Consider the following 72,089-nt stretch of genomic DNA (forward strand, 5'->3'; position numbering starts at 1 on the left):
ATTTTTTTATTAAATGAAAATATTTAACTAATAATAGCTTCCTTTTATGAGCTACAAAGGCCTGGATACGATCCAAGACCGATAGAGCTTTTTGTTGAAAATCACACATGAAATGAGGACCGTTGAAAAAGGGTGCAACGACTCGTGGATAGCTGATGTCAGAAATTCATGGTAAGTTGGATTTCAACAATTTTTCTCTTAAGTTATTATTATTTAAAAAAAAATTCAAGAAAAATATGACACTTGATTGCACGAAAGGTATTTTCTCTCTTGCCCGATCTTTGCTAATGCAGGTTTTAGGTGTAGTTTTTGCTACTGCATTGTTGCATCCTTAGTCATCTCTCCTTCCTCGTGATATTTTCTTCCGCTGCAGTATTCCAGCCTATTTCCTCTGTTGCAGTATTCCAACGTTATTTCTCTTCCAGCCTATTTCCTCCGCTGCAGTATTCCAATGTTATTTCTCCTGCAAACTCTACCATTGCAAGTCATTTCTCCAGTAGTAATTTACCGATTATGGATCTTTCTGTTGCTGCCACAACCATGAACAATGACAACTCTTTCTCTACTACTTCTTCCTTGAATGAACTTGTCTTTGCCAACAATGTAGCCATAACTGCTGCAACAGTTTTTGCCACAAAAACAGTCATCATCCCACTTTCTAACACACAACAGGTAATCAACCTTAAGTTTACCAACACCAATTATCTATTTTAGCGCATGCAGATGAAGTCATATCTGATTAGTCAAGGTGTTTTTTCCTTTGTCGATGGCTTGACGGTATGTCCTTTTCCGCACAATGATGTTTTTGCCACTGAAATAACCAAAAAAATTGGTTTTTCCCAAGCCTTTTTGGCATGGAAACATCAATATCAACTCATCCTCATTGTTCTCCTCTCCTCTATATCCATAGACGTGCTCCATCTTGTGGTACATTGCCTAACATCTGCAAATGTATGTAACACGCTAGAACATGCATTTGCATCTCCATCAAACCCCTGAATCATGCAATTACATGGTTGTCTTCAGGATCTTTGCCAAGGTGATGATTCTGTCACCACCTATTTGCAAAAAGCTAAGGGGTTCTTTGATGAACTTGTTGTCGCAGGTCGCCCCATCTCTCTCACAGACTTCAATTTATACTTTTTTTGGGGTCTTTGTAGTGACTTTCATGATCTTGTTACAAGTTTATCAAAAAATCTGACCCTTTATCATATTCTAAACTCTATAGCCACCTATCCACTCATGAATTTTTACATTGAAGCTCTCTTCCATTCAGTCCCACGACTGCATCGTTGCTGCCAATGCCTACACAGCCCGACCCCTTCTGCCTTTGCTGCCCAGCGGGTATTTTCAGGATTTAATGGCACTAGTTCTTCCTCCAAACGGGGCAGAGGAAGATTTACCTAGCGTGTCATGCGCCCTTCCTCTGCCCAGTATAGTGGCAACGGTTTCAGAGGAGGCAACAACGGGCATAACTAGCAACATCACCATAGAAACTGGCAACAAAATCATCCAGACTGGTAGCTAAATAGATCCAATGTTAGACAGCAGGGGCACCAACTCAAGTGTCAGTTCTGCAACATATTTGGGCATTTCACAAAACAATGCTCATAGCTTGTGCACCATGGGAATCAAGCATCAGTTAATCTCTCTTTCGGTAACGCTTCAACAATAGAAAATTTTGTAACTTGGTTTCTGACACTGGTGCAAATCAGTATGTAACTCTAGATATTGCCGGTATGACACATGTAGAACCTTATCTTGGTAATAATCAATTACATTTTGGTGATGTTAAAGGACTTGTCATATCTAATACAACCCATAATATCTTACGTACTCCTAACCGAGTCTTTACTTTATCTAATATATTGTATGTGCCACAAATTAAGAAACGACTCTTATCTATTCAACAATTATACCGTGAAAGCTGTGTCTTTTTTTAATTTCACTCTTCTTTTTTCTATGTTAAGGATCTCATAACCAAGGCAGTTCTACTTTCCAGTCAGAGTAAAGATAACCTCTATGTCCTTTCAGAGTCTGCTAGCTTATCACTTCTGCTGATGTTTGATATCGTCGACTCGGTCACCCTGGCTCCCAGGTTCAATGTCTAGCATGTTCATTAGGAAAATCATCGCGTCTGTTATTAGGATCTACTGGTCATAAAACATATGCTACATTTGAACTAATTTTTAGTGATGTTTGGGGCCCTGCCTTTATTTTATCTTCTGATGGTTTCTGATATTTTTATGATCTTTATGGATGCACATACAAAATTTATTTGGTTATCCTCTTGGTGTAAAATCTGATGTGTTTAATGTGTTTCACCAATTTCAAGTCTTCATGGAGTGACAATTCTCTTGCAAAATAAAATTGGTTCAAACTAACTGGGGTGGTGAATATTGTAAATTAAATTCCTTCTTCAAAACTGTTGGTATTCATCATCATATAATATGTCCATACATGCATGAGCATAATGGTATTGTTAAGCGTCGTCACCGTCATATCGTTAAAACTGGTCTTACATAACTTAGGCACTGTAAAACACCTCTAAAATTTTAGAATTACACGTTTGAAACTGCAGTTTATCTTATTAATCGTTTGCCGACACCAATCTTATAAAACAAATCTCTGTATGAATGTATGTTCTATCAAAAACCTGATTATAGTTTCTTGCGCACTTTTAGATGTCTGTGTTTTCCTTTTCTTCACCCATATAATGCTCATAAGTTAGACTTTCATTATACTCTATGTGTGTTTCTAGGGTATAGCTCATGTCATCTAGGCTATCACTATTTTGACTTGTCTTCTGATCGTGTCTACATCTCCTGTCATGTCTGTTTTCATGAACAATCTTTTTCCTTTCTTGAAACTACACATGTTTCTGCCATCTTTGACTCTGACCCACAACCGACCCCTTCTTTCTATCTTCCTACCTTAACACACTTCCCATCCACTAAAACACCATCAGCCTTGTCTAAACATGCCCCTTACCACCAGTTGCCACTATGTCTATTGATCATTTTGCAGGTTTAGGTTGTGCAAATCCGGACAACATAACCATTGGGTTTGTTGCACCCTCTGTTGTGCCCTCTGATGCACCTTCTAGTGAGCAATCTGGCTCATTGTCTAGGCCTTCATCTTCCTTATGATGTCCTGCTCTATCTCCTCCAGCTTTAGATCTCCATGTTGATCTTTCTAACTACTCCCTCCTACAGCAGCCCACACTATACGGGTCTTCTGCACCAGTGGTTTCTCGCCAGCACCATATGGTGTTGCGTCCCCGACAGCCAGGTTTGCCAACCTGAGTTCTGTTTCTCCGCTGTAACCATACTCATGGGTAATGGTAACATCTTCCACTGATCATGAACCTTTTAATTTCAAAGATGCTAACCGATTTTTGTGCTAGCAGTCTGCTATGAAATCTGAAATTGCAGCCTTTGTCAATGACACTTGGTTTTTGGTTCTGTTTGAACCTTCCATGAATGTTATTGGCTGCCGTTGGGTTTACAAAGTTAAGGGATGGGCCGATTATGCTATTGATCGTTACAAGGTGCGCTTGGTTGCTCGTGGTTTTCACTCAACAGGAGGTTTCAATTACTCCGAAACCTTCAGTCCTGTTGTTAAACCAACTACTGTTCGGGTTGTTCTTTCCATTGTTGTATCTAACCATTAGCAGATTCATCGGCTTTATGTACATAATGCCTTCCTCAATGGTTCCCTTCAAGAGGTTGTTCATATCTAACAACCCACAGGTTTTGTTGACCCTGCTCTGCCCACTCATGTCTGTCGCCTTCACAAGTCCCTTTATAGTTTAAAACAAGCTCCGCGAGCTTGGTGCACACGATTGAGTGACTTTCTTCTGTCGATTGGCTTTTGTGCTTCCAAGGTTGATACCTCATTATTTATTCTGATTGTGAATCATGATATCTGGTATCTGCTTATCTATGTAGATGATAGTCTGCTCACTGGTAATAATTTTACTCTGCTTCGCTGCCTTATTAGTCTGCTGAGTTTAGAGGCTCATACTTAGTCAACACAAATATGGGGCTCATGCTTAGTCAACACAAATATGTTATTGATATTCTTAGTCAGGCTGGTATGTCATCTTGCAAGCATGTTGATACACCGACTTCTATTTCCAAGGTCAGTCTCCAGCCTAGTGGTTTATACTCAAATCCCACTCGTTATCGGCAAATTATCGGGGCTCTTCAGTATCTCACGTTTACTACACCAGACATCTGTTATGCTGTCAATAAAGTCTTTCAGTTTATGCATGCGCCTACTGAGAGCCATTAGGCTGCTGTCAAACATATTTTATGGTATTTAAAAGGTACGTCCCCTTTTAGCCTTCACCTTACTCGAGGCTCCTTCTTATCACTGCATGGTTTTACTGATATGGACTGGGCGAGGAGTATTGATGATCGAAAATCTACTGGTGGCTACATGATCTTTCTTGGCACCACTCTCATCTTATGGAAATCTAGTAAGCAACGCACTGTTGCTCGCTCCTCCACTGAAGCAGAATATAAAGCCTTAGCTGATGGTACTGTTGAGGTTCTTTGGCTCCGTTATCTGCTTTCAGATTTATGCTTCTCTCTTAATTTTGTTACCACCATTTGGTGCGACAATTTGGGTGCTACTTATTTGTCTGCTAATCTAGTGTTTCATGCACGTACCAAACATGTTGAGATTGATTATCACTTTGTTCATGATAGAGTTGCCAAAAAGGAGATACATATTTGCTTCATACCCTCCAAAGACCAATTAACTGATGTTCTTACTAAGCCGCTCCCTCACATTACATTTTCCTATTTACGATCCAAGCTTCAAGTGGACAACCCACCTTCAGCTTGAGGGAGTGTATTATAGAATGTGTTGTAGTTTAGGAAAGATTGTATTTTTCTTGTATAGAGTTATAATGTGCACTGTGCTACACAGTAACTATTGTATTATGCCCTACTCATAAATATAAGAGATGGCTATTGCATTATGCAAGTCTCCTAAATTAATCATAAATCTTGTTTTAACTTTATGCAATATTCTAATTGTGTGATGTTATTTTAATAAATAAAAAAATAAACATTTTTATTAACCTAGATCCGACCAAGTCCTAGATTTATGAGTCACAAAATTTACCTTTCTAAATGGTCCAATTCTTAAACTAGCTCCCCTCGTGTTGGAAAAGAAAGAGGAGGGGTAGAATTGTCCAGAGCATATAAAAATCTTGGGCACCAGCCCAAGACCCCCATTTAGAAAAAAAAAAACCTCAAAAATAAATAAGATATATTTGTCAATTATGCTTATGAAATGAAGATTGTTCTCGCTTAACAAAAGATTCCAAATACAAAATGAAATTTGATCAAGATCTCATTTGCCATACATACATAAAAATTAATAAAATATTATTTTTAAAATATTTTTAAAAAATCTATCTATAATTTTATTCATGACCCTTATTCATATTAAGCCACTGGGAAGAGGAGGAGGAGGAGAAGATATAAAATGGTAACAAAAATAGGGAGCTTACGTGTATTTGGAGAGAAAAGTCCTCCTCCGGTGTCCTATGTATTTTTTTGCATGCAAAATTTTACTGCTGATGAAGCCAAATAATTATGAGTCTTTAATTTGTTGTTTCTTTGTGGGGATTTTTTTCTCTCCCTTTATGGCCCATGTTTTTGGTTGTGGGATCAAGTTTCGATCAATGTGATTGGCTCTCTCTCTCTCTCTCTCTCTCTCTCTCTCTCTCTCGTGTTATCTTTTTAAAGAAGTTCATCAAGAAGAGTCTACAAACAATACCTGATGAAGATGAGTGTTGCAGCAAAGAAAGGAAAGGAAAAAAAGCTGATAGAAAGCTGATGTAACAAAAAAAGCTGATCGCAACCGAAAGAAAAGAAATCAAAGCAAACCAAAGTAAAAAAATATAGCTTTTTTCTTCTCCTTGCTAGCTCTCCAGCAGTACCCTTCCTATACCTTAAGCTTAGATAGCTGCCTCTCTCTCCTCTCTTATCCCTTCTCTCTCTAGCTCCCCACATATTAGAAAGAGAGAATTAAGGAAAAGCATCATCATCATCATCTACTCTTGCCTGCCACAAGAAAAGATTGTTTCTTTGCTTCTTCATAATCACAGTACACAAGATAGAATCAACAAGAATTAACCCATGTTAGCCAATAACTCTCTCTCCTCATCACTTCCTTGTAATTCTGAGCCATTTTCTTGCTTGGAAAATGGAAATAACATTAACAAGAGGAAAAGAAGGCCAGCAGGAACACCAGGTAATTAATATTCTTGAATTTTCTTAGCCTATATATTTTCTTTGTATTAAATATTAATCATCTTGTTTTGTGTAATTATCTATATATTCTTTGGTGTCCTAGATCCAGATGCAGAAGTGGTGTCTTTATCACCAAAAACACTATTGGAATCCGATCGTTACGTTTGTGAGATCTGCAACCAAGGGTTTCAGAGAGACCAAAACCTACAGATGCATAGAAGAAGGCATAAAGTCCCATGGAAGCTACTAAAGAGAGAGACCCCAGTTGTAAGAAAACGTGTATTTGTATGTCCAGAGCCTAGTTGCTTGCACCATGACCCTTGTCACGCGCTTGGTGATCTTGTCGGGATAAAGAAGCATTTTCGAAGAAAACATAGCAATCACAAACAATGGGTTTGTGAAAAATGCTCTAAAGGTTATGCCGTTCAATCTGATTACAAAGCTCATCTCAAAACCTGTGGCACCCGTGGACATTCTTGTGATTGCGGCCGTGTTTTTTCCAGGTTAACTGATAAATCTCTCTCTCTCTCTCTCACATATATATATATATATAATCATCATGGTGTTTTTTTTATCAAATTTCTAAAACCATACAAAATATTCGATATATTTTTGTTCTTAAATTGGAAATTTAATTGTTATGAAAGAAAAGAAAAGGGACAACATGTATAGTACTACTCTACTTGATGTAGTTTCTGATTGATGGAACCTTAATTAATCCAGTTCATAAGGAGTACTACTATTTATTGACAGTTGTTGAACACGGTTCCCAAAGATCAGTTGTCGAAGGTGGTTTTTTTTTTTTTTTTTTTTTGCTGTATGTTTCAAGTTCCTCTCGACCGCTCAAACCCCGAAAACAGTTTACTTTTTTGTTGTTTTACTTTTTTGGATTTTGGCTGTTCAATCGATCTCTTCTAACTATGTTGTAAATGATTAGCTTACAGATGTGATAAACATTGTTTTATTCCATTATTTAATTAATATTTCCTTCCATTATTTCCATCCAAGTCAATTGCATTTCAAAGCTGTGACCACTTCTATTCTTTATTTAATTCTTATTGTTTAATGCACTTATGACTTGATCTCTTCCTTTCATCAATAAGGACACTTAGATCAAAACCATTTTGAGTATCTTCTTGCCACAACTTACGAGCATGACATCTGGTTCACTTTCATTTTGTATTCTGTAGCATAATTATTATTGTGCATTTCTACGTGCTAAAGTTTTTTTTTTTTTTTTTGTTGTCTGTGTGCGTATAGAGTTGAGAGTTTTATTGAGCACCAAGATGCTTGCAACATGGGGAATCTCCGATCAGAATCACAGTCACTACAACCAGCTGCATGCTTGTCTAGAACTGCTTCAAGTCCAAGCCCTTCTAGTGATACCAATTTTAGTACAGCTCCTTGGCTTCCTTTGATAATACCAAGAACAACACCTGATCATGCCATGTTCTTTATCACGCCTACTACTACTAGTAGTGTTGTGGATAAATCAGATTCTTCAAAAAGTGCTGCACACTACCATAATTTGGAGCTTCAGCTTTCGACTGCTTCAGGAAATCCCCTTGAGATCTCAGTTTCTCCTAAAAGAGAGGATAATCATTCCACTCAATTGCAGCTCTCAATTGGGTCGAGTGATGTTAGTGACAGAAATGAATCGAACATCAGTTACACAGACAAAGATCATGGCAAAAGCTCTCCAAGAGAGAACAATAATGGCAGTCCGAGACCTGAATTGGGTGCTTCAAGGCTTAAAGAGCAAGTGATCAGGGAGCAGTTAATGATGGCCATGTCAGAGAAGATTCATGCTGAAGAAGCAAGACAACAAGCAAAAAGACAAATTGAATTGGCAGAACAAGAATTTGCCAATGCCAAGAGAATCAGGCAACAAGCTCAAGCTGAGTTAGACAAGGCGCAAGCTTTGAAACAGCATGCAATAAAGCAAATCAATTCCACTATTCTACAAATTACTTGCCATGCTTGCAAACAGAAGTTCCATGCAAGAACACAAGCAGATGAGAACTCTTTGGTAATGAGTTACATGTCATCAGCTACAACAGAAGATGAAGTAGAGCACATTAATGGAATTGGTATAGCAAAAACATTTAACAGATGAATTATCCACCTCTCTCTTTCTTATAATTTTCTCTTCTTTCTTCTATCTATTGATCATACACCAAGTGAGTGTTGCGATTATAATCTCAAGTGGATTAGTGAGGTGTTGTAATATCCTTCAATGTGTGAAGTAATTATTTGTTCTTTAATTTGGTAATTAATTGAAATTATGATTTCGATTTAATTTGCTGGTTCATTAGTTATGATTAATGTTCCCATATGGTAGAGTAATATTTTGTGGAGTAGTTACTTTCATCCATAAATTAAAAGTAAAAAAGAAAGGAATTGCTAGAGATGTATGAGTTGTTCATTAGGTTTTCTACTCTGAAACTATTTCATTGAATAAGCTCAGAGACAATCATACATCTCTTTCCTTCGAACTTTTAGTAGTTTTGGATTTTCTATTTGGACTATGTGGATATGTTTGCATGCCTAGGTCAGAAAATGAAGGTGACCCTTCCCCGCCATTAATATAGGGTACAGTACAGCTGACCAATATTTATAGGCTATAAAAACTTCGAAAACAAAATCAACACAAAACAAGGAGGGGGAGGGGGAGAGAGAAAGGAATCAGATAGTCCTTTCATCTCTGAGCGTATGGTCTTCTCATATAAATGTAAGAGTAAAAACGCCATGTTTTTCAGTGCCATAGTTGTGACAGACTCACTCGTCCCTCTCAAGGTCTCCAAACAAACAGACACAAACAAATTCAATTCACAGACAATATTTTCTTTCTTTCACAGTAATCTCTCTCTCTCTCTCTCTCTCTGCATAAGAATCAGCGCCTCATTGGGGGCCAGTGGGGCGCAGAAGAAGAGCAAAGCATCTTTCCTTTCATGCAGAGACATTCAAAGCTTTTCTTTGAGCTGGAAGTCTAGTTTCTTGGTGTTAGGAAACTCTTTCTGGTTTATGTTTCTTTCATGATCACTTGAGCCAAAACAGAAAGGCATAGGGAAGCCCTTTACCCGACCTTTTTCAAAAGATATATACTTTTCCTTTGAAAATAAATTTATATTGCTTTTGCTGTGGTAGCATGTGCTGCATTTTCTTTCCCTTTTTTTACACAAAAAAAAAAGCCAATACAACTTGATTAATTAATTAATATGCGATGATGCTTGAAAATTCATAATTTCAGGGAAGTTACTTTTCGCCTGTTTGAAAGATAAATTATCATGTATTTATGTTCATTTTCTATTCTTCGAACTCTATGGATTAGTGATGGAACTGAATTTCCTTCAAAATAATCCTCTTTTTTTTTGAGATTTTAGTAACATTTCAATGATTAAATAATCAGTGATTTTATTATAAAAAGTTGCTGCAAATAAGTATTAAATTTTAAAAACAAGAAAATTTGTTGTTAGTTTATGTATGATAAATGTTGAGAATAAGTTGTAAGATAGTGAAGTTGATGAATCTCTTTTCTTTGGCCATTTAGATATAATTTATAAGTTTGAATTTTTTTTCTTACAAGAGGAGTCAGTATGTCTTTTCCTTCTTCATCTCTAAATGGAAGGAAGATCTTTACAATTAATATTAATATTGATTGTAAGTATCTCCATACATAACATTAATTATTAATGAGAGTATCATGTGTTTATAGAAGACGGTCCTATATCAATCTATACACGATATTAATATCAATGAGTTTATCCCTTATAATAAACATTAATACTGATTGACATATGAATGACCCTTAGATGACTTTTTGCATAGCTATGGTGTAGGGAAATGATGACTCTAGATCCCCATCTTGGGTGCTCATATTCGAAGAATTCTTGGCTCAAAAGGGTGCTGGTCCTGGCATCTTAGGTCTAACTGAGCCCAAGGGGATTGGGTCAGACAACTTGCCAAATCCCGGAGGCTTGAGCCTAGTGTATAGCCGGGCTCAAGGGGTTTGGGTCTGGTATCTTGCCTGACCAACAAACGTTTGGTCTCTTAGATTTAACATGTAACTGAGCTTAAGAGGGTTGTGTATGACATCTTACCATAACTATAGGTACTTAGGCCTAATACGTAGCCTAACTCAAGAAAGTTAAGTCTGATATTTTATTAAACCCATAAAAGCCAAGGCTTGATGTGTAGCCGAGTAGGAAAATTGTGCCTGGAATTTTTTTTTTCCATCTCCTCGTAGATCTCTTTAATTATATTTTTTCCACTTAAAACTCGAACTCAAGACCTCCCTTGTTAATTGCATGAACTATTTCACTTAATTAACTAGGTACTGGCTGGAAGTTTATCTTATCAAGAAGGAGATGATAACATGCCAATTAAGTTAGTGCACGTATAGCTTATTTTCGAATTATTATCATCTTAGTATTTTTGCAGAAGCATTGCAGTTCCAAATAGTTGAGTGCTGTAGGCAAGTTTATTTGATCAATGAAAGGAAGCTCATGCTTATTATACCCTACCAGTCAAAGTTCATGAGATAGTGCCTCTGTGGCTCAAGATTTTGCAACAATGATTCTCTGATTTATCACAATTTGCTGCCATGCCTAGAGAAATCATTTCATGGCAATGATAGATTGCAGTATCTACTGGGGTTGCAGATTTGCGACAATATGCCCTTCAAGTCAGAAGTCAGGTCAAGTTGAGGTATGATACAACACATAACTTATGCAACACATAAGTTGGGGTTGCAGATTTCTTTCAGTTTAAAAAATATCATATTACAAGAGAATGTCATAATAAACGTTCATTTGTGATAGTAATACTCCTAGCTAGCTTGTTTATATTGTTATATTCTGTATTAAATCCTAATTAATAAATTAAAGAGTTTCAAATTGCAATCCAATAATAACAAAGAATTTTGATAAGATGAAAATTATAAATTACTAAAATTAATTTTTCTAATTCAAATTATTAAAAAAAAAGGGACAAACATAGTGTAAAATGAAAATGGTATGATAACACTTGGACCTTTGCGTAGCAATGTCACATGATATTCAAGAGATTTTAAAAGTTAATACCAGTACAGTAGGTGGTCAGGCTCACTATTTTCCCACCTTCTGTTATCATAAATTACTTTTTTTTTTTTTTTGTTCTTGTGGTGCCGATACCTGCATGGCATGGGGATGACTTTTCTCTGCTTGTGTACAAGTGAAGAAAGCGAAAGCAATATATATTTGTAGGGTTTGGAAAACGAGACATAAGAGATAACTTTGGGAGCTTACCTTCATGTCTATATAGACCTCATGTTTCACGGCATCCTGAGCCAACCAATATATTCATCCATGTTATTATTATTTGGACCCTGCTACGTACACTGCAGGGACTTGTTGGCTTTTTATCGTATTTTCCTAGCTGCTCAGAAATTTCCAGCTCTGAACGTGAAACTCAGCTTCATGATGCTTGTCGGAGCTTGAAAATCAACCACCCCATTGTCTACCATGAAAACGTACGAGTTAACTCACTTCACCATTGTCTCTAGTCCAAAAACCTTCTCTTTTTTTATTTTGATTTAAGACGTTATGAGCTTGCATGTCCATTTCAATTGTGTGCTCCGCCTTCCTTGAAGCATAACTCACTTAGGGTTCATCCAGTGATTAAAAACTTTCTTAAATGGTGTGCTTAACATGTTATTTGAGAACAGCTCCATTAGACTACGTCCATGGAGTCTTCTTTGAGGCATTTGGTGGGGCTAAACCTGGCTACTGCTTTCACAATTCTAGGAGATGACCTTTCTTGTTGGGCCTATAAAATGTGCTCCTCTAATGGGTTCGGCGTTAGGAGTTCAGTCTACTGTGTTAAGTGTGGACCCAACATTATCAAATAGGCCCTTTTAGTTTCAATTCTGGGCCTTTCTAATATAAAGGCCTGATTCAAGTATATTAATAATTAAAATACTAAGTATATATAAATTCTACCTCGTCTCTCTCTCTCTCTCTCTCTCTCTCTCTCTCTCTCTCTCTCTCTCTCTCTCTCTCTATATATATATATATATATATATATATATATATATATATATATACATACATACTGATTTCAATATTTGATAAATTTCAATTTTTATGCTTATATAATAAAAAATTAAACTCTTTCTCTTTATTTTATTTCTTCTAAAAATAAACGGTATCATATAATTTTGATTTATATGTATACTGATTAACAAGCTAGTACAAATGTTTTAATGATTATTAACTTACACAACTACCTATTAAATATTGAGAAATAATTCAATTTTAATTTTCATACCGTTAAAGTAAATTTTTATGTTCTAAAATAAAATAAAAAATAGAGATAATAGAATGGCATTAAAGTTAGTTTACAGAGATTTCATGAAAAAGACTTGGTTATAAAAGAAAATAAAGATAAAAATTATTCTAAAATATTATAAGCGAAGTCTGTTGCTAGCCTAAGGAGTTCATTTTGCAACTTATATTTTATGTCAAATAGTACTTAACCTATAGAATGTGTATGTTATTAAATTCAAAATTAAATAATCTTAAATTAAAATGATTTTAAATTTTGAACCAAAAAAAGCTAATCTCAATCCTCACTTTTGTAAATAGATCTAAAAGAATGGTGACAAAAGACCAAGGGCATAAACCCACTTCAAACAAAGATTGATGATAGCACCACCATTAAAATAAAAACTAAACACCATCTAAAACTCAAAAAATATTCAAATTAAAAATAATAAATTTAATAAGCAAAGATAAGTATTGAAAGTAATATTTTTGTCAAAAAAATAAATTCAAAATTGTATAAATGCAAATTAGATATCACAAAAACTAAGGACAATGCCTAAATCGAGATGTTAAATGGTCTCAATATATTTTTACAAAAACTAACAATCATAAATACCATAAATAAATAAATTAATTAATAGCATTAAAAACAATACAAACACATTTTTGAAAAGGTATAAACATGATAAGAGATATTGGACTTATGACACAAACTAGGGTTCAAAAACTAGGTTTTTAAAATGTTTTATCCAACATGATTGTCGGTGACATGGCTGCTATTCTACTTTGAGTAAGATATGTGTTTTATCTTGGATAAAATTGGTGGAACTTTGAGAATGTTAGGAATATAAAAAGTGATAGTGTTGTTATTGTTCAAGGTTTTTGTAGTTGATATCTTATAATTCTTTGGAGTTGATAAGAACTGTTAAAGAGCTGTTGGAGTGGCTAGAATGCTTGTGATGGTGTTTGGTGGAGGCTTGGATGGTGTTTGTAGGGGTGAAAGTTTGGCTACACAACTGCTGTACAGGAACAATTTGGCTTTATTTTTTTTTATGGCTTTTTAATGGATGGATAAAAGTGCTTTATAGAGTTTTGGATGGTGGAGGAAAGGAAACATAAGGGTTAGAAATAGCGGTGATTTTATGGGAGAAAAAATGGTGGAGGAAAGGTGGTGATGATATAATTATTTCTCATTAAGGAAAGGAGGTTGTGGTGGTTTTTTTGTGGTGAAGGAGTGGAGATCTAATGTTGTTCGGGTGAGGTGAGAGAGACAATTGTGTTTGGTAATGTGGTAGTTATTGTGGTTTGAAAAAAGTTATTTTTTATTTTTAAAAAATACTTTTAGTTGAGGTTGGTTTGGAATAATTAATATATGTTTGGTTAAAACTGTGGTTGAAATGAACAAAAAGTAGTTTAATGTATTTGCTTTAAAATGTTTTTTAAATTGAGGTTATAAAATAACTAAAAAAGACATATATTAATATTGATAGTTTTTAATTGAAATATTGTACATTTTACTACTGTTATTACATCATAAAATAAACAGTATTTTATATAAAGTATTTTTTATTGTTCCATTAAACTATTTGCAATTCCATCACGTATGAAATCCATCCGACAAGAACTACAGTTTCCATGGCTTCATGAGCGCGCAACAACATCAAGTAAAATATCATCAAAAACAAAATTGGAATTGCGATCAAATTTTGCAAATGCTACATCATCATGCTATCTCCTTTTAATATAATTATGTAGTGTCGTTGAATAATGGTAAACACTAGTTTCTTAAATAAAATACAATATCTGAGAAACATTTTTGATTTTATTTTATTTTACTAGGCCAGACAAGGCACCAGGCATTTAGGTTTGGGTCGGACTTTGTCCCACCATGAATAGTGGAGAAGCTCTCCACTGATCACATGAACAGTGGAGTATGCAGAAGATGAAGGTGAAGGAGAAGGAGAAGGGAAAGAGAAAGAGGAGTGGCTGGTGGTGGAAACGACGGAGGTTGGTGATAAGCTGAGGGAGCTGCTGTCCACTATGCTCTGTTGTGCTCTATTTCTGGTCTTCTTTTTTGGACAGTGGTGAATGTAGAATACGAAGCATAAGAAAAAGGTGAAGGAGAAGGAAAGGGGAAGAGGAAGAGTAGTGTCTGGTGGTGGAAATAGCGAAGGCTGGCGGTGAGCTGCTCTCCACTGTTCACATTTCACGTGAACAGTAAAGAATACAGAAGATGAAGGAGAAAATGAAAGGGAAGGAGAAGGAGAAGGGAAAGAGAAAGAGTAGTGGCTGGCGATGAGCTGAGGGAGCTGCTCTCCACAATGCTCTGTTTATGTTCCAGCCACCGCCTTCTTCTTCTTCTTTGGCGCCTCTGTAAAATACTGTGTTTATAAACACAGTTGCAATAAACAGGAAATGAGAGACATTAAAAGTGTGTAGAGAAAGAAAAATGTGTGTGAAAAAAGTAAGGGTGAAAGAATGGGTAATTCGGATAAAAATCATTTTTCAAAGTTTTTTTTCACATTCCTCAACCTTAAATAATTTTTTTATTCCTTGAATTATATTTTGAGTAATTCAAATTTCAAGGTTTTTACCTACTACCTTATTGATTTATTTATTTTACATGAGGTTCTTTAGTACATTACAATTAAATAGATAAAATTATATCTGATAAAATTTTGTTCGTTTTACCTGAACAATTCAAAGTAAATATAAGATAATTCTTCAAATTACTTGTTCTCCAAAATTTTTAAATTGGTTTAGGTAATACAGATTTTTATATAGAGATTTTAGGGATATCGTCTTTTAAAGGTGTTTGATCTAGGTTATGAGTTTGACAAACTAACTTGGGTCGTTTTTCATATATTTTTTAATTGATTTATTTTCTATGAGGTTATCCCGGTCTTATGACTCGGGTTATGGGTTTGACTGGTTAACTCGGATCGCTTTTTTAAATCCGTTTTTAATTTATTTTTTTATCAATCTCATCCTTCAACATTAGTTTGATTGAGAATTAGACTTCATAATTTATTTTATTTTATTTGTTTTTTGAGGAGTTATCATAGTTTCATAACTCGGGTCGCAAATTTGACATGTCAACTTGGATTGATCCAAGTCAATCTAACATGTTGTTATCTTAATATTAGAAAAAGATATCATCTTGAATTATGTTAGTCAAACTATATTTTTACAAGTTGTATGAATTGCTTCTGAACCTGTAAATTCAACTGGATTACATCAGTTTTACCCTTATACAATTTAATTTTTTTTATGCTAGAAAAAAAAAACATTAGCAATATTTGAATATTTTTTTATGTTCATGAAAAATTTGACCCGACCCACAATGTAGTGCGGGTGAATAATCTAGTAACTAACTTTTTGACTCATGCTCCGTTGTGGGTTGGATATATTTTTCTTTCCAATAAAACAAATTTGAATATGCATCCTTCTCCAACGTGTTTTGTTGCATCCTTCTCCCATTTGTTTTATTACTTAAAAGAGAATTCTTATATGTAAATTGAAAAGTTTATGCAAATATCTAATTAAATAAATTAAGAATGATCTATGTAAATAAATGAAAAAAAAGTTATTAATGATAATAAAAGTGGAAACATTGAGAGACAAATATAGATCAAGATATTTTACTCGCAACACAAGTCACTTACTCAATTATATTTAACGAATTTGTTTATTAAAATATTTGTTTTGTTAAATCAAATGATAATAGAAACAAACACATATACAAAATTGAATGAATAAAAGGAAAGGAAAAAATAGAAGTAGAAAAAAAAATCTAATGTCAAATGATGAATCTTTTAATTTTTAATTTTAAAAATAAAAAATATCAAATGATAAAATAAAAAAATAAGAAGAAAAAAAAAGAATGTCATCCCACGCTAACCCTTAAAAATCATGAATCGGGTCATTAGACTAGAAGCACCATACTTGAAAAAACCACAAAACTCAATCCCTAGCAAATCAAAGCTTAAACGGGATAAAAAATTACACAAAAGATGTAATATAAAAAATAGTAATTAAAAGAATGAGAGTGAAAATCGAAATAAAAAAATAAATTAGTGGCAAACTACAAATTAGACTCTGTATGTGTCGTCCAAAAGGCACAAGTGTCTTTCACTCACTGGCAAGTGGTAAGGACACACCAACAACCTTCTCTAATTTAAAATTATTAATCATCCTCAAAAGACCACATTGCCTTTCTTTGGTTTTGGAGTGTGAAAAAAATTGAAATGCCTCTGAATTAGTGGCTAATTTTTTCTTGATTTTCAAAGGTAAAGATATTTTTTTTACTGTATTTAAAAAAAGTGCAAAGACTTAAATATCCTTGGTTAATTTTTTACTCAGAGACTAAAAACATAATTTTACAGTTTCAAAAAAAAAAGTCATATATACCCTCAATCAAATTTTTAATGATTAATGAGCCATGCAAAAAGATCATACTACCCTCAACTCATAAGCCTTAGGTTTTTTATTTGAAGGAAAAAATAATAATTACACTGTAGCAATAAATTGTAAATTATGTCTAAGATTGAACTATTCATCCCATGCTTTTTAGGGTTTTTTTTTATATTAATTATCATGAGTTTAATAGTTTTAAGATATCATTCAATGATCATGTCAGAAGATTACCAATATCAAAATATCAAAACTATAGTCATATTAAGTGTGTGTTTGATATTATAATAGTTGTTGTAGTTATAGTTAAAAAAAAAGTTTTAAAAAAATATTTTAAGTAGCGATTTTAAAAAAGTCAATTTTAAAAAATATATTCGGTTATAATTATTGTGAGATGTATTTTTGTATGTAAAATAAATAAAAAATAAATTTTTATAAATATAAAGAAATTATTCTAGCTTCTACAAAACTAAGTTTTGAAAATAATTATTTATGGAGTTTGGTGTAAAAAGTAGAAGTTATATAGCTAACTACACGAATTTTTCCATGTAGTTAGGCAACAACCAAAATCTACCAAATGCTATCTAAATATAAGCAACGGTTTTAGAACTATTGGATCAACTACTCCGGCTTTTAGCCTTTTGAACCAGTGGAACCCTAAAGTCACTCGCCCGTTCAAACTCTTCTGTCCATCCCATCTAAAGCCTTTTATCAGTGAATCCGGGGACAGCCGCTGCTTTATTTAAACAGCTAAGATAAGGTCTAAGACCATCTCTTTTTTTCCACATCCTCATTCCTCCTTATTTCAGGATACCTTTCTTTTAAATGCTACGGAACTAGCTTTCCCAATCAATAAATTCAAATTAAGGGGGTCAATTCCCTCGGTGCGATGGGGGAGTTTGTTCCTCTCCCTATGGTCCGGATCGTCTAAAATGAAATACGATCACCTCTTAGGCGACCTGACCGGTTAAAGCGCTTCATTTAAATGCTTTAATATGGTTAGGTTTACCTAAAGTGAGTCTCTTGGTTTGAGATGCTCACTACTTAGTAACAGCTGAGTGCCCTACTAGACACTCCTTCGTGGGGTGGCTGTGGTCGAGTCCGATGTTCTGTCACAGTGTGACTTATTTCATCGAGATCTCTGTTAATTTCTGGATCTCCTGACGAGGAATCGGTGGAGAGTCCAACCCCAGCAATGTGGTTGTGATTCCCTATCGATCGCTTCCGAAAGGGGTGTAGAAGCATATTTATTAGACTAGAAAAATGGACTGGGTCCTAAATCGTTAAATATATTCTTGGATCACGAAATCAACACAAATTAATTATTTTGATTAAAATTATATTATATATATATTTTTTAATAATTTAATATTGATTCGATGAAGTGAAGTTTAGATAAAATTTAGCTTGATCAACTAAGATTGGTTGGGTTAATGTATTTTTATCATTCAAACTGAATCCTAACTCATATCAAATTTCATATCATAAATTTTCCGAATTAACATATCAAGTGGCAATGTTTAATAACCATGCATGAAATACTAGATGGGTACAATCATTCTCAAATCGTGGACGTTCAAAAGGAAATGGCGTGCGACTTTCAAATTTTAGAGATACTTGGTGCTTAATTGATAAAAGATATAGGTTTGGAATGCAAATTGAAAATAAATATATAGTTATAGTACTAAATGGAAGTTTTCCAAAGTAATTCCTTACAAAAATGGCGTGAAGTTATTAATTCTGTGATGTAAAAATAAATAAATTCATGAAGAGCCCTAAAATGCTCTCATTGTCTTCTTCCAAGTAAGTCCCTTTTTCTTTCCTTAAATGCTACAACCATGCTGTCTATTTTCTTAAAAAAAAATAAAATTTATCAGACGAATCCAAGATTTCGAAGATGATACTGTCAGACAAAGACCCATATGTTCTTTTATTGATTTTACAGTTAATTGCGACTTCTCTTAGTTTCAAGACACAAACTTTACTATGATTTTACAATCTGCTTATTAATTTTTTATTTTTTGTGATTTGGGTTTGGATTAATTTTTTGTGTGCTTGTAATCTTTTTGGAGATTCTTAGGTGAACACAATTTGGAGATTTTTTTGGTGGATACAATACTGACAACAAATTGTGTGAAGGTTAAATAAAGTTATCTTGAATGGTAAGTTTGAAATAATGGATGAAGATAACAGTTTGAATATTCGTAATTGGGGTTACTATGAACCAACATCTGTTAAAGGAAATCTGGGGCTTCAGCTCTTGTCCCCAACAATGGCTGAGAAACCCTTCTTGGGTGCACGCAGTAATGCGATCATGACAAATGTGAACGGAGGTTTTCACCATAGGGATATTGGGGTTTCGCAGCCCATGTCCCCTATGGAGTACATGAGGGATGTTTGGATAGGTCATAGAGAGAAGCTTCTCAATATGTTGCCTGGAAACCATAATTACGAGGGACCTTTACCTGAAACAGCTTCAACTCATCATGTGCAAGTGTTTCAACCACCTGATTCGGAAAATGATGAAATGGTGGACCCAGTTGAAGAGTCTGGTTTTGTAGAAAAGGAAAATGGTCCCAATAAAAAGAGGCAGCGTGCTAATGCCCCAAAATCCCCTAAAGCAAAGAAGGGTACGAGGGCTCCCAGAGTACCCAAGCCTGAGGGTAGTCCTTCTGTTCAGCGAGTAAGGTCTGCCAAGAAAACCGCTGAAATTATGATAAATGGGATCAATATGGACATGCCAGTTATTCCTATACCGGTTTGCTCATGTACTGGCAACCCCCAACAATGCTATCGTTGGGGTTGTGGTGGGTGGCAATCAGCTTGTTGTACGACTTGCATATCTATGTATCCATTGCCTATGAGTACGAAAAGGCGTGGTGCAAGGATAGCAGGTAGAAAAATGAGTTCAGGAGCTTTTAAGAAGGTCTTAGAGAAACTTGCTGATGAAGGCTATGACTTCTCTAATCCGATTGATCTGAGAACTCATTGGGCTAAACATGGTACGAACAAGTTTGTCACTATCAGGTAGATGTACTATGTGGATCTTTCTATTGCCCTACGATTGCAATGCACCATGTGGATCTTTCTATTGCCCTACGATTGCAATGCACCATGTTTGTATTTGTGTATTTTTTTATGCATCTGGTCTTGGAAGAGGCTTCAAATCTAGTTTGTAGTTTATAAGTTTCTGTCACATTCGATGATTTTGGAAAATTGTCCTTTTTGGCACCATGACTGTTGTTTTATCCTCTTTCTGTTCATAGTCGTAGCTGTTTCATACTTATTGATGCCAGGGAAAATGATGTAGTAGATGAGTTTTTTGAATAGATTGATGCCTTGTAGTTTCTTTTTCTCCTGACCTTCTAAACTTATGTGATTGGTTTTTCTTTATTCCACTTCTATGGTTAATTGTTAAGAGATTTCCTTTTTTCTTATAGTACTAATCGATGCATATTCAATTTCATCTGATTTAGCAAATATTTGAAATATCTATTTTTAGTGAATCTGGCTGCCTTCTTTATGTAGTTATTGCAGCTTGTGTAAATGAATGAGCGTTCATGTCTTACATATGACCCAGTCTCTGATTTGTGAGGTAGTTGCTTGAGGCTTGCCACATTGTTAGTGAGAAATTTGTTAGTGCTAGTAAGTCTTAGTTTCATCAAACAATCAGATGGTCTTCTTGCTGGTGTTTTGAAAAATAAATTATTATGTGGATGAGTTTTGCAAAGTTAGATGTCCAAGTAAGAGGTAATTAATGATTTTTAGTGTCTTATCATTTAACTTAGAATATATGGGGCATCTATTAGATCTCTTCCATGAAGTCAGTCATGCTTTTGTTCTAATCACGTGTCAGTGGTTTTCTATCATGCAGAGGTCTCTCCTCTGTTAGTTTTCGCTTTTAGGTTCGATGGTCTAATAAGAAAGGATTTTTTTTTTTTGTCCTGTGTGATAGGCCTGTTTATGCTGTGTCCCTTGCTCCATTCAATGATGGAGGACAGCTAGGATGATTCCAGTTCCTGGAAGATGGCTATAGAATTGAAAATTTGTTGGCAGGATTGGAGTTTGCAAGGGGGTTTAATTTGGAGTGAAATAAACCTAGAAAATTAAGTATTTGAATCTGTTTGAAAATCTATTAGGGCACTCTGAGCAGCATCTTATGGTTTTTGAGGTTATTTGACTTTAGTTTTATGGTGGAATGGATTAAGGCTGTTCTGGATCTTAGTTTAAGTGGCAAGAACAGTGTTTAGGAGATTTTAGGTTGAGTCTTTGATCTGGTATGCATGAGAAGCTGTGTAGGAATTATTGATAAGTGCTTTAAGGTTAGATTAGTGGGGTTTGTATGCGGGAATTTGTATAAATTACCAGAGTCACACTACTAGGGTTTCTAGGAGTCACACCTAGAGGATAGAAAAACCTAAGCTTTCATACCTAAGGTTTTTAGGAATTAGAGGATGGAAAAACCTAAGCTTCATCTTAAACTTCCAACATAACCATTCCTATTTAGAATAGGAAACCTAATAACTTAACAACTAATAAATTAAAATACTAAATAGAAATAAAGCCTAAACCTAGACATTTTTTAAGATTTTCCTATAAACCTTGAAATTTAATTCCCGTGCATTATAGAAGTAACCAAACACATAAATCTTGTCCTTTTGGCACCTACATCAGTTCCACTCATTCAAGACTTGGTGCCTGAAAAAGAAATCTAGTTGAATTTTGAATATAATCCTAGACTTCTCTAGCATTTAAACTTACACTTTTATGATCCTCTCGTGCTCTCTGTCACCTCCTTTGTTGTTATGAATTATACTTCTGTTATGCATGCCCATGAGGATACTCTTAAGTAATCTCTTACTGCTCATGTACATACATGTAAATATGTTGTGGTCATTTATAATGTAGAGGCCTACAGAAAAACCTCCTAGTTTGAGTTTAAGGGTTGCCTGTTGCATGCTCTACAATTTTCACTTGAGCAATTGGAAGCGTTGAAAATTTAGAATTAGATGATGTTTACATGAAAAAATGAACATGAAATCTGTTCTCTGAGAAAGGAATGATAGTGTTTTAATTTCCCCATCTTAACTTTTGAAACTGTTGTGTGTCAGAATTGATTCACACATTCTGTACGGTGCATGTGGTGTAAGTTAAGGTTATGCATAACATTTGGTGAAAATGATCGGCACGGCTATCAGCTCTTGTCTGGAATGATGGATTTGGATGTCGGAGTGACTTAGCACTTGATACCAAGGTGTTATGCACAAAGGGGACCTCCCAGAAGGAGAAGTAGGTTATGCACTTGCATTAAGAGTTGTGTGAAGTTAAAATGTGAAGGTTTAGGTGCTTTCCCAACACAATCAGAAGGTTTCCCTTGCCCATTTATATTGACAAGTAAATCATGTAGAGGCTCAATGCCTTGCAGTTGGCAGTAAATATTGTATCATATTAAGTTTCCTCTGTTTGAAAATTCAAGCTTTGATTTTGTAAAAGTTTCAAGACTTGGAGCTGTTGGACTCTAGATATCTTGAATGTTCACAATTTGTACTTTCCTCGTATGATTTTGAATGTCAATGGGTAGAGTTTGGTTGGGATTTTGGTGAAATAGTGAAGGCGGCAGGGGTTTGGAAAGGGCTGCAGTGTTGTTATTGCTGGAATATTTGAAATGCCACTTAATTTGATGCCGTGTTGTTAGGGATTAGAAAGGTGCTAGCACCAAGGCAATGACAAGGTTAAATAGGCACAAAGGTGGCATTTTCATTTCCGCAAATATGTTGGTGGTGGTGATAAATGTTACCGAAGGGGTCTTGCATTTATAATGACATGGTGGAGATGATGGCAATGATACAGTGAAGTTAGATATGGCTGTGTTCAAGAAAATGTACTAAAGTTGTTAATTGTGCTGATGGCACGGTAAAAGCAGGAGCATTGTTGGTAGTTTGGTGGCAGCCATTACGCTTCCAATATGCAGGGGCGATGTGTTAGCATCATCACAAGTTCATTTTGCTTGATGAATGGAGATGGCAGTGGTATAATACTTCTGAGGCTGCAGTGTCTTGCTAGGATGCAGTGGAGGTTGGAGTGTCAATTGTATCAGACTATATTCAACGCACAGCAAGATGAGTCCCAACGATTTCAAGGCACAGTTTTCACTATATTCAAGCAGAGGCACCTTAATCTATACCGGCAACTCAGCTGTCCTTGGAGTAGTCTCAGAGTCTTGAGTCCAGCTTGAATAAGTTGCATGCAGGTGCCTCTTGTTGGATTGGTTTTGCGATAGACGAACTTGAAATACTCTTGCAATCAAATACATTAAAAATTTCGAACTCAACTTTCATGTGTTGCAGTGTATACTTCTTGTGGCTTTGACTGTGTACAACGAATTAACAATTTCTGGGCAGCAGGTAGGCATGCTGGTGAAGCAATTACCTTGATGATATAAGCGCAGGTGTTAATTTTACAGATGAAATCCTAGCTTGTTTGCTTAGATGGTAAGTAATTTAGAAGGAGATCTAAATTGTCCTGCTAAGTCATCAATTTGTGCATTTGCTCTAAAATGAAAGTTTGCGTCATGGTTCCCTAGTCAACAGCAGCAGTTTCATAGTTTAGTCAATCATAGTCCTAATTAATTAACTCTCAAGTGGGTATTGAATTTAATTATCAAGTTATCTTTTGCCTTGCAAAAAATATTAGAATGCAGGGTTCCAATTTTTTAGTTGAAATTCTGTGCTTTATGCATATGTGCTTACTACCAAATGTTTAGGATCTAAATGAGAGTTGAAGAAGAGTTTGTGTTCTGGATTCATGTCTCGTCTCGAGATAGAAGAGCTAATAATTCTCCCCAAATCACATTTTGGGAGAACCTAGTTAGGTAATTAAAAATCTATTTATGCTGTAAATTTATCTTCTTTTTTTGGTTTTAAGGTCAGATTGTATTCTTACAAGTACAGAACATCTTATGAACGAATTGCTGTCTGAAATTGTGTATTAATTACGAAGCAAGTAACCAATCTGGAGTATTGGAATTAATTAATAAAAAAAAAACCCATAAAGACATGGCATTTTCCCAAGAAATTTAAGATACAAGGGCCTAATCTGATATTAAAAAAAAAACAAAGATTAAGGAGAGGTGAGAGAAAAAAAAATGAAAATAAGAATGGGTTGCTAAAGCCAAGTCAAACTTTATTAATTGTCACATGTTGCCTTTAGATGAAGCCTTACAGAAATAATTTTAACGACACCAAGGAAAACTATTATCAAAACTCGGAGAAAGATGCACAAGCCTCTGCAGTGCAGTGGGCCTCGTATGTTGGAACATGAGTTACATGCATAAAGATTTTTTTTTTTTTTTAATTTGATTCATAATTCTTTGATACTTCTTCAATTTTAATCTCATATCTCATCCCACTCAAACTCAATGAAAGCCTAATCAGGGAGAAAAGAAGTGGAGAGAAAATAAATGGACAGATAGCTCAACTAGGTTCGTTTATTATGGTTGTGCTAATGACCCGGGTCATGAATTTTATGGGTTAACTGAGATTGATTTAATATGTTGTTGTCTTTTCATTTCATTTCCTAATTGTTTTTTTAATTTTATCATTTGATATTTTATTATTTTATATTTGAATCTGATTAGATTAAGTAGAGGTTAAAATAACGACAACTTAAAAAAATTACGGGAGCCACATCAAGTTTTGAGCAGAGTATTCAAGTCGTGTTTGTTAGGTAAAACGAGAGGCGTCTAACCAACTCCAACACAGTTGGATTTGAAATCCAAGCCATGCAAGGGCCACATCAGAGGGTGAAGTTAGATAAATAAAAATAATAATAATAATAAAAAACAATGCTAGCAAGTTATTTTATTTTGATTCAAGTTTTTTTTTATAAAGAAAAATATTTATATATAATTAAATAAAGATATTAAATAGCATGACACGACTTGAGATTATTATTTTTTTCATTTGTATTTATTGCTTAATATCCTAGTTCAGTTTTTGTTTATCATTAAAAACTTTTTTTAGTATTTATTAACACACAGAATGATTGATTAATTTTATTAAATACATGAGCCAAGTTTTCAATTCGCATTTGAAATTTTTCATCATATGCAAAAAGAATAACAACGCCCATGTTAGAATTGACTTTTGCTTTGGATCGTAGTGGAATAGGACACCAGTACTAGTTACAAAAAAAACAACTAGATGAGCTCAGTCTTTTATTATGATTATGGCTTTGACACAAAATATTGTGAATTAGAATAATATAAATATAATTTTGCCCTTGCTAGAAAAATTGATTAATCCCGTAATTGCAGTAGAAATATTTTTTCTATAGGATATATTCATCATTGCAAAATTAATTGGAAACAAATGGACTAGACATGTTTTTCTGTTAGAATGTAATGAATATTTTTTCCTCAAAAGAAAAAAAAAATCTTTGGGTGAAGGGATCTTTTGTTTTTTTCAAAAAAAAAACAATTATGCCCTTAGAAAAGAAAAAAAACATGTATAAAAGGGTTTTTTTATCTTTTTTTTAAACAGTAAAATGATGGAATTAGCCTTGGAATTCAAAAAAACAAAGGCTATTTGCGAGTTGCGAGGATGTTTTGATATTTTTCGACTAGTTTTATTATTATTTTTAGATTTTATTAGAAGTAATTTGGTAATTTTAAATTTTTAAATATTATTAAAAAAATATTGATGAAGCATGCGTCAACGCGTCATGACCTTCGCGCTATGAAAGTGATGCACGAGGGACCAGGCAGTTGCCAAAGTCCTGCTTTCACTGTAGTGCTAGGAGCAGCGTATCATCCTCTTTTTAATGGTACGGCACATATTCATGGAGGAGATTCAGCTGAGCTCCAGGTTTTTTCCTTTTCTCTCTTCTTTCTCTCTCATTTCTTTGATTGAAAAATCTTTTTAGTCGTCCCGTCATTGGCAGGAGCTTTGTCTAGATGAATAGAAAAAACAGCTTCCTTCATTTCTACTCCTGTAACCTTCCTTGCCAATTGCCTATTCATCTTCATGTAACCTAGAAGAAAGCCTTGCAGAGAACGTCTCACATCACTGGATTGTTGAGAAGAATATTTATATGCTCCAAGGATACACATTACACAAAACTCTTATAGTGAAAGATCCCTGTAAATTTATATTTTTGAAAGCCACCTTTTCCCTTTCCATCATTAATTTGTTTTATTAGATCTATTAAGCAGATAAACAAATACCAATAAGGTCGTTGTAGTATAGTGGTGAGTATTCCCGCCTGTCACGCGGGTGACCCGGGTTCGATCCCCGGCAACGGCGTTTTTATTTAGAGTAAGAGGCTTCACATTGGCTGTTGGATATTGTTTAGAGTTCTTCCCATTATATCAAAAGTCCACTGATGTAATCTTCAACACCTCGTTGGAGAAGATGGTTGACGAGTTCTTTTTTGATAAGGAGCCTTATAGATAGGGCAACAAAAGAAAACCACCATATTCTCCAGCCAGAAGGCCAGGAAAAAAACCGAGTCAGAGAACTTCCGGTGCTTAACCTTAGCTAATCATTTTATCGTTTTACATAATTTATGTTCTGAGATGTTTTCTTGTTTTTAGTTCAACTTCTTCACCAGCAAGGATTCCCTCTCCTCCAAGGACACTCCAGTCTACTAAGGCTCAGTAGCTGTTGAGGCTCCTAATAAAGATGATGAGGAAGCACATATATTGTGGACCACTTATATGAGGCTCGACATGATCCTTGCAGCAAATTCTTCTTTAACAAGTGATGACAACACAGAGAAGCTTCTGGGGGAGAAGTTGGAGAGGATGGCACCAGTATTGCTGGAGCTCCTTCAGGCAATGAGGCTGACAGTAAGTCTCTCCTAGTTCTGCCATGGTATGGAGTTAGCACGGAGTATACTCCTATGTGTGATGTTTCTGAGCACCTGTCCTTCGAAAAGCCAATTTAGCTTGAAGAAACTGCTCCAAATCAAACTAAATAAACTGATCCAAATCAAACTAAAGAAACTGCTCCCCAAAAAGAATAAGAACTGACGACTGAAGCACTTGTCCCTTTTGAAGAAGCTGGTTCCCCTTCTGCAGTGGTGGTCGAGTAAGAGTTAGTTGTAAGCACAGTCAAACCAGGCATGGCCATACCTTTCTCTAGCCAAAAGATAAGTAAATTTGTTAATTTACTTCTTTTTTATTTTAAGCAACATTCACCCCTAATAAAAGTTTTTTTTTTTTTTTTTGTCAAGGCACTTTGGATAAGTTGTTCACTTTGTTATCCCCACAAACTGCATGAGAGGCTTCCATTCCTGAAGTGGATGAGTTAACCAAGAGAAGAAAGCCTTGCTAACCAATGGCATAGAGATTCTGACCAGGCCAAAGTTGATCATCTTCAAGGTTTGTTGGAGAACATCTTCTCCCAAGGTTTTCCAAACTAAATGGGTGAACATAAATAGGAGACCTTGCAAGAAATTTAAGAGAATATTGGCCAACTTACAACCGCAAGGGTATCTTCTTTAGAAATGCTAAGGATCTATGAGGTTTCCTTGGAGTCCATGCAGTCCCAGAAGCAACCATGGGAAGCTGAATACGCGTCTGCTTACAAAGCCAGCATTGTCTTTAAGGAGCTCACAACTGAACTTTAATCCTAGCAAGCCAATGTAGCTTGCTTGAGAGGAGAGCTAGCAAGGCTGAAGCAATGGTCGCTGAGACCTGAGCTGCTGTGAATCAACAAGAGATTGAAGCTAGGAGTCATGTACAGAAAGTCCTTACTTTGCAATAGTCAACGATCACAGCATTGGTTGAACTCAAGCAACAGAGGTCATCAAGGAAGAGGGCTTCCACAGATCTCCAGTCTATTGCTTCTACTTGAGAGGGGTTTAGAATTAAGCTAGAGGGGAATTTGTCCTAAATTATATGAACAATTTTTGTTTTGATTATATAGCATAAACAATTTTATGCGCTCAATTATAAATTTAACCTTGTGTGTGTGCATAATTCCCTCTTCAATCAGTACTCACTTGACTTGTTTGCATACAATAAGTTCTTCATTTCTTCTAAATAACTTGAAATATTTATAGTAATTGAAAATTAAAAACAAAAAGTAAAGTTAGAAACAGGAATTGTCTAACCCACTTGTGATCTCGATCCCTTATTTTTCTTTAGACTTCAATACAATTGCTCATCCTAGTTAGCTAGATGACATGCTCCTCTCTGAAGAACTTTGATGAAGACACATGAGCCTCCCCATTTTGGCAACTATTTTCCAAACATCCTAGTTAGCTAGATGACATGCTCCTCTCTGAAGAACTTTGATGAAGACACATGAGCCTCCCCATTTTGGCAACTATTTTCCAAACTTCAAACTCTATGGCCAATCGATACCATGGTCTTCCATACTATATCACCTACAGAAAAGCTCTTTGATTGAACATTCTTAGTATATGTTCGTTCTCTCAACCTTTTTCTTGTGAACTAACAAGTGACCCAATGCATTAAATCTCACCTCGTCCAAGCTCTCTGATTCTGCTAGCATAACAAGTCGATATATTACACTGTGGACCACATGGAGAAAGCCTTGCAGAGAACCTCTCACATCACCTGATTGTTGAGAAGTATAAATGTAAGCGAAATAGGAAACTGCTACATTAGGCATTTCTTTTTATCATCATGCAGACCGAGCAAGAAATTACATTTTCTTCTACTGGTGGTTTTGGAATGGAAGAAACTGGCATTTTAATAGCCAAAAGTGTGAAACCTCAAAATTTATAATTTAAATAAGCTGATGTGTAAATTTTTACATATAAACATAAAACTAAAAGTGGTATGATTTTAGTGAGTGATGAAAACTAAGATAAAAAATAATAAATAAATAATGATATATAATAAAGGGGATGATCTTTATAAAATAAATTTTGATTTAGAATTCATAAAGATAGAGAAATTGATAATGTGTTTTGATGGATAAAATAATGAGGAAAATGACAAAATGTTTTAAAGGAATAAGTAAGGTAATAAAGAATAAATTATAATAAATGATAGTGCAATGAAAAAGGTAGGACTGAAAGTGCAAACACCGATTAAAAAACAATGACGTTACTTTGAAACGGCAATAAGCCCAGTAAACAAATAAAGATGAAAATTTTAAAATGAATATATTTCAAAATAATAAAATGATCTTAAAGATTTAGAAGGATAATTAATATGATTTTAAGTGAAGAATGAATAAGAAAATCTGGATTGTTGACGAAAAGTCATAAACTGACAAATTTTATATTAGAAAGCAGAGCTCTCAATCCAATCATCGGATTGTGATGAAATTTTGCATGAAGTCTATTAATATGTTTTTCTACCTTGGTTAAAGATTTCATCCCAATCGGAGTTCGATAAAGACGAGTGATTTAAGTAGAAACAAACCGAATATTTTACGTGAAAAATAAAATAAAATACATAAAGGCATAACTAAGGGATAAAATTGTAATTAATGGAAAACATGTCTTTAAAAAATCAAAGAGGCCACCAGCCCAAACAAAAAAAAAGAGAAGAAGATGTGAGACAATAGAAAAAATTCGGCTAGAGAGAGAAGTGCAGAATTTGAAGGAGGCAATAATGCTCCGGCGGCCATATCTCTGATATCTACCGTTGGATCATGCTGATGTTTAGATATATTGTTCTTCTCACACTAAAATACTAACGGACCAGAGAGATTTTAATGAACACAATCCGTTTGACAGAAATCATCATCGGAAAGTTACTGGAAAACAAAAGGGAATACACCTGCAGGGAAGTTTTGGTGTCCGACCAATTTCCCCATCTTTCACCGTTGGATCATGTTTATTTTTGGATATGTGATGCGCCTAGATGTTGCCTTCATTCGGAACGGTGGAGATCGGAAATAAACTCTCCGGCAAGGTTTAGTTCATGTTGAAAAGTAGCTCGTCAATTTTCAGGTTCACTCGGTTTTATTCAGATGTAAGGAGATTCAACCGTTGGATCATTCCAATTTTGAGATATATGGTTCAAAACTCTAAGATATATATTCGAACCATTAGGTTTTTAAATCTAATATAGATGACTTATTGCTTTTTAAATCTATTATTAGTTTTAGCAAAATTTAGAAAACTTGATTAATACATGTTTTGATGAATTAGAATTGTGTGGGCGTATGAAAGATGTAATAGTAAAATATATTCTTGTTATTAATATTGTTATAGATTAATTGTGTATTAACATAAATTTATCACAACTAGCAATAGATTCAAAACACAATAAGTCATCCATCATTGATTGTATTATCAAACCCAACAGTTCGAATATAAAGCTTAGAGTTTTGCATCATATATCGCAAAATCAGAATGATCCAACGGTTGATCTCCTTAAATCTGAATAAAATCGAGCTAACCTGAAAATTAACGAACTACTGTTCAACATGAATGACACCTTACGGAGAGTATGTTTAAGATCGCCACCATCTATAATGAAGGCAATATCTAGACGCACCACATATCCAAAAATAAACATGATCCAACAGTGGAATATAGAGAAATCGGTCGGTGACCAAAACTGCCCTACAAGTGTATTCCCTTTTGTTTTCTAGGAAGTTTCTGATGATGATTTCTATCAAATAGATTGTGTGCTTTCAAATCTCTTCGGTCAATTAGTAGTGGAGTGTGAGAAGAACAATATATCCAAAAATTAGCATGATCCAACGGTAGACACCAGAGATATAGCCACCGGAGCATTATTGGCTCCTCCAAATTTTGCACTTCTCTCTGTAGCCGAATTTTCTCTATTGTCTCACTTTTTTTTTTTTGTCTGGGCTAGTGGCCTCTTTGTTGTTTTAAATGTATATTTTCTATTAATTACAATTTTATCCCTTACTTATGCCTTTATATATTTTATTTTATCAATTTCAATCCCAATATCTATTATACCCATTCAGTCCAATTTTGGTTGATAAATATATTCAACTTGCATATTTCTTGTGTCCATTTCAACACATTCCAATGTTTCTTTTGACCTTAATTATGGTGGTCAAATGAGATTAGGTTGACAAATTAAATAGATTGATGGATGTATGATATTCATATGATCATATAATGATATACTGAGAGGTCCAAGTTATCGACAAAATCATATTACACTTTCAATTTTATTTCACATCCCGATCCAATCATCCTGGATCTCAACCCAACTCATCATCATCAACACAACATATCTTATTCAATAACATCATATAATGTAGTTCAAGTGAAAGATTCGATTTCAACTATAAACATGCATGGTTAAATAGGTACTTAAAGTTACAAACATTAGATTAAAGTCATACATTTAAATTTATGAATTAATATTATATTTCAAGCTTTAAGAGATAAAACTCTTAATTTTCAGGAACTATGAGAATTTCTATATTAAAAAAGTAAATAGTTGTGATATATCATGGTTGTTAAATTGTAACGAGTACAACATGAAATTAGGATACGAAAAAAAATTAAGAACAACAATAGTTATATACAAAAGTAATTGGAAAACTACAACAATGACAAGAATTATATGTTAATCATAATGGACTTAAATGGTGGATCCTGAAAGTATCCAATACATTAGTTAGCCACAATACCAAATACTAACAAGTAAATAGATATGTAGTTGATAATATGACAAGCTAAGGTTATGAAATTAAGACTAGGTCATTTGGATGGTGGATAACTCAGGTGGTTGACACGATACTTCACTAGTTGGGTGGATGATATTTAAAATAATTGGCATGTTACTTATACTTTTGTTTGGTAAGGAGATGGCATTGATAGTGTGACTAACAAGAACAATCATTGGATAAGATAAATGTGATGTTTGAGGTGTAGTTATGTTATAAATTTGAGAAGTAAATATAGGAATACAACGTATCCACAAGAAATAAAGTGATGTATAATAAATAAATAAAAAGTGTGTTTAGTGGAAGCATGACATGCTTCAAAAGTGGGAAAATATGGTGAAATGATTTCCTCGAGACCAATATAAGAGTTGGGCTGATAGCTTATTAAATTTAATTGCTTATACTTTTATATAGAATCTAAGACATGTTCCTTGTATCCATGTTACATAAAGGAGAATTGAAATGGAGAAATAAGTACCCAATAATATTTGCAAGTATATGTAAAAATCCTAAATTTCAAGGATGAAATTTCTTGAAGGAGGGGAGAACTAGAAAAGAGATGAATTTAGGAAATGAAGGGAACTAATACGCACTGATGATGAGACGTAAATGAACATTGATTCAGGAGTTGATACTTAATATAACGAGTATTTGTGCACAAAAGTTGAGTAATTATAGATGTAGAGTGTTACTTGGTGGGCTTTAAATAGGGTTAGGATGTGAAAATAAGATGATATGAAAAGGTAGTTAAGTCAGTGTAACTACTAGTGGTATACTGGGAGGTCCTCTATAAATCAAATAATGGTGGAAATTTTAAAATGAATATATTCCAAAATAATAAAATGATCTTAAAGATTTAGAAGGGTAATTGATATGATTTTAAGTGAAGATTGAATAAGAAAATCTACATTGTTGACGAAAAGTTATGAACTGACTAATTTTATATTAGAAAGTCGAGCTCTCAATCCAATCATTGGATTAGAATGAAATTTTACATGAAGTCTATATATATATATATATGTATATATATGTATATATATATATGTATATATATATATATGTATATATATACATACTGTATGTATTTTGAATTAATTTATGAATTGTAATTGATATTATTTGAGAATCGTGTGTTGTGCACATGGAGGATGTCAAAGAAATTATGATTAATAATGTAAATATGTTGTATTGAGGTTTTGTGTTGTTGCTGGCATGATAAGAATTTGATAGTAATTATAACAGTGTAATAAAATGCCAATAATAGTGATAGATAATGAAATTTGGCAAGAAGTCGGTAACTAAGAAAATAAGCTATTATCTCGTGATTGTGGGATCGGTAGCAAGTAATAAATGTGGAATCATTGTTTGACAATACATTAGATGATGGTAAAGGATTCATAAACAAAATAAATTTGAAATATTAATAAAATGATAATGTAACAATGGTGTCTGCTGTCTTAATGAAATATGAATGGATGGGATGAAACCATATATGAATTTATATTAAAGTGAATATATGATTGTTTATGCATAAGTAAGTGTTGATATAAATGTTATCGATTCAAACTTGTGACATAGCGTACTGATAGAAATGAGACTGTTTTGTGATTAATGTCTTAATCAATAATTATGTCAAGTCAATGGTAGGACCCCGCATATTAGGCCCTTACCTTAATTGGCAACACTTTATCTTAACATGCAAAGGAATACTAGCTTGGTACATAACAAAATGGACAATACAAGTTTAATATTGGCATCGTAGATATGAGATAAAGGCTTGTAAATTGGTTATGAAAAGCATTGTTAAATTACTTTATGACAATATACCCCAAAATCAGGAATGAATTAAGGATCGTAAGCTTAAATTTAAATGTATGACTTTAATTTAATGTTTGTAACTCTAGGTACCTATTTAACCATGCATGTTTATAGTTGAAATCGAATCTTTCACTTGAATTACATTATATGATGTTATTGAATAAGATGTGTTGTGTTGTTGATGATGATGAGTTGGGTTGAGATCCATGATAATTGAATTGCGATGTGAAATAAAATTGAAAATGTAATATGATTTTTTCAATAACTTGAAACCTCCCACCAAAGTCAGATAAGAGAAAAATAGGCCTATGGTCTGAGCCTGGTTCATCTAAATGCAGTACTAAAGCATTAGGATAATTGGGCTACCATGATAGAGAAGCTAAATAACGATCAAGCATGACCAGCATAACATAAATCCACCAGACCCAGCATGGCTAGGGGTGTTCACGGTCCGGTTTTAACCCAAAAACTCAACCAAACCAAAAAATAATAGTCCTTGTTAATATAACCCGAACCGAACCGAGAACCGGTTCAAACCAAACCGGTTTTGTTCGGTTTGTGTCGGTTTTTAGCATCCAAAACCAGAAAAACCGAAGCATTTTTGTTATTGCCGTTGTATACCTTTATCTAGGTTTTGTGCCATTGGAGAAATGAGATGTTGTACTACATCTTGGATAAATTGCCATTTAGGATGAATTTATGACTTCCAAAAAGCAAAAAAATCTCAAAAATATTTACAAGAAGACAATGAAACAATTTTAGTGCCTCATCTATGTCCCAAGAAAAGTTTGTAGCTGCCAAAACCATCACTATTTTCTTATGGCCATCTTCACAAGTGAGACTATTGTTTACACCATCTACCTGAACTAGAAGTTCAGATTTGACCTTTCGAGATGATTCATGTTCCCTTGAAGCCTTGAAAATTGAGATCATGAAGAGTTAGGGGAAAAGAAAGGGGGAAAATGAGGGGGCGGCTGGAAAGGTTAAGGGAAAAGGAAGGGGGAAAGGGAGGGGGGCGGCTAGAAGGGTTACAGGAAAAGAAAGGGGGTAAGGGAGAGGGGGAAGGGGGAAAGGGAGGGGGGCAGTTAGGGTTATGGGAAAAGGAAGGGGGGAAGGGGGGAAGGGGGAAGGGAGTGGAGCGGCTGTGAGGGTTAGGGTATTTAGTTTTAGGGTTAAGATTTTCTTTTTATACCTTTTTTTTAGATTTAATTAAACCGGTTTGGTTTGGTCCGATTCAATCGGTTTAAGCTTTTTTAAACCGGAATCGAACCGAACCGGTCAGTTTTTTTTTATTTTTTAATCGGTTTATTCGGTTTTTTTATCAGTTCAGTTTTTTCGGTTAATTTTTTCTCAGTTTTTTCAGTTTAATTGGTTGGTCGGTTTTTTTTAATATTCCTAAGCACGACTATAAAATCTTGAAAACCAGCAATCTTTTGAGAATCATAGGCATTCCCACCTCTTTTTTTATCTTGAAACAGAATTGTGTTGGAATCATCTCCTAGCAACGAAGGAAAATTTGAAGAAATGAACATGATTGCAAGAGTGGTAAACTGATTTTCCCTAACATCATGCAGAAAACTGGCATAAACAACCACAAGATCCCAAACAACTCTTTTATCTTAATCCTCTTTTCGATACCAAATAAAGAAAGGGTCACGATTAATAACTTGAATATCAACAGCACCTGACCATCCAATAGCTAAACCACCAGCCAAACCTTAATCGCCTCTAGTTCGGTTTTTCCTAACAATCTTTGAAACAACCTCTGAGCCATTCTTTGTTTCCACGAGGAAAACAAAGTTTGGGGGATGAGACCTAAAAATCCCTTTATAATCCTGAACTATTAGGGGTTCCCCATGCCCTGGAAATTTCATGATAAAAGCCTCATTGATCATGTTGGTTTCCTCCACCACTTCAACAGATACATCACTCGTACACTTCTTTTCCTGTTTCTTGTTGAGTCAGAATTGACAAGAGTCGACTCTACTTCAGTATCCTTCCATCCCCTCTTCAGAATTCCCTCGGATGTTGTATGTATCGACTCATTAGATGTTTGTGGTGGAATTTTATCCCTGTCTTGTCTTTAAGCTGCCTACTTTTATCCAACCTGATTAGACTTTTGAGTCTTGCATTATTAGAAGTCCTTAAACAAAAGCTAGGCTCATTGTCCATTGAAGCTCTAGACCTATTTGGAATTGGTAACTCCACTTCAGCAGCCTTCAAAATGATAGGTTGCAGATTTCCTGTCTTTTGAACAACAATTAAGTATTCATACTGCAATTCCACCAATCCTGATTGAGAAAGATTTTGCGGATCCAAGTTGCGCAATGAATCTTGTAATGCTGATATTGGGGCATTTTTCTGAAAAGTCTCACCAGCAATAAATGAAAATAAATGTTCTTATGAAACCTCTGCAGCGTTCGAATTGATTGGATTTGAATCCCTGATACTGTGCTCAGAAGCACTGCGCAAACCTGTAATTGAATCCTTTCCTAACCCATCAAAATTTCGTTGCTCCAAAACTGGCAACGAGGACAGAGGAGGCACGATGTTTATCGACTTTCCCTGATCACCAGCCATAAGAATGCGTTCCTTTTGACTCCAACCAGACTAATCTGCTGCATGCTTATGGCAAGGGAGGTTTGGTTTGCAGCACCTAACCCAGGTGCTCAACTTTTTACTTAGAAGTATAAGGATTGGCCTTAAGAATGCCATGTTGCTCCTGCTAAAATGAAGGAACACCCACAATCACCTAGTAATTTTCTCCATTGAAAATGGCAACTCTCATTCCTTTCTTCAAGGGTTTTTCTTTTTACATCGATTAGAACCTGGACTTTAATAATGCTCTCTTGATCGTCTCTAACACCAAGCAAATCCACATCCAATCGAGCTCCTTTTTTTTCTCCCTTTCTCCTTAGTGCGACAGTTCGAAAGCAGTCCCAAAATTTATTACCTAAAAGTAGACTGTAAAATGCATCTTCATCACTTTCTTTATCCTAATCCCATCTTTGCAAATCTAATATACTGTTTTTGAAAAGCCAGAGGCCACCCTCGAAACCTTCTGCGTATCACATTCAATATCAAAAAAGAACTGAAAGTACCCTTCATCGTATTCCTACTACACCTGAAAACCTGTCGCACTTTGCCATTCCATCTCCATCATTCCTTTAACACCAATTTGTTGATAGGTTTATCTGGGAAAACCTTGCCAATAAGACAGTCTCCTCGTCCTCCTCCAAGTCCGATTAATCCGGAGGTGGTAAGAAAGAAAGACCATTAAAGGCCATGAAACAAGAAAGAAAGAAATCACAGGAAGATCTGCAACATAACAAGAAAAGCTATCCTGCAGAATTGTAAGATACTCCAAGGGAAGAAAAGACTAGGAACGTTCCTAAAAATGGATTCCAAAACTGATAGTCAATCTCATTCTTCAAGCCTCATGTTACTCTTTTACACCTTCACATTCAAGATATGTACTTGGAGGTCTTCGCTTAAAGCTTCAGGAAAGGTACCTTGGATCTCCCAATTAAATAATATATACATATATTCGTAAGTGAATTATCTCAATATATGGATTTAATGCTTATTATTAATAAAATTTAAAACAAATTTCTTATAATACGTAAATATTAAATCACTAGAAAGGACCTTAAAAGATCTGTTTTAAAATATATCCCCTAATAAAAAAATAGTGCTAACAACAATACAGCAACTATGCCTAATGCCTTTGTTTTTTCTAGTGCATTACAATAATTTATATTTTTTAAAATTAGAATAATAATGGTATAATTAAATTAATCTAAATAATATTATATGTTTTAGGCACAAACTAGAAAATTGGTTTAAGAAGCTCAGCATTGAAATTGAAAAGATAGATGGATGGATACTGGTTTAACTATATAAATTCAAATAATTAATTGTCAATCAACATTTTACAGATAAAAAGGCCGTGAAGTAACCCTTATATATAGTTAGGGAGGCGAACAAAGGAAAGGCAAGGTTCCAGTTGACCCAAAAGACTAGCAACTAGCGAGGCAAGTGCACGTTAAAAACGAGTGAAAAGAGTAATTACATACAAAAATGGCGTTCGTAACTTCATTTTTGTGCTTCTTTAGTGGAGGAGAAGAAGAACCCTAAAAAGCTCACTTCATCTTCTTCGAAGTAAGTCCCTTTATCTTTCCTTGAAATACTACAGTCGTTACTGTCTATCCTCTTTCAAAAAGATTTGTCAGACAGATCCAAGGATTCGAAGATCTTTGTTTCTGACTATGACCCAGATGCATTTTTCTTTATTTTTCGGCTTACTAGCTCTGTCAGTTATGACTTCTTTTGGTTTCAAGTCACAAACTTTACTATGATTTAACAATCTGTTTATTAATTTCTTAAGCTGTGTGATTTGGGTTTGAATTAATTTTCATGTGTCTACAATCTTTTTGGAGATTTTTAGGTGAACCCAATTTGGAGAATTTTTAGATTAGCACAATGCTGACAACAGATATTGTGTTAAGGTGAAATAAAGTTATCTTGAATTGTAGTGGTTTGAAATAATGGATGAAGATAACAGTTTGAATATTCGTAATTGGGGTTACTATGAGCCAACAACTGTTAAAGGAAATCTGGGTCTTCAGCTCATGGCTCCAACAATGCCTGAGAAACCCTTTTCGGGTTCGCGCAGTGCTGCCATCATGACTAGTATGAATGAAGGTTTTCATCATAGGGATATGGGGGTTTCGCAGCACATGTTCCCTATGGAGCACATGAGGGATCCTTCAATTGACAAGAGAGAAAAGTTTCACCATGTATTCACTGGAAACCATGATTATGATGTGGTTTTTCCGGAAACATCTTCAGCTAATCATATGCAAATGTTTCAACCACCTAATTCGGCAAATGATGAAACACTGGACCAAGTTGAAGGTGCTGGTGTTGTTGAAAAGGAAAATGGTCCTGATAAGAAGAAGCAGCGTCCTAAAGCCTTGAAATGCCTTAAAGCAAAGAAGGGTAAGAGAGGCCCTCAAGTACCCAAGCCTGACGGTAGTACTTCTGCTCAACAAGGAAAGTCTGCCAAGAAAACTGTTGAAATTATGATAAATGGGATCAGTATGGACATTTCATTATTTCCTATACCAATTTGCTCATGCACTGGCACCCCCCAACAATGCTATCGTTGGGGTTGTGGTGGGTGGCAATCAGCTTGTTGCACGACATGCATTTCTGTGCATCCCTTGCCTATGAGTATGAAACGACGTGGTGCAAGGATAGCAGGGAGAAAAATGAGTTTAGGAGCTTTTAAGAAGGTCATAGAGAAACTTGCTGGTGAAGGCTATGACTTCTCTAATGCAATTGATCTCAGAACACATTGGGCTAAACACGGTACAAACAAGTTTGTCACTATCAAGTAGATGTCCCATGTGAATTCTCTTTCTGCTTGCACTCTTAGCTTTTTCAATATTGATGCCAAGGAAAATGCTGTAGAGATGGGATTTATTTAATACATTTGTACCTCATAGTTTCTTTTTCTCCTGGCCTTTAAATTATATGCGATTGAGTTATTTTCTTCTCATTGCTGCTGCTAATTGTTAAGACATTTCCTTGATTCTTATATTAATTATGTATGTGTATTCAATTAAATCTGAATTAATATAAATTCAAAATAAAAATCTATTTTTGGTGAATCTGGGTGCCTCATTCTTTATGCAGTTGTTGCAGCTCGTGTAAATGAATGAATGCTCATGACATACCTGTGTTCTAGTCTCTGATTTTGTGAGGTATTTTTTTGAGGCTTGCCACTTTGTTAGTGAGGAATTTGCTATTTGCTCGTAAGTCTTGGTTTTGGCAAGATGGTGCGGTTTCATCAGACAATCAGTTGGTATTCTTGTTGGTGTTTTGAAAAATAAATTAGTATATGATGCGTTTTGCAATTCAGATGTTGGAGTAATAGGTAGCTAATGATTTCTGGTGTCTTATCATCTAACTTAGATTGATGTGGGGTGTTTGTTTGGGTCTCTTTCACGAAATCATATAACCTGCAGATCATGTTCTTGTGCACCTCACTGTAGTTGTTGAGCTACTTCTTTAATCATCATAGTTGCTGCAGTATCAGAATGTTTCTTTCCATTCTAGGATAATCCGACTTAAGAGTACATTTTGCTTCTTTCTTTGCAACACTATGTTTGGATATGATAAGGGTAAGAAAGGTAGGGTTAGTAAGGGTAAGTAAAGGAAGGAAATGGTAGTATTTCAAACTTTTTCTTGTTTGAAGGATGTTCGAATGTGCAATGGGATGAGAAGATAGCAATTTTTGTTTTTTTTTTTGCCATCTTGTCCTGCTTGCTAGGCTTGTTTGTGCTGCATCCCTAGCTCCTTTCAATGATCTGGCTAGCTAGGAGGATTCCTTGTAGTTCTGAAACTAATAAGAGAAATTTTTAATGGAGTTTCAGTTAGTTAAAGATGGCTATAGAATTAAAAATTTATTGGCGGATTGGAGTTTGTTAGGGGATTGAATTTGAAGTGAAATAAACCTAGAAAATTTAGGGTCCATCATTTCTTATTTTTGGTTTACTGTACTTAAAAAATATGTTTTACAATTATTGTTTCTGGTTCATTGAAAACTGTTTATTTTTTTTAACAATGACACGTGCAGGAAACAATCTTGTACGCACTTAATTTTAGAAATACAATAATATATTATTATTAGTTAAAAAATATGTGAACTAATAATAATTTATTATAATAATGAAATGTTGTGGCGCATGGTAATGATTAATATGATGCTAGTAGTGATGAAGATATTGAACGATAAACAAAAAGAAAAAGAATTACAAGCATGAAAGAAAAAAAAGTTAAGAATTAAAAGAAAAAAAAGTTAAGAATCTAGGAAGAAAAAGGAATCGAGGAAGGAAAAAATTTGTTATTTTTTTATTTAATTATCAAAAATCATTTCACAAACTAAAAGAAAAGTATATAAATAGCATAAGTCTAAAACATCCAACTATTAGGTTCAATCTATCAATTAATATTGTTTAACATAAATAACTCAAATATGTAAAATAAAACAATGAAATAGACCTAAATGAGCTTAGTCTCCCAACCAAAAAGTGATAGGCTAGATCATCTTACGCCGTCTCCGTCTATATACTCGTGTAGTTTGTAGTGTGGATCTGGTGTTCCCACCAACTCATCCAAGGTTGAGGAAACTCGACCCCGTCGAGTGTAGCTCCGGGCGACTCTGATAATATTTCCAAAGATCTGGATCAATCTACTGCAAAGTATCTCTAGTGATCAAAGTGTAATTTGAATCAACTCGGCCCACCTAATGAACTAGAAACCATTAAACCTCATCCTTCCTAGTAAAAACAACATGTTCATCCAGGATAACATCAATATTATCCTTTTGTGATGAGGTCGAGGTGAAAGGGATAGAGGTTTCAATAGGATCATCAAGAGGTGAGTTGGGTAGCATCTTAAAGGGATCGTTTGGAATAGGATGTGGTTTCTTGTATACAACTAGATCATCAATGTTAAATGTGGTTTCTTGTATCAACCCATTATAGCACTTTGAATGGCCTTGCATTATGTGCATACAATTTTTGATTAGCTTGAAGGAAATCGCTCGGGTCTAATCTGTATCATAACAACTTATTATGATCACTCACTAGACACCTCAAAATGTTGCCTAAACTCCTATTAACCACCTCGGTTTGACCATTAGTTTAGAGGGTGGTAGGCACTAGAAAACTTCAATTTAGTTCTCACCATATGCCAAAGGGTTTTCTATAAATAACTTATAAATCTAACATCTCTATCTGAGACTATGGTTTTGCGAAGACCATACAACTTGACAATCTCGTCAAAATAAAGTTTCGTAACTTTGGAAGCATTTGTGGTCTTAGTACAAAGGATAAAATAGGTCATCTTATAGAAGTGGTCGACAACCATAAAAATAGAATCATGCTTCTTTGCAGTATGTGGAAGCCCAAGAACAAAATCCATACTTACATCTTGCCAATGGCAAGTGGGGACAAACAACGGGGTGTAAAGACCTGTATTTTATTTTTTTATGCTTAGCTAATTGACATGTTCAACATTGATCTACCAATTTAGCTACATCTCTTTTCAAACTAGACCATAAAAACTAACATTCCACCTCTTTAATTGTTTTATTTCTTCCAAAGTGTCCTGAAATACCTCCAGCATAAATCTTCCATATCAAAAATTCACGCATTGATGTCTTCAAGATACAAAGTTTATTATCCCGAAACAAATACCCTTCTTAGAGGTGATAACCATCTACAACATGATTATTCTTATCCCTAAAAGTCACATATATCTCTCCAAATTCTGGCAAGATTCATATTCCTCTTTGAGTCTCTTAAATCCAGTAACTTCAACACTCATTACGGATAACAATATTACTCGGTGACCCAAGGCATCTGCCGCCTTATTCTCCATTTCAAATTTATGTTTCAAAACAAATGAATAGGCTTGCAAATACTCAACCCAACGACCATGCCTATGATTGAGCTTCTTTTAAAAGTTAAGATAACATAGGGCCTCATGGTCAGAGTAAAGAACAAAAGTCTTGTGGTAGCAAATAATGGCGCTAATAGCACGAGGCTTGAACTACCACATAAAATTATTTATCATAGGTTAAGTACTTTTGTTTGACCTCGTTAAATTTCTCACTAAAGTAGGTTACAGGGTGATGTTCCTAACTAAGTACTCCACTTGTACCAACTCCTAAGGCATCACATTCTACTTCAAACACCTTAATAAAGTCGAGGAGTCGCATTACTAGGGTCTTTGTCATCTTTTTCTTAACCTCCTCAAATGCCTTATTAGCTCCTTTACTCCATTGAAACTCATCTTATTTCAAACAATCTGTAATAGACGACATAATGGTGCTAAATCCCTTGATGAAACGACGATAAAAAGTCACATGCCCAAAAAAGCTACAAACCTCATGAATAGTCTTAGGCTCAAGCCAATCTACCATCACTTGGATTTTTTTGGGATCAGTAAAGACTCTTTTATATGACACTATAAACCCTAAGAAAACCACACAATCTGTAAAGAAAAAACACTTTTTGACATTGACAAACAAACTTTCATTTCTTAGAATGGTATAAACTTGAATAAGGTGATCCAAATGCTCTTTCTTGGTTTTTCCATAAAAAAGGATATCATCAAAATACACTATTAAGGATGTTCCCATCAATGGCCTAAGCATTTGTGCCATTATCTTCATAAAAATGTTTGGTGCATTGGAAAGGCCAAAAAACATGACTAGTCACTCATATAATCCATCCTTAGTTTTAAATGCAGTTTTCCATTCATCTCCCGGACGGATCCTAATTTAATGATACCCACTCTTTATGTCAATCTTATAGAAGATCTGGGCTTCTGCCATCATTTCTAGCATGTCATCTAATCGAGAAATAGGAAAACAATACTTGATTGTAATCCTATTAATGACTAGGCTATCTACACATATTCTCCATGATCCATCTCTCTTAGGTGTTAATAGGACAGATATTGCACAGAAGCTCAAAATCTCTCGCATAAATCCTTTTTCTAACAGTTCATATACTTGCATTTGTAATTCAACATGTTCACTGGGGTTCATCCTATAAAGAGGCAAGTTTGGTAATGTTGCGCTAGAGACAAAAACTATGACATGTTGAATGCCATGCACAGAGGGTAAAGCATCAGGTAGTTTAAAAAGGAAAATATCTAGAAATTCTTCCAACACTTCCCTTAACTTTTTAGGTGGCTCTTCTAAAGAATTTTCTACAATCTCCTTAGCTATTAAGGCAAACACAACAGACTCCTCATGAACCTTCTTGTCAAACTCTTTAGGACTTATTATGTTAAGCCCTCTTTCTTTCACATTTTTCCTTCTTATTATTATCATTAGACCTTGATGGTAATCCAATAAGTTGAATTTGTTTTACCATGAAAAGCGAATGAATAAGAATTTGATCCCTCAAAGATTGTAATGTCCAAATCGTATAACCAAGGTCTACCTAAAATGACATGTCCTACGTCTATGGGAATAACATCACATCAAATTGCTCCATGATAGTCCAAGATCTTTATGTGAGAAAGACATCTCTCTTTGATCGTTATGGATTTATCATTCACCCAGGACATATTATAAGGCTTAGGGTGTGGAACAAACTTTAATCTTAAACAGGATACGCTACTTGAGGATAATGCATTAATATAATTATCACAATCTTTAATAATCTTACAACTTTTATCTCCATATTTAATGTAAGAGTAAAAGATAGCGGTTCTCCTCCAATCCTCATTTCCTTTGGGTTGTATTAAGGCACATCTAACTACACTTAACTTATTTGTCTCCCATCCTACAAAATCTTGCTCGATTTGAGTTAATATAAACCTAACATATCCTAACAGGTTGGACTCATCCCCCTCATCATTTAGGTCCTGAAAATCATCAAGATTGAGTTTATATATCTTATCATCACAATTATCTTCCTCACTCATATCCTCTTTATCCTAATGAACAAAGCCTTATTGGGACAACTAGAGGAAACATAACCAAAACTATGACACTTAAAACACTGAATCCTTTAGGTCATCTTAGGTGCTTCATCGAACACTCCTTTACCCTTGTCTTCTCTAGGTATCTGGGAAATCATAGAATTGGGTTTAAGGGGTGGAACACCTAATATATAGTTATTAAATTCTGCAATAACATTTAAGTGCATGTATGGGTTTTCAATTCTAGTAATAGAAATGTTGAGTTTTCGATTCATACAATTAAGTTTTTTTTTATATACATGACCTAAAAGATAATCATAACTGAGACTAATTGAATAAACTCACGCCTTTAAAAACATATAACGCAGGCCCAACACATCAACAATATTATTTAAAAATAAATATTTCTTATTTTTAGAAACAATACTTGAAAAATCCTTTAAAATAATTCTTTAAAATATTATATTGAAAAATGGCATGCAAAATATGTGACCTAGATCATGAGATCATGATAAACCTATAGAAAAAAAATTAAATATAATCACAAAACCAATATTTAAAAATAAAAAAAAACTAATGTAGAAAAATAAAATCGCACAAAACTGAATCCTCGACAAAACAAATGTTGAAAGATGAAACCAAGAAAAAAAATCAATTACACAAAAAGATCTAAAAAAAATGAGGGTGAAAAAAAAGCATTAATTAGAGGGAAAATAAAAATTTTCAATTGGAGGGTTAAATGAAATTAAAAAATAGTGTTAACAAAAAAAAAATCAAAAGAATGAGGGTTAAATTGAAAAAAAAACTTTGATTGAAAGATGAAATTAAGTCTAAAAAATACTTCAACAAAAGGGCCAAAGAAAAAACATTAAAGATTAAAAAGAATAAGGATTAAAATGAAAACAAAACAATTGAGAAATTGTAATTGAAAGACTAAATTGAAAAGAAAAAAAACTTCTATAAAAGAAATAAAAACAAAATGATAAATTAAAAGAATGAGGAATAAAAATAAAAACAAAACAAAATGATAAGTTGTAATTGAATGACTAAATTAAAAAAATTTCTTAAAGGGAATAAGAATGAAATAAGAAATTAAAAGAATGAGGACTGAAACTATAAAAGGAATAAGAATAAAATCAGAAATTAAAAGAATGAGGACTGAAATTAAAGATAAAACATATGAGAAATGGAATTGAATGACTAAATTGCAAAACAAAAAAAATCTATAAAAAGGAATAAGAACGAAATAATAAATTAAAAGAATAAGGATTGAAATTAAATAACAAAAAACAAAGAGAATAAAGATGATTTTATCTCACAAGAGAGAAAAGAAGAGAAAAAAAGCAAACAATCTTTGATGATAATCTGACCATCATAAGCAGACACGCGACACTTTGTGCGGAAAAGGACATGGTTACGCATCTAGGAAGATTATGAAAGGCTACATTTGGCCACCGGGTGGCATCACATCTGCCGCCTGAATGGTGTGGATGCCACCTCATTATTGGCCAATGATCAACATGTGCCAGTAGTTTTTCTGATTTAAATATTCAAAAGTAAACATAAAAATACCAAAATGTCCCTCATGACCCTGTTAATTACATAAAATGCCCATGTGAAAGTATAAAAATACCTCCAAATGTAAAGCTACTTTTTTTGTCTAATCCAAGGTTAAATTTGTACTTGTAATATACATGGACAATGAAAACATCAGAAAAAACCCTTTATCCAATAGCCTAACAGTTTTTTATTCTTGAGGGCAAAGAAGTATTTTTACTCTTAAGAAACTTGTAAAAAAATAAGAAAGCTTTTGGTCAACAGTTTTAAATTTTGTTGACTTTAGGGGTAAAATAGTATTTTTACTATTTTAAGAAAATGAAAAGGACACATACACCTCCAAACAATCTTTTAATGACCAATAGAAAAGACAAAAGAAACCCAACTACCAACTGATCGGTTGGTTGGATACAGTTGTATAATCAGTCTACCGTTTCACACAAAAACTATAATTTTATGACTTTTTTTCTTTCCAACATGTTTTATGAATAAAAATATACACCTTTACACAATTTGTAGACTAAAAAACATAATCCAATTAAAATATTAAGAAGTTATTGTTCATATAATAGTTCTCACAAGTGATTCTGAGTGGTCAAGTATGGGTCTGCTATAATTAGATAAGGATTTATCCCAAAAGGATTATGTGGATGTCATATCAAATGCATATATAGAGCAATGAAAACCTAGTTTTGGTAATTTTATGATTTTTCTTATGAACCAGTCGACCGATTTAACGAATCAGTCGATCGGTTAGTCCTGAATTTAAATAGATGTCGTAGTTGTGAATTGCAGCATCAATTAAAATTTTACCGTGGTTCCCAACAACAACATATAATGAATATCTTGATTGAAAACTGTGACATCCAAAAGTATGTTATTTCACCAAAACTTTTTACTTTTGTATCATTTCACCATATATTTGCATTATACATGTTAACGACCCAATTCATACTCTAATTTATGTCTTTCCAAAGATAACATAGAGTCATGCCAAAGATAGTGGCCCATATACAACCTTTCTTAATAATTTCCTTATTAAATAAGTTGTTAATGAGCCATGTTGACATACCTGCATGGAAGAACTCTAGTCTATCTCGTGCCTTTAACAGCAAGCCTCAAATGAATTGGGCTTTATGACAATCTCTTAGGACATACATAACATATCTACAACATTCAGACATAGCTGATAATGAGAGTGATCAATCAGGTATCTAGCTACGCGATTTTTATTAGTCATTGTTTGTTATGTGCCACAACCTATAAGAAGCTTTTGATGCTCTTAGGACCGTGCCATTTCCATATAAGTCTCTAAATTGGATCATTACTCTAGTGATGATTAGTCAACTGCTCTTATGTATCATATGTTGATTCCACAATGAAATGCTCACTCTAGGAAAGTCGTCAATATATGATGTCTTCCTCCACCTCTTTTCTTGGTGGTGGGTTGCTGGCTAAAGTCATTATCATATGTATAGGAAGAATGTGTGTAAAAGCAATAATGTCCTAGAACCTAGAATGTTTATGTAACATGTTATTTAGTTTATAGATAATGGTTTAATCAAGATATTTAGGTAAATAGTTTTCTTCTCCATAGCTTAGGAAGCACCAAATTAATGGTAAAGCCTTAAGTACCTATAAAACAATCGAGGGGACTTAAAAACTTTTCAATGATAAAGTCGGTAACTTTATGGAAAAAGCAATAAATGACTTAAAAGAACTTTAAATTCAAAGAAAAAGTGATGTTTGTTCTTGTATTTTAGGGTGATTAATGCTTTGAAATATATGCAAGCTATTGAGAAATAAAAAGATTTTAAACCTTATCTGAATGGTTCAAGGGGTAATTCTATTCTCTGGACCTTGTTGTTTTTAAGAAAGGGAGAGACCGAAATGTCCCTTGCTTTTGATGGCTTATGTTTTTTTAGGTTTAATTAACAACTAAATCCAAGTATGTTGGGTCTGGCATATCACTAAATCCAAGTTATATTGGGCTTGACTGATTGTCGAACCCAAGTATTTTAGGTTTTGATATAATGTCCCATACATGTTCTTTTGGGTTCATCAAATTGATGAAACTAAAACGCATTTGGTTTGATATTTTACCAAACCTATATTTTTTTAGGTTTAATATATTATCAAACCAACTCACATTGAATTCGGCTAATTATGGAACCCAACTATTTTTTAGTCTAGTTTATCACCAGACCCCTTTTTATAGACTTTTTGAAGTCTAAACACACACGCCAATAATAACTTGCCTTATCAAAAAGCTTCCCACTTCCATTGATGACTCAAATCCACCATGTTCTCTACTGTCACATTACTTTCCTCCTTTAATAGTTCTTATTGCGCATGATCCATTAAAATCCTAAAATTATCAAACCATTCATCTTTCCAAAGCCTCATTCCTTCCATTCCTAATTGACCAAGATTCATGTTATGACCTAATGCCACACTTTACAAATAGCTTTTCAAAATGGGAAATCTGTAACTTCCTTGGCCTGTACTTGTGGAATTTGATCTTGGGACTTGACATATTTGCTTCGCAAAACACTAGCCCATAAGTGTTGGGAAAAAACAATGACATAACAGAGGAGGGGATACTACTCACATAATTTGGTGGAATACAATACACTAAATAATGGTACTCTCACACCTCTCATTATCAAATCCATACAATATATATAGACATTATAAAATTTCTTTTACAATCTTCAAAGTACTTAATTAATATTAGACTCTTCAATACTTACTCTAGATTCATAACTAGTATCTTTATATTCATAGTATTTCTAGATTCATAGTATTTCTAATGTGAATGGTTTTTCATTGAATTAACTTCAATACACTTAATCTTGGTAAACAAGTTTAATAACTAACATTCTCCCCTCTTAAACTTGTTTCATCCATCTTCATGATTCCAAGCTTCTTCTACAAATAACAAAAAATATCAGTCTTCAATGGTTTTGTAAAAATGTTAGCAATTTGTTCATGAGTTTTGACATGAACTAACTCAACATCGCCTTCTTTTATGTGCTATTTGATGAAGTGAAATCGAGTATCAATATGTTTTGAACGTTCATAATGAACTGGATTCTTTGTCAGTGCCATAGCAGACTTGTTATCAATAAAGATTCATGTAGCCTTGCTCTATTTCTGCTGCAAATCTTCCATTAGTTTTCTTAGCCATATTGCATGACACACATACGATACAGCAACAATGTATTCTACTTCACATGTGGATAATACAACAATAGATTATTTATTTGATGTCCACGTGAAAGGTATTTCTCTCATAAAGAATACAAATCCAGTTGTGCTTTTTCTATCTTCCAAGTTTCCTACCCAGTCAATGTCATTGTAACCTATAATTTTAAGATTCTGCGAAGATGAATAAAACAATTCATAGCTTGCAGTTCCTTTAACAAAACAAAGGATCCTCTTTGTTGTCTTCAAATGTGAACTTCTTGGCTTCTCCATATATCTGATAATCAAGCCAACTCCAAAAACAATGTCTGGTCTAGTACATGTTAGATAACGCAAGCAACCTACAATACTTTTGTAGTATATAGGATTAATTAAATCTCCTTTTTCCTTCTTTAGTTAACTTGATTCCATATTCAACTGGATTGTCTGCTAAACAATTATCTTCCATGGTAAATTTCTTCAAAACTTTTGTTGCATACTTGGCTTGTGAAATGAAGATTCCATCACTGCACTGCTTCACCTCTAATCCTAGAAAATAGGCCATGAGACCTAAGTTTGTCATTTCAAATTTCTTCACCATGGATTGCTTGAAGTCTTGAATCATAGTTGGGTCATCTCCTGTGAAAAGTATATCATCAACATATAAACAAACAAACATTACTCTGCCTTGTAAACTTTTCTTCACATATAATGCATGTTTATAAGGGCATCTTGTGAATCCTTTCTATGAAAGATAGCCATCAATTCTGAAGTTTCATGCTCTTGGTGCTTGTTTAAGCCCATAAAGAGTTTTCTTCGATCTGCAAAACTTATATTCTTCTTCTTTAACCACAAAGCCAGCTGGTTGTTCTACATAAACGTCCTCTTCAAGGTTGTCATTCAAGAATGCTGACTTTACATCCATCTGAAATATCTTCCATCTTTTCTGAGCTGCTAAGGAAATCATCAATCTTATTATTTCCATTTTTGCTACTGGAGCAAAAACATCTTCATAATCAACTCCATATTGTTGTTTGTACTCCTTCACTACTAATTTGGCTTTATGTTTTTCAATTTCTCCTTCTGCATTCCTCTTCATCTTGAAGATCCATTTTACTCCTATTGCATTATGTCCTTCAGGAAGTGTTGTCAATTCCCATGTATTATTTTTATGATGGAATTGATCTCTTTCTTTATTGTTTTCGTCCATTTATCTTCTTGATATACTTCTTCAAATGTAATAGGATCATCATCAAGATTGATTTTTTCTATTACATCATAAATCTCTTGTATGCTCTTTGTCTTTCTTGTTGTTGAACTTAAATGACCACCAAAACTGTTAGTTGATGGAGATGGAGCTAACATGATTTCTCCTTCATTTTTCTGAATCTGCTCTTCATCTACAATTAGTTTTTGTAGTTGATCTTCAAAATTCCAGTTCCATTATAGCTCTTCATCAAACTTCACATCTCTTGACATGATCACCTTCTTTGTCATCGGATTGTACAATTTGTAACCATATGACTTTTCTTCATATCCCAGCAGTATGCATTTCTGAATTTTATCTTCAAGTTTAGTTCTTTTTTCTTTTTGAATTTTAGCATAAGCAACACTGCAAAAAATTCTCAAATGATCAACTCTTAGTTTCTTCAAGCTCCATACTTCTTCTAGCGTGATCTTTTGAAGTCTTTTTGTTATAAATCTATTCAATAGTACACAGGCACATACAACTGCATCTCCTCAAAACTCTTTTGGACAGTTTTTTCTTTTAGCATACATCTAACCATGTTCATAATAGTTTTGTTTTTTCTCTTTGATACTCCATTCTTTTGTGGAGTCTGTGGCATTGTAAGCTGATGAACAATACCATTTTCCTTACAATAATCATCACAATCATGAGAAATATACTCTCATCTCCTATCTGTTCTTAGGCATTTTAGCTTACACTCACTTTGTTTTTCTACTAAATTTCTAAACTCCTTAAATTTGCTCAGCACTTCTTTCTTTTCTTTTAACACATATACCCATGTCTTTCCACTAAAATCATCAGTAAAAGTGAGAAAATATATACATGCTTCCTCCTATTGAAGTATTCGAAATAGAGCCATACACATCTGAATACACCAAGTCAAGAGGCTGAGACGCTCTTGAACTCTTTTTCGGGAATGGTTGTCCGTGCTGCTTTCCCATTACACGCACTTCAGACATTCTGCTTGTGTGCTCTAACTTTGGTATTCCAATAATCATTTTGTTTTTCTCCATCGGCATCAATGATCCACAGTTCAAATGTTCATATCGTAGATGCCACAAATTCATCATATTGGAGATTTCTGCCTTAAAATATTTTGACAGATATATACTCAGATGCAAAGGAAATATCATATTTCTAGTCATTTTAACTAAAGCAATTGCAGCTCCAGACTCATAAAAAATCTTCAGATTCTTATCTTTCATTTTCACTTCAAAGCCTTTCTCCGGAAGCTATCACAAGCTTAGAATGTTGTTCTTCATGTCTGGAACATGAAAAACTTCTGATATGAACTTCTGCTCACCATTCTTAAGTTTAATAATAATTCTACCTCTTCCTTCAACTGGTCTTTAAGAAAGATCTCCCAAGGTAATGTTACCTTTATAACTTTCATCAATATCAACAAATGTTTCCTTCATACCACATATATGATTTGATGCTCTTGTATCTAGATACCAGGTGCTGGAGTTGCTGCCATCAAATTTTTCACATGCTAACAATAATACAGGCTTTTCATAATCATTTTCTTTCTTAGCAAAGTTGACATTCTTATCTTTAAATTTGTATTGTGAACAATATGAAGCAAAATGATCATACTCTTTACAATTATAACATTGTACATTTGCATTATTATTCCTCCAATTTGAATATCCTTCATGAATTCTTCCTCTGCTTCTACTCGACCTCTAAAATTAAAATTTTGATTTCGTGCTTCATGAGATTCATGATTTTTTAATAATCTTTCTCCTTTTCCTCTTATGTGAATGAACCTTCCTCTTTAAAATGCTCCTCTGCCAGATTTACTAACATTTTTCATAGTCAACTTTATCTGCAATACTTGTTCAAGAGATCTTCATTCTTTTCTATCAATTTTCTGCTCATGGGCTTGTAGAGATCTCATTAATTCTTTTATTGTCAAATCTTCTAAATTCTTTGATTCTTCAATTGCTACAACCACATAATCAAACTTTAAATCCAGAGACCTTAGTATTTTCTCCATCACACGAACATCATCAATATTTTCACCATTCCTTCTCATCTGGTGAACCAACGAGATTACTTTTGTGAAGTAATCTGAAATTGTCTCATTACTTTCTTTATTCAACTTCTCAAAGTCTCTTCTCAATGCTTGCAACCGTACCCTTTTTATCTTTTCAACTCCACTATAAGTCTTGTTAAGCATTTCTCATGCCTCCTTTGGCGTCTTTACTAGTGCCATCATCTCAAGAGTTGCTTCACCAGGTCCTTGATAAATCATGAATAAAGCCTTATTATCCTTTTTCCTTGATTCTCTCAATGTTTATCTTTCTGCATTACTCATTGTTGCCTCTTTTCTTATTGATTTTGGTTCAGTGTAACCATCTTCAACTAACTCTCATAACTCTTGTGATCTTAGTAGTGCCTTGTATTGAATACACCATAGATCATAGTTTTGTTTGGTAAGACAGGGAATATGAAACCGAGAATTATTATTGCTGGAAACTATATCTACTCTCAAGCTCTGATACCAAATTTGTTGGAAAAAAACAATGACATAACAGAGGAGGGGATACGTACTAATCATATAATTTGGTGGAATACAATACACTAAATAATGGTACTCTCACACATTTCATTATCAAATCCATACTATAGGGTGTGTGTATAATATCTTTTACAATCTTCAAAGTACTTAATTAATATTATATTAGACTCTTTAATATTTATTCTAGATTCATAACTAGTATTTCTAGATTTCTAATGAGGATGATTATTCATCGAACTAACTTCAATACACTTAATAATCTTAATAAACAAGTTTAAAAACTAACAATAAGTTGCTATTGTTATGAATGATGCCCCACCCAAGCTATGTAACGAAAGCCTTGTTCATCTGCTGCATACCTCTTAAAACCAACCCTCCCTGTCTTCGGCTGGCACATTGTCTTCCACTTAATCCGGTGCATGTGTCCTTCTCCTATCGACATTATTTGCCCATATAAATCATCGACAATTTTTTTTCTATTTCGTTGCAATGGATTTCGGTAGAAGAACGGATTGCATTGGATACAGAGGAACTGCAGCAAGTACGTACTGATTTACACAAGGTGATCCGTCCTGCAAGAGATAGGTTTTTGGCTTTCCAGGTAGCCAACTTTTGTTGCAAGCTCTCAATAATGTAATTGTAAGTCTGTTCAGTTATTCTCTGGTGCAGCACAGGTACTCCCAGGTACTTCCTAAAATCCCTAATTTGTGTTTTATGTACACTGACTTTCTGACCCCGAAACTTCACAAAACAAGTTCAAGCAGTCAACCACCCTATTCAGCTGTGCCTCGCTTCTGAGAATAACATGTCGTCAACAAAAAATAAATGAAACACATTCGGTCCCCCTCTGCCAGTTCTGAACGGCTTCCAACTACCTGTCTCAACTTCCTTATTTGTCAATTGGACAAACGTTCTAGACACAAAACAAATAAGTACGGAGGGTCTCCTTGCCTAATTCCAATAATCCAGTTATAGATACATTTTCACGTTAGTTTTGGAGCCGAATCTGACAACTAGCGAAAACAAACATTCTCAAATACTAGATAAGGACTACGTTCAAAAATGAGGGGAGTAAAAAGTAATGACATCCAAAAATGGCGTGCATGACTTCTTTTTCTGTGCTTCTTTTGTAGAGGAGGAGAAGAACCCTCGAAAACCTCTTCGTCTTTTTCCAAGTAAGTCTGACAAATACTAAATTTCATTTTTGACAAATAGTAGATTTCAAAGATCTTACTTTCTGAATATGAACCATATGATTTTTCTTTTCTTGATTTTTCGGCTTCTAGTTCTGATTGAGACCTCTGTCAGTTTCAAGACAGAAACTTTACTATGAATTGACAATCTGCTTATTAGTTATTTTGGTTACTGTGATTTGGGTTTTAATTTTTGTGTGTCTACAATCTTTTTGTAGATTATTAGGTGAACACAATGCAGACAATAACATATTCTGTTAAGCTTAAATAAAGTTATCTTGAATGGTAAAGTTTGAAATAATTAATGAATGAAGATCACAGTTTGGATATTCGCAATTGGGATGAACCAACATCTGTTAAAGGAAATGTGGGTCTTCAGCTCATGTCCCCAACAATGCCTGAGAAACCCCTTTTGGGTTCACGCAGTAAAACGATCATGAAAAGTGTGAAAGGAGGTTTTCACCATAGGGATATTGGTGTTTCGTCCATGTTCCCCATGGAGTACATGAGGGGTGCTTGGATTGGCCAGAGGGAAAAGTTTCTCAAAATGTTGCTTGGAAACCATAATTATGCTGAGGTTTTGCCTGAAACATCTGCAGCTCGTCATATGCAACGTTTCAACCACCTTATTCGGCAAATGACGAAACACTGGACCAAGTTGAAGCTGCTGGTGTTGTTGAAAAGGCAAATGGTCCTGAGAAGAAGAGGCGGCATCCAAAAGCTTTGAAATCCCTTAAAGCAAAGAAGGGTAAGAGAGGCCCTCAAGTACCCAAGCCTGACGGTAGTCCTTCTGCTCAACGAGGAAGGTCTGCCAAGAAAACCGCTGAAATTTTGATAAATGGGATCAGCATGGACATCTCAGTATTTCCTATACCGGTTTGCTCATGCACTGGCAGCCCCCAACTATGTTATCGATGGGGTTGTGGTGGGTGGCAATCGGCATGTTGTACGACATGCATATGATCTGTGCATCCCTTGCCTATAAGTGCAAAACGGCGTGGTACAAGGATAGAAGGGAGAAAAATGAGTTTAGGAGCTTTAAGAAAGTTTTCGAGAAACTTCCTGGTGAAGGCTATGTCTTGTCTAATCGGATTGATCTAAGAACTCACTGGGCTAAACACGGTACAGACAAGTTTGTTACTATCAGGTAGGTGTACCATTTGGATCTTTCTATTGCCCACTGCTGCAAGCCACCATGTTTGTATTTGTATATATTTTAATTATACGCAATGTAGCTGTTGTTTTATCTTCTTTTTGCTTGTAGTCTTAGCTGTTTCAAACTTTTTGATGCCAGGGAGAATGATGTATAGATGAGATTATTTTAATGGATTCATGTCTCATAGTTTCTTTTTCTCCTGATGCCCTTTTAAAATATATGTGATGGATTTTTTTTTTTCTCTCCTTGCTACTGTTAATTGTTGAGAGATTTCCTTGATCTTCTTTCTTAATTTATGTATGTGCATTCTATTTCATCTGATTTAGCATACATTTGAAATGCAAATCTAACTGTGGTGAATCTGGGTGCCTCATTCCTTATGCAGTTATTGCAGCTTGTGTAAATGAATGAGCGTTCATGTGGCTTACCTATGACCTAGTTTAGATTTTCTGAGTTAGTTGCTTGAGGCTTGCCACATTGTTAGTAAGACAACTTTTCTTTGCTAATAATTAGTCCATGTGGATGAGTTTTGGCAGGATGGTACAGTTTCATCGAACTATCAGTTGGTGTTCTTGTTTTTGTTATTAAGAAAAAATAGTATATGTGGATGAGTTTTGCTAGTTAAATGTTGCAGTAGTAACTGATGATTTCTGGTGTCTTATCATTTAACTTAGAATATTCAAGGCATCTTTTAGGTCTTTTTCATGGATTCATATCACCTGATAATCATGCTTGTAATGCATTAATTTGTTGCAATTGCTGAACTTGTTGTTTAATCATCATAGTTGCTGCAAAATCCATATGTGTCCGTTCATTAATTACAAGATAAATCAACTTAGAGGATATTTTGCTTCTTCTTCTTTTTTCTGATAGAGTTTTAGCAACATAATAATTTTAGACCTCCCCTCATCAATGTGGGGTGTTGCAGGTGACAGTAATTTATTTTGTCTACTGAAAGCATATTTGTCATGAGTCAATGGTCTTATATCATGCATAGGACTATCCTGCTAGTTTTCGTTTTTAGGTCGGATGGTCTAATAAGATGGTTATGTTTTTGATATTGCCATAGCTATCCTGCTTGCTAGGCCTGTTTATGCTACGTCTCTAATTGCTACATGTAGTGGTCATGATGGAAGACAGCTATGAGGATTCCTTGTAGTCCTATAATTGATAGAAGACATTTTTAATTGAATTTCAATTCCTGAAAGACGGCTATAGAATTGAAAGATTGTCGCTATGATTGGAGTTTGTGAGAGGGGGTTAAATTTGGAGTGGAAATTAAGTTTTTAGAACCTGTTCAAAATCCTGTGAACAGCATCTTAAGGTTTTTCATGTTATTTGACTTTAGTTTTATGACGTGGTGGATTAGGGTATTGACAGGGAAGAACTTGAGGCTTCAGCGACATGAAAATTGAACATGGTTTTGCTGTGAAGCTGCTTTGAGTAAGAAGGTATCGAAACTCTTTCCAAAGCATAACAATTACTGCACTGAAGGTTTAATATGCTAAAACCTTGTAAATATATATATTCATTCCAGAAATAGAGTTCCACACCTTCTAACCCACAAGACTTAATTGGTACCTGAAAGAAATCTAGTTAATTTAGAATATATTCTAGACTTTGCTGGCATTTAAACTTAGAACAAGAATTTCCTGCTGTCCAGGACAGCAGGAGTTCATGCAACCCAATATATGGCATGTAGCCATGCTGCCATGTGTGGACATCATTAAATATTTAGCCAAAAAAATAGTTTGCTATGATTAAAAACAAAGAAAGCAAGGAAGCTTTGTAGTGAAAAAGGAAAAAACAAAGAAGGAAAGCGACATGGCATTTAATAGCATTTGCTTGACAGTTGATATTTCTTAACATTCTTTGAACTGAGTTGGAGAAACCCTACCGTCTTGAGCAGCAGGGAATTATCTTTTCTCTTAAACTTACACTTCTATGATCCTCCTGTGCTCTAAGTCACCTCTTTAGCTGTCGTCAAGTATATCCTACGAATTGTAGCTATGTTAAGCATGCCTCTGAGGAGAATCTTAAGTAATCCTTAATCTGATGGTACTGAAATAGTAAAGGCAGGGGTTTGAAAGGGATCTAATGTTATTATTGTTGGAATGTTTTGAATGCCACTTAATCTGATGATGTGTTCATTAGAGATTAGGGTGTTAGGCGCTAGGGCAATGGCGAGGTTAACTAGGCATAAAGGTGGCATTGCATTTCCTCAAATTTGGCAGTGATGATGATGATCAGGTTACAAAAGATGTCTTGCATTGGTAGTGACATGGCGGAGATGATGACAGTATGATACAGTGGAGCTAGATGATCATCTTGACTGGACGTAGATATTGCTGTGTTCAACAAAATGAACTAAAGTTGCTGGCGGTGGTGGTGGCATGGTGAAAGCTGCAGCAGTGTTGGTAATTTGGTGGCAGCCATTATGTTGCCAGCATGCAGGGGTGATGTGTTTGCACCCGTACAAGCAATTTTTGCTTGATGAATGGCCAGCCTCGTAAAATGAAAAAAGAAACGCATAGAAAGCCAGTCACTTCCAAAACCTTTACACCGCTGATACCCTTTTTCTTTTTCTTTTTATATTTCAAAAAAATAATTTTTTTTATTTCAAATTAATTTTTATTTTTATATTTTTAAAATGTTTTCATGTACTAATAGTAAAAATAAATTGTAAAATTAATTATTATTTTAATTTATTTTTAAATAAAAAATATTTTAAAAAACAACCACTCCAAACCCTACTAAACAAGTTATAACCGCCCGATTGCTTGGAGCTACATAATTGAGTTCAAGCCATGTATTCAGTGCTGTTACTCTTTATATAAGAAAGTTTTGTCCTTCCTCTCTATGCTAAATGTCCTTTCCTCCTTCTGAAGTCTTTTGTTTTTGGAAGAAGTTGATACATTGAGGGTTAATCAGAAAGTAATCAAAAATAAGATAGAAAAAAAATTACAAAAATAAAAAGCAAATAATAAAAGATTAAAAAACCAACCTATACAGATAAAAAGAAAAGCAGCAGGAGAGAAGGAGCTGATATGATAGGCTGAAGGAGGCACTCAGACAGACCAAATGAGTTCTCCAGCCAAGCTCTGCCTGCCACAGATCTAAATTGTTCTGCCAGGTCATTAATGGCTAAAATCAAAGCTTGCCTCATGGTTCCCTAGTCAACAGCAGCATTTCATAATTTAGTAATTATAGCCCTGGTTAACTCTCAAGTGGGTTTTGAATTTAATCTTCAAGTAGTCTTTTGCTTAGCAAAACAAAATCTTTGAAGGCAGAGAACCAAATCTTAAAGTTCCAATTTTTTATTTTTTATTTTTTTGGTTAAGATTAGATGCATGATAAGTTCTGTACCTGATGCATATGTGCACATGAGATGGAAATATTTTACTAACAAATGCTTAGGATCTAGCTAAAGGAGAGCTGGTCTTCTGGATTCATGCATTGTTCACCTCAAATCTCAATTTGGGAGAACCATAATTGGGTAATTGAAAGTCCCTTTCAAGATCTAGCTGTAGTTACTGATCTCAAGCTCAGTTTTTTCTTTGCCTTCACTTTTTAATCTCCATTTGAAGACCAAACATCTTAACTATCAATAAAAACAAGGTTCTCTTAAGAGTTGCCAGCATGGTGTCTGATTCTGTAACCAGGTTCCTTGAATATAATGGCATTTCCAGCCAGTCTATGTCTAGGCATGTAACCATGTCATTTGTTGGAACATTAGATAAAAATCCAACTTGTCTTGTGGTCTCCTGTCGAAGATCAGCATAGCCGCACCATTGTCAAGATTCATCATGCCAAGATCGCCGCATAGCTCTCGTTATCTTCAAAATTACAAATAAACTAGTGTGAAAAGATAAAAATCCCTAAATATAAAGCTTATTTTTTATATTTTTTTAAGGGAAAACATGTATTTTTATTGTATTCTAATAAAGAAAAAAACTAAAAAAAACTCTTGGTTAACCAATCAACATTTTTTAACCTTGAGTAAAGAATTTTAATTGTATTAAATTCTTTAAAAAGACAAAAAAAAAAATCATTGCTCAATAGTTTTAGATTTTGTAGACTCCGGGGATAGAAAGGCGATTTTACTATATAAAAAAAATTAGAAAAAACTAGCTTACTCTCTAATAATTTTTGATATCAAATCGGATCATAGAAAAAGAAGAAATGTGAGAGTTGTCACCCATTGCTATTCCAAGACTTGATCGGCACCCTAGTTAAAAAAAAAAAAAAACAAGTGTATAGCTCAATGGTTAACATTTAAGATTTCAATTACAGAAAAAAGGGTGAAGCATAAAAAATAATTAAAAACAAACAAATTACACTACTCATTAATTAAACATTATATTCCATATAAATAATAAGTTTTAAATTACTTTGAGAATAACTATTAATACCGTAGTTATAAGATCCGATGCAATGAACCATCAATTCAAAAAATTCCAAGTTTTTTTAAATGAAGTTGTTTCTAAAAAAAAACAAATTAATTACACTACTCATTAATTCAACGTTATATTCCATTCAAATGATAAGTTTTAAATTACTTTGATATTCGAATGATAAGTTTTAAATTACTTTGATAATAATTATTAATACTGTAATTATAAGATCTGACACAATAAACCATCAATTCAAAAAAATCCAAGTCTTTTTAAACAAAGTTGTTTCTAGCTGATTCAAAAAAATACATATATATATATATATATATATATGTGTGTGTGTGTGTGTGTGTGTGTGTATTTTAATTAATTTAAAATTAATAATTATATAAAAGCTATTCCATACATCTATGCTAATTAAAAAAACAATCCAATTAATATCGTAAATCATGGCCTCAGCTAATGAGTAGTCATCGTTATCATAATCAATGTCTTATCATATAAATATTGAATTGATTCTTTCTTTCTTGTGATGATTTGATGGCTTTGCCCACAAGCTGTGATTCCAAGTTCATAATGATGATGGAGTACTATAGCTCATTCCTTGAATGATAATTGTTAAATGATAGATTTAGAGATTCTGGGATGCCTGGCTTCACAGATTACTTCGGGTTTTATTAAATAAATTCTCATTTTGTTAGCCTAAATCTTTCTCCTGTTTTTTTTTTTTTTTTCCAGGGCAGGTGATGTGTCAGGATAATTTACACGGCCTAGCAATCCTTATGTGATTTCCTTCTAAGCATGGCAAGCATTTTTTGTTTATACGATACGCCACAGGCTGCCTTTTAACGAGTAAGGGAAGTTTCATTGAAATAATTGCTGAACGTAGATTGAAAAAAACATGCAGTTAACATATTTTCAAGCGAAAAGAAAAAAAAATTAAAACGCACTTTTTTTATGTTTTAAATATATAAACAACTATATATTAAATGAATCCGGATTGACATGGATACACATGTCAAATATATACTCGTTTTGATTGAATTATTTTGTTTTTTTTCTAAGTATCTTTTATTTAATTACATGATAATAAAAATAAGCTCTCGTAGAAAAAAAAAGTTATTAAGTATTTTCTTTTAAAAGAAAAACAAATATGACAGGTTGTAAATTACTAAAAACATTTTTTAAAGAAAAACAATTGTAATCTTATTCAAAAATAAATTGAAATTTTAATGGTGTTTTAAAAAATAATAACTCAAATATATTTTCAACTAAATTAAAAAGTAATAGAGTAATATATAATATATTTTTTGTTAGTTAATTTCTTATTAAATAAACTTAAAATCAAAAAAGAAAATGCAAAAAAGGGTCAGGAACCTGGGTCTAAGAGGCTTAACATGTTTGGCCCATCAAAAATAAAATATAGACACTTGTGTCTAGCTGCTTAAAATGAAAAGGAAAAAAGGGTAAAAAAAAAAGTCATATGTGCAGGTCCAAGAGGCCCAACATGGCTGGTCCATCAAAAATCAAGTTTGGTTTGTGGGCCTAATAGCATAGGCCCAAACACCTAAACCTAATTTTAAATGAGTGTACAATGCGTCGTCTTCCTGTTTGTATTTTTATATAAAAAAAAACAAGGGAAAGAAGCTAAAGATTGCATGCTTCCTACAATATGAAAGAAAGCAACACAAATCAAGCCAAACAACATAATATAGAAATATAAAATTAAAAAAAAAGCTTGATGGCCAATCTAAAAATAGAACTCAACTAGATATTATGCCCACGCGATGCTGCAGGCTTGTGCGTTGTCGTGGATTTGTGAGAAAAATCATATAGAGAAAAATTATTGCAATCCACAATATTTTCAAGGAAAAAACTACAAAATGAAATTTTCAACCAGCTCAATATTAAAAAAAAAAAATAGACAAAAAATATTTTCAAAAAAATAAAAAAAAATGAAAGGGAAAAAAAACGAAGCAGGGAAACACTATAGCAATCTATAGTGTTTCTTAAGGAATTCTAAAGTTATAATTCTCAATCGGCTCAATATTAAAAATAATAAAATCGATAAAGACAATTTTGAAAAAAATCATAACAAAAAAAAATCATGTGGGGAATATTATAGCAACCCACATTGTTTTAAAGAAAAAACTACGAAACTAAATTCTCAACTAGCTCAATATTAAAAAAAAATAAGATCAACAAAGATAATTTTAAAAAAATATCAAAGGAAAAAAAAACATGCGGGGAAACACTGTAGCAATCTAGTGTTTCATGAGGAAATCTACAATTATAATTTTCAACCAGCTCAATATTAAAAATAATAAAACCGATAAAGATAATTTTAAAAAAAATCATAACAAAAAAAATCATGTGGGGAAAAATTATAGCAATCAATGGTGTTTTAAAGAAAAAAATACAAAGATAAATTTTCAACCAGCTCAATATGAAAAAAATAAATTCGATAAAAACAATTAGAAAAATCGATTAAAAAAAACATGTGGGGAAACACTGTAACAATTCATGGTGTTTTAAAGAACTACAAAGCTAAAATCTCAATCAGCTCAATATGAAAAAAAAATTGACAAAGATAATTCTGAAAAAAATCATTAAAAAAAGCCTTGTAGGGAAACACTGTAGCAATCCACAGTATTTTAAAGAAAAAAAACTAAAAAATTAAATTCTCAATCAGCTCAATAGTAAAAAAATAAAATAAAAAAAATTCTAAAAAAATAGAAAAAATACATATGGGGAAAACTAAAGCTCAATTCTCAACCAGCTCAATATTGAAGAAAAAAATTTGACAAAGATAATTTAAAAAAAAACATGTGGGGAAACACTACAGCAAAACAAAAACCATGTGGGGAAAATACTGTAGCAATCCATAGTGTTATTTTTTAAGAAACTACGAAACTAAATTTTCAACCAGCTCAATATGAAAAAAAATAAAATCGACAAAGATTAGTTTGAAAAAAAAAGAAATAAATCATAAAAAGAAAGAAGAAAACCATATAGGGAAATATTGTAGCAATTCACAATGTTTTAAAGAAAAAAACTACATAACTAAATTTTCAACCAATTCAATATTTAAAAATATTAGCAAAGATAATTTTGAAAAAAAAACCAAAACAAAACAATTAAAAAAAACAAAAAAAGTCAATTTTAGAACAAAAACATGTAAAAAAAAAAGGAACAAAAACCAAAAAAACAAAAAAAAACATATAAGAAAAGTTATAGTACTTTTCCACGCATGTTTTAGAGCAAAGTTATTGTTAATGGTCTAAAAACTATATTTTTAAAAAATAAAAGGCTCCTTCTCTTTTTTAATTCTTCACAAAGAAACGAAGTTTTTCTTTTGCAAAACTAAGAATCAAATTAATGTTCAAATGTTTTTTTAAGACCCTACAAACCCTAAATAAAGAAGTGTAAAACAAATTATTAAATCCAATTATTAACGCAACATAATATAAAATAATAAAATTTATATAAAAAAACAATAACTAGAATTAAAAAAAAAAAAACTTAAAACACTGTGAGAATTAACAGTGTTCTCACTCAGAGGCCAATATAAAACACTTAGTTTTTTTTTAATATTATTTTTTACACTCCTCTAATCAACCAAAGCAGCTGTGTACAGGTCAAAGTCAAAGTCAAAGAGGAGTCTTTGACACGGCATATTGTAATGTGCTTGTCTGATTAACCATTAATCAAATATGTGGCTCCATTCTGTTGCGTTTTCATGCTTGTCTGATTAATGCTGGGTCGTATATGTATAATTCATGTACAGAAAACGTTTTGCATGTAACTGTATTTCATTAAAATTTAAATTTTTTTTTTTTTATTAAAATTGAGTGTGGTTTGTACTTTTTGGATCGTTTTGATATGCTCATGTCAAAAATAATTTTTAAAAAATAAAAAAATATCATTAACATGCATTTCGGCATAAAAAACTATTTGAAAAGTACTCGCAACCACACTGTCAAACACGCTCTATAATCCCCCAGCCTTTTTTTGTGCTAGCTACATGTTTTTTTTTTTTTTTACATAATCATTCTAAATGCTTGCTATTTTTTTATTTTATTTTTTTCAAGTAGAAGATTCAATGATTTCGACCACATAACCCTAAATCCCCGTGATGTTCTCTGAACAAATAAAATCTTGTTTGAGATATGGTTTCTGATAAGTCCCATCAGTTGTTTTTTATAATGTGATGATTAATATTATAATAATAATTATTTTTTAAAATATTTTTTTATTTAAAAATATATTAAAATAATTTTTTAATTTTTTAAGTTATTTTTAATATCAGTATATTAAAATAATAAAAAAATAAAAAAATATTTTTTAAAAAAATATAATACAAAAATAAACACTAACTCTAACTAAATATGCACATATTTAGTGTACAGGAATATCAATCCAAATGAAAAAATATAAAAGAAATCTAGAAATTAGTTTTCCCTCAAAACCTTGAAGGCCTAAAATTGAACTCATGGCAACAAGTTCTCAATATTTTTTATAATCTATTTTATTTTATCACTAATTATGTGAAGGAGTTGCAAACTTTGAGATAGATGGAACATGGAAAACACAAGATTTTTATAATTAATAATTAAAAAAACTAAAAATTTTATTTTTATAACTAAGTTATTAGATCAGGCTTGGATTAAAATTTGAGTTATAGGTTGGATTGATTAATATAAATCATTATCATTTCATTTAAAAAAAACATATAACAAAACATGTTATTTTAAAAAAATTAAACTAAAACCATTTTTTAACCGCGGCTGAAAATCAAATCTATTGGCTGGGCCAGATCTATTACATGTGTTTCAGAGAATTGCAGCGTTATTTTAATATGTGAAACAGAGGTCAACAAAGTAATAAATCCTTGGTAGTATTTTGCTGAAACTTTGAAAAAAAAAAAAAAAAGCTTGCCGACTTTGCCTTTAGTACTGGTAGCAACAGAATCAATATGAGGTAACAAGATTGGACAGTGATTTAACACTTGTGATCTAAGGTATTTTCAGAAAAACATTTAAAAAAATAACACATTGAAAATAAAATTTTGATGAAATAGTAGACTTAAACATTTTTATATTGTGAAACATAATGTTTACTAAATATTACATTTTTAAAGCGTGATAAAATAGATATCACGCTTGAGATTGAGTTAGATCAAGTAGAGATGTGAAGCTAATGCTGAAATCTAACATGATAAGATTTAGCCCCTATAATTGAAATTGAGTTGATATTGAGAAGGTTTAAATCAAGAGATTATACCGCAATGTTATTTGATTCCGAGTAAAGGGTGTTCCAGGTCAACACTCATATTAAACCAAGTGTTGCTAAAGAAGTTAAATGGGCTTGAATGATAGAACATGCACGGATGTTTACTAAATATCACGCTTTATAAACGTGATAAAGTAGATGTCACACTTTAAATTGAGTTGGGTCAAGCGAGAACGTAAAGTTAATGCTGAAATTTAATATGGTAAGATTTAGTTCCTATAATTGAGATTGAGTTGATATTGAGAAGGTTTAAATCAACAAATCATGTCATGATGTTATTTGATTCCAAGCAAGGAGTGTTCCAGGTCAACACTCTTGTTAAACTAGGTGTTATTAAAGAAGTTAGGCGGACAATCAATTTGAATGATAAAATATGTCACACTTGAAATTGAGATGGGTCAAACGAAGACGTGAAGTTAATGTTGAAATCCAATATTGTAAGATTTAGTTCCTATAATTGAGATTGAGTTGATAATGAGAAGGTTTAAATCAAGAGATCATACTATAATATTATTTGATTCCGAGCAAGGAGTGTTCCAGGTCAACACTCTTGTTAAACTGAGTGTTGTTAAAGAAGTTAGGCGGGCAATCAGTTTGAATGATAAAATATGTACATGTGGTAAATGGCAAACATTCCAACAGTCATGTTCACATGTTCTTGCATGTTGTGCCAAGAATCTTATAAACTTCACATGGTTTGTTGATGATCATTACACGATGCAGAGCTACATATCAACATATGGCATGTCATTCCGTCCATTACCTGACGAGCTAGAATAGATTGATTACACTGGACCTTGAGTTGAAGCAGACTCGTAGATGAAAGTTCAAGTGTGGTCGACAAATGTCAATTCATTTGCACAATGAGATGGATGCAATAGAAGGACATGCACATTATAAATGTGACATATGCAATGAAATAAGCCATAATAGGAAAACATGTCTTAATCAACAAAGTATGTATGACAAAACAATTGTGTGCAAAATATATATTATTTTTTTTATCATGTTATGGTGTATTATTTTTTATGCATTTTAAACTTATCTTGTCTCGTGTTAAACATGGGTACTGTTAGATAGGATGTCGCGCACTCGAGGTGGCAGATTGTTTACTTATGTTGAGCATTCATATTTGGATGATATTCAGGGAGAGCAGGACTATGAGCAGGGTCAGCATGATTATGAACAGGGAGAGCATGAATATGATCATGAAGAGCATCAATCACAGTACATGCCTACTAGACCCGCCGACACTTCTATCTTTCAGTTGTAGGAATGACATTGATCAAATGGCATATTCACCAGCATTGTATTAATTTTTAATTTATGTTTAATTTATTTATTGGTAAAGGTATTATATATGTGCGTGTACTTACAATTAAAATTTTTATGCAGTATAAAACCACTATTTATTGCCATACACATAGGCAAATGAGACTAGATGAGCGGGTCCAGCCATATGTGTTCCATGCAGGTTTTTTATATGTCAGTTGTCTAAACCACATCAAGTTTGACCACAGTTTGATCCATGCACTGATTAGACTTCGTTTGTTTAGGAGGTTGCGTCTGTGTTTTGCTTAAAACACAGGCACAACATGTTTGGTAATGAAAAAAACATTGTTTACTGTTCATGGGGCCCATTGAAATCTGGATTTGTAACGCAGTGCAAGACAAAGCACGCTGTAACTGCTTTTTGTGGAGAGTCGGCTGCTTTTCTTCTTCTGCACTGTTCATTTTTTTGAAGTGAACAGTGCGAGTGAATTAATTCACTCGCACTGTTCACGTTCACGTAAACAGTATTTTTTTTTTTTGAAAACTAGTTTAGAGTGAATTAAATTCACTTGCATTGTAATCTCAATTTTATTCCTGATAATATTTTACCTGATTTTATTGCACGCTCAAAAAATCATGAAAATTGTAGTTCTTGTCGAATGAATTTTGTACGTAATGGAATTGTAGATAGTTTAATGGAACAATAAAAAATATTTTATATAAAGTATTATTTATTTCATGATGTAATAGTAGTAGTTAAATCTACAATATTTAAATTTAAAACCATTAATATATATATATATATATATATATATATATATATATATATATATTAGTTATTTTATAACCTCAATTTAAAAAGCATTCTTAACCAAATACATTAAAACTACTTTTTGTTCAACCTCAATTTTAACCACAGTTTTAATCAAACATATATAAATATCAAACCAACCTCAACTAAAAGTACTTTTTATAAAACAACTTTTTTCAAACCACAAGCACAAAAGCTACCACAATACCAAACACACTCCGTGCAGACGTGAGACACATACATTTCATCATATGAAAAGATGACATCGACACTTTAAGACCCTGTGGTTTTGTTTGGACTGGTCATTGATGGATAGCCAATCACATCTTCTAGTGTTCATAACAAGATTTTGTTATGCGAGTGATCATTTTAATTGGCACCCCCTCTTTCTGAATTGGAAGAGGGGTAGCATGCATCTTAAGTGGATTGAGAAGATATTTGCAACACTATCAACTGATGCTAGTAAGGAGATCCTGTAGAGGTACAAAATAAATTATGAATCTAATGTGTTAATTATTTGTTAAATTTGCATGAATTATTATGATAATCTTAATGTATTATCTAGGTATGCCAAATCATATATTCTCCATCTATTTGGCATTTTATTATTCACTGACCTAGGAGATATGTGCTTTTAATTTATCTGACACTTATTGAGGATTTTGGCTTCATCCTTACATCTAGCTAGGGATCTAATGTTTTGACATGTTTGTACAGACATATATATCTTGCATACATGAAAGGAGTCAAATAGGTTGAGGGATGTTTGCTACTTCTACAGGTATAAAGAGAGAAACATTATCTAGACTTTAAATGTTTGTTGTTAACATGACTGATTCTAAAGTTTTTTTTTTTTATTGAATAAGAGTTATGGTCGTGGGAACATCTTCAAGTGGGTAAACCCCAGTTACCCCGATTGTCATCTATGATTATCCAGAGTATAGGAGTTACACTTCATATATCACTCGATGCAGGTATTATTGTGATGTTATTTTGAAATTATATGCATTTATATTGTGTAATTGTAACTTTAAAAAAATACAATTAAACTAACATAATTTTAATGCTAGGTGGTGTGCTAGTAGAGTATTTGAAAATAATCCAACAAATGTGTTAGTATTTTATCGAAGCGAGCTAGATAGGCAAAAGTATTTTAATCATTTGTTTAATAAAAATAATTAAACTTTACCAAATCATTGTTGTTTAATATTTAAAAAAACTAATATTTAACAAGTCATGTGGATGCCTTACTCGGATAACAGATTGGCAGTTGCTTCGGTAGTTTGCACTAGTGGAATAGACATATGGACATCATTGGTCCCGTAGATATTTTTGAGATGGTCGAGCTATATTTCCCAAACTGGATAATGTGATAGTTCAGCTATAAACAACACATTCCAGTTGACATCGATTCAAGTAATGCATTGCACGTCATAACTCCTTAGAGTAAGAATGATGACTATGACTAGTTAAGCCAATATGAAACTTATGTATCACAGTGGGGTGCACGGACAAATGAGATATTTATAAAAATGCATCTCATGTTACATATGAGGAAATATGATTTGGTATATGAGTATCACACTTCGAGTTATTATAACTCTGGATCCCGAGCAGGTTCCACCACCTGGATATATGTAGTACGAGCAACATGCCCAACGGATTCAAAGCCTTGTAAGTAGTCAAATCTTTTCATAATTATGAAATGTTAAATGTTGGGTCCTATGTATTGATCTTTCAATTTAACCTTAATGTTTTGTTAATATTATGTTGGTTTCATGCTATAGAAGGGTCAAGAGGCCGCATCTTATATTCGTAATGCTGAAGAAAAAAGTAAAGTTCACATTATTGCATCTTAGTGATTAAATGTTTACCGCACTAGACTTGATGCCTTTGAAGAGCCGTTAACTATTGATTATGTCGTGAAAAAGAACGAGGCCACTCAGGCAGGTGAAGGAGCTAGATCCAGTCGTGCTACTGATGAGCCTGGATTATCCAGTAGATGACGTAGACGTAGATAGATGGATGATTTATGTTTCTATATTTTGGGATTACTTGAATATTAGATAAGATGAATTATTTTTTTATTCATTCAAAATGTTTTTTTTTCCTTATTCCGTAGCTACTTGTGGTTAAGAAATGTGAGAATTTGTTAATTGGAGTTATTGTGGTGTTTTTCAGGTCTTTTTAAACGGGATGATATTTTGGGTATAGTTTATATATAGAAAAAAATCTGTTCAAATTTTGTTAAAATTATAAAAATTTTAGCTCTCTAAAATCATAAAGTAAATTAAATTTCAAATCAACAAAAATTATGATTTTATGAATTTTTTTAGGCTCAAAACACAAAAATTTCTCAAAATTAGACAATAGCCAAAAAGATCCAACTGTTTCTAAAAAATATCAGGCTATTTTTGTCAATGTCCAACTATTTTTTTGAAATGTCAAGTCATTTCTCAAAACGAGTTACTAATAAATGCTACGGTTCGGAATTATAATAAAATTATAATAAATATCAAGATTTATAAAAACATTTAAATAAATATCACAATTTTAATACATGATTATATTAAAATATTGCACTTATAAACCACGACATCATTAAATTGTTCTATTTCATCAAAACTTTTGCATCCTGTATTATTTTGCTTCCTTTCTTTTCCTGTGTTAATTACACAATTTATCCAGGCTTTTTTTTTCACCTTTCTTTTTTTCCAAATGGTCCATATACACAATAAATTGTCAGATTTGACATTAAGCATGCGCATCATATAAAGCCATCTTTTTTTCATCTTTACCTTTTGTTTTATCCTTTCCTTTCGTTTCCTTTTTCTGCATGGTCTCTCAGCAACAATCAAGGGCATAAAACATAAGTACATGGTGCTCATCATCATCATTCACCCTTGCAGGAGCCATATTGAATTGACAAGATGGTTTTTACATGAACAAAAGGCAACCCTAAAAATGTACTGTATGCAGCGATGAAACTAGCCATTCAAGTCTCTGCATATTATTTCTCTAAGATACCATTAGAGAGACTTCTAGGAATCCGAAGGATGATACTAACACAAACTTCCAATGAGCGAGCTTTTTTGTATAGTTATTATATTTATGGGTAATGAATAGCTAGGTTATTAATTGTTATTATCATATATATATATATATATATATATATATATATATATATTACTCAAAATTTGATAAATAGAGCAGAGGTATTTGAAATTTTTTTCCTATTAAATAATAAATATAGTATGAATGTAGTAGAAACTATCCCTCGTCCAAAATATAAATAAAAGTGATGAAAATGGTAATAAAATCACAATAATTATCATTGATTTGTTTATTCTAGTGAAAGGGGGGCATTAAAAAGAACGAATAAGATTAAAAGTCAACCTAGCCAAAATCTTTTTTTTAATATATCCAATCTGGTTGATATAATAAATATGATGCATGGTATGATCAAGATAAGAGTCTTTTATGATATTGTTCTTCTTGCCCTTCCGTCTTATTAAGTTATTGTCATGAATATGGCTCCTCTCTTTTATGTCTCTCTATTCCTTCTTGTTTAGGGGCCCAATTAATGTACTGCTAGCTACAGCTTGTAGTGTTGTGTTATACATGTGAGCCATTGAACAATGACAGGACACTGAGTGCTGAAAGGGAAGCAAAGCAACTCTCTAAAAGCCAAAACGACAAGATTCCACCACATCAAGTGAGCCACACCAGCAGGCAGCAGCAGCAGCAGCAGCCAGTTCCTGTGAGTTATGACCCTCCTCACCAGCTTCTCTCGCTAACATCACAATAATCATGCTCGCAACATTATCACAATCTAGGCCTTGAAGTCTAGCCTATTCTATCATAAACTACAAAGAAATGAACATAATTCTACAGCATTACTTATTAGAGTACTTTCCTTTCGTGTGTTTAAGCAATGGTTGCAAATTAGGTCTGTGGATCTTGTATATGAGTTTTTTTTCTTTCTTTCATTTTCTTTTTTTTTTGGGTACAATATGAGCAATTTGGACTTAAATTGTATAATATAAATAGCTTTCTCAGCTATATTAATCCTCCTTATTATATATTTATTAATAATAATGTGAATTGTCGAAGCTCAATTAACATCAATGCTGTGCTCTCTTCAATAAATCTCGAGTTTGAACGTTTAATAATAAAGATGTTGATGTTGTTGTACATGAAGTGCATCATATTTAGTACTGAAGTAGCAAATGTAAATATTTGAAATATGAAACTTTAGTTTTTTTATATAATTAGCTCAATGGCTAAAAATATATATCCAAAATAATACAATTAAAAACTTATTTTCTAAAATAACATAATTTACAGGATGCATGAGTTATACTTGTGTGACTTGAGAGGTGCATGTTTTACATGCATGACCGGCCAATAACTTTTTTTTTTTAACAAATATCTCATGTGTGTGATACACATAATAATCAATCTTTTCTTTGTGATTGAACACGCATCAGCATATTTAAAAAAAATTATATTTGACACGTATGTCAAGCATTAGCAAGTAATGATGTCACCATCTTTAAATATATAGCATGTATAACTCACCATCAACTTTAAAGATATTTTTTCATAATTTATATGAACTCATCTCGTTGAAATCTTTCTGATAGTTATATAACTATTATTATTAGAACTCAAAATGTTTTTGGCATTTTTTTATTTTTTCTTCCTCTCTTGTCTTTTTATATCATCTCATCTCTTTTTCTAGCCATTAAATTATTTTTACTTCTTTATGTACATCGAATCTTTATATACATTGAAATGCTTCAAAATTATTTTGTATGGATCCCAAAAAAGGAAGAATGAATTGGACGAGTCGTGTGGATGCTATTTTAATAAATAATAAATTGGATATTTTTGTAGAAAACCTCTACGAAAGTCACGAAGACTTTTCTTTTGCTTCTGCATTCCCGACGTCAATTATTGGACTAACCCATACTATTGAGGGGGGCTCTTATTCCTTTAGCTAAGCTTGTTTTATATTTTAATTTATTGGGACAATGAAGCCCTTCATTTTGGTTAAATATTACAGCAAGAGGACAACTCATTTTAGTTTGGATACAGGTGAAAAATACTAAATCTTTTGATATATTACGAGATGATTAAATATTATTTAAGCACAATCACACCAAATTTCTCTGCAATTTAAAGCTTGAAGAGGAAACAAAAAACAAGAAAGAAAGTTATGATCAAAGCATTATTTTCACATCAAATAATAAAAAAAAAATTGCCATTTGCAAGTTTGAGAAAAGATTCTCAAGATGAGCAATAAAGCATACTGTATATAATATATGTAGCATTAAATATCAATGAAAATACAATAATAACCATGTAGGACCATCATATTAATCCAAACCCTCCTTCCTATCTTCCATTATATACACTATACTATAGTACATCAAAACAGTACATCTACACTACCCTCCAAATTTACAGGCAAATTAAAGAGAAAGAAAGAAAAATAGA

The 72,089-nt window shown here is 33.4% G+C and overlaps 4 protein-coding genes, 1 non-coding gene and 1 pseudogene across 8 annotated transcripts in view; all 6 read left to right on the forward strand.

Moving 5' to 3' along the window:
- Positions 1 to 5,694: 5,694 nt before the first annotated feature.
- LOC133678045 (protein indeterminate-domain 16-like) lies at positions 5,695 to 8,571 on the forward strand. Its single transcript, XM_062100202.1, has 3 exons — positions 5,695 to 6,273; positions 6,376 to 6,775; positions 7,533 to 8,571. The coding sequence occupies exons 1-3, from the start codon at positions 6,159 to 6,161 to the stop codon at positions 8,386 to 8,388; spliced, it is 1,371 nt and encodes a 456-aa protein (XP_061956186.1). The 5' UTR covers positions 5,695 to 6,158; the 3' UTR covers positions 8,389 to 8,571.
- Positions 8,572 to 18,683: 10,112 nt separating this feature from the next.
- LOC133678262 (protein BASIC PENTACYSTEINE2-like) lies at positions 18,684 to 23,429 on the forward strand. 3 transcript variants are annotated; one of them, XM_062100530.1, is made up of 3 exons: positions 18,684 to 18,790; positions 19,060 to 20,014; positions 22,099 to 23,429. In XM_062100530.1, the coding sequence occupies exons 2-3, from the start codon at positions 19,164 to 19,166 to the stop codon at positions 22,139 to 22,141; spliced, it is 894 nt and encodes a 297-aa protein (XP_061956514.1). In that variant the 5' UTR covers positions 18,684 to 18,790; positions 19,060 to 19,163; the 3' UTR covers positions 22,142 to 23,429. The 3 variants fall into 3 exon arrangements, with proteins under 3 accessions (XP_061956514.1, XP_061956513.1, XP_061956515.1); XM_062100529.1 differs by having other exon boundaries at positions 19,068 to 20,014; XM_062100531.1 differs by lacking the exon at positions 22,099 to 23,429 and having other exon boundaries at positions 19,068 to 20,343.
- A 2,788-nt stretch (positions 23,430 to 26,217) lies between these two features.
- On the forward strand, positions 26,218 to 26,289 carry TRNAD-GUC (transfer RNA aspartic acid (anticodon GUC)). Its single transcript has one exon. It is a non-coding gene; the product is annotated as a tRNA-Asp (tRNA).
- Positions 26,290 to 37,369: 11,080 nt separating this feature from the next.
- On the forward strand, positions 37,370 to 38,964 carry LOC133677958 (protein BASIC PENTACYSTEINE2-like). Of its 2 annotated transcripts, none has more exons than XM_062100104.1 (2): positions 37,370 to 37,605; positions 37,884 to 38,964. In XM_062100104.1, exon 2 carries the CDS (start codon positions 37,992 to 37,994, stop codon positions 38,844 to 38,846), a length of 855 nt encoding a protein of 284 aa, XP_061956088.1. In that variant the 5' UTR covers positions 37,370 to 37,605; positions 37,884 to 37,991; the 3' UTR covers positions 38,847 to 38,964. The 2 variants fall into 2 exon arrangements, with proteins under 2 accessions (XP_061956088.1, XP_061956087.1); XM_062100103.1 differs by having other exon boundaries at positions 37,892 to 38,964.
- Positions 38,965 to 53,918: 14,954 nt separating this feature from the next.
- Positions 53,919 to 54,849, forward strand: LOC133678092 (protein BASIC PENTACYSTEINE2-like; annotated as a pseudogene).
- Positions 54,850 to 71,956: 17,107 nt separating this feature from the next.
- Positions 71,957 to 72,089, forward strand: part of LOC133678773 (zinc-finger homeodomain protein 11-like) — an 817-nt gene continuing 684 nt past the window's right edge. The window contains exon 1 of the mRNA XM_062101261.1: positions 71,957 to 72,089. This exon is cut by the window's right edge and continues 684 nt beyond it. The gene's annotated coding sequence lies outside the window, so the exon portion shown is untranslated.

This window comes from Populus nigra, chromosome 18, assembly GCF_951802175.1.
Source record: "Populus nigra chromosome 18, ddPopNigr1.1, whole genome shotgun sequence".
Lineage (NCBI taxonomy): Eukaryota > Viridiplantae > Streptophyta > Magnoliopsida > Malpighiales > Salicaceae > Populus > Populus nigra.

Bases quoted from the DNA above. Each gene is read 5' to 3' on its own strand.
- LOC133677958 (XM_062100104.1), top strand. From the start codon at position 37,992: ATGGATGAAGATAACAGTTTGAATATTCGTAATTGGGGTTACTATGAG.
- LOC133678262 (XM_062100530.1), top strand. From the start codon at position 19,164: ATGGATGAAGATAACAGTTTGAATATTCGTAATTGGGGTTACTATGAA. The intron at 20,015-22,098 runs GTAGATGTACTA...GTTGTGTGTCAG, and splicing joins AACAAGTTTGTCACTATCAG to AATTGATTCACACATTCTGT.
- LOC133678045 (XM_062100202.1), top strand. From the start codon at position 6,159: ATGTTAGCCAATAACTCTCTCTCCTCATCACTTCCTTGTAATTCTGAG. The intron at 6,274-6,375 runs GTAATTAATATT...TTGGTGTCCTAG, and splicing joins AAGGCCAGCAGGAACACCAG to ATCCAGATGCAGAAGTGGTG. The intron at 6,776-7,532 runs GTTAACTGATAA...GTGTGCGTATAG, and splicing joins TGCGGCCGTGTTTTTTCCAG to AGTTGAGAGTTTTATTGAGC.